The 72089-nt window shown below is 41.5% G+C and overlaps 2 protein-coding genes across 5 annotated transcripts; both read right to left on the reverse strand.

Moving 5' to 3' along the window:
- Nucleotides 1-8477: 8477 nt before the first annotated feature.
- On the reverse strand, nucleotides 8478-54925 carry LOC118314442 (GDNF family receptor alpha-2). Of its 2 annotated transcripts, none has more exons than XM_035640903.2 (9): nucleotides 54549-54925; nucleotides 54191-54332; nucleotides 52664-53008; nucleotides 41926-42012; nucleotides 31198-31576; nucleotides 20640-20752; nucleotides 19487-19627; nucleotides 15570-15712; nucleotides 8478-9710 (listed from the first exon to the last, which is right to left on the reverse strand). In XM_035640903.2, exons 2-9 carry the CDS (start codon nucleotides 54240-54242, stop codon nucleotides 9573-9575), a joined length of 1398 nt encoding a protein of 465 aa, XP_035496796.2. In that variant the 5' UTR covers nucleotides 54243-54332; nucleotides 54549-54925; the 3' UTR covers nucleotides 8478-9572. The 2 variants fall into 2 exon arrangements, with proteins under 2 accessions (XP_035496796.2, XP_035496794.2); XM_035640901.2 differs by having other exon boundaries at nucleotides 54479-54925.
- A 3379-nt stretch (nucleotides 54926-58304) lies between these two features.
- Nucleotides 58305-68838, reverse strand: bco2l (beta-carotene 15, 15-dioxygenase 2, like). 3 transcript variants are annotated; one of them, XM_035640644.2, is made up of 14 exons: nucleotides 68647-68838; nucleotides 65853-65996; nucleotides 65643-65687; nucleotides 63919-64096; nucleotides 63123-63334; nucleotides 62549-62664; nucleotides 62321-62423; nucleotides 62038-62178; nucleotides 60879-61039; nucleotides 60295-60465; nucleotides 59824-59961; nucleotides 59348-59530; nucleotides 59091-59201; nucleotides 58305-58820 (listed from the first exon to the last, which is right to left on the reverse strand). In XM_035640644.2, exons 1-14 carry the CDS (start codon nucleotides 68771-68773, stop codon nucleotides 58704-58706), a joined length of 1947 nt encoding a protein of 648 aa, XP_035496537.1. In that variant the 5' UTR covers nucleotides 68774-68838; the 3' UTR covers nucleotides 58305-58703. The 3 variants fall into 3 exon arrangements, with proteins under 3 accessions (XP_035496537.1, XP_035496538.1, XP_035496539.1); XM_035640645.2 differs by lacking the exon at nucleotides 65853-65996 and having other exon boundaries at nucleotides 68647-68835; XM_035640646.2 differs by lacking the exons at nucleotides 65643-65687; nucleotides 65853-65996 and having other exon boundaries at nucleotides 68647-68835.
- Nucleotides 68839-72089: the final 3251 nt, after the last annotated feature.

Consider the following 72089-nt stretch of genomic DNA (forward strand, 5'->3'; position numbering starts at 1 on the left):
GAGTAGAATTTCATTACAGATGTTCAGCCTGGATATGACGGCTCCATCAATAACCACCCCACATGTGAGAGGCAGAGGGGCGAGCATGACGCAGTCAAAGTCGTACAGCCATGGCAGAATCTATCGGATTGTTTCACAGTTCCACTAGCTTGAGTTCTCTTCTCCCTCCTTCCTGCGTTCCCTCAAACGCCTATTTTGTTCTTGCTGATGCCTCTCTTTTATTCTCTCTGTCCCCCTCTCTTTCTTTTCACCCTCACTTTTTTTTTGACAATAGAAATGTCCAGTCTATCTTCAATGGAGCAAGGAATTACATGTCAAGTGGTCTGGTTCGATACTGCTGTCCACTCTCCTCACAAGCCAACAGAGATGTTTGCTTAAAAAAAACAACTATATATATATATATATATATATGTATGGCTCTTTTTTTTGGTCTTCAATTACAGTTCCTCTATCTCTGTGCATTTCTCCTCTTCACTGAATCAATTTTCACTTTCCTATGTCATTCTTATGTAGAAATCACAGAGACAGTTAACAATTCAGCAGAAGAATAACACCATTTAATGGAAAAATTATCTTTTGTTCTTTGCGGGAAAAAAATCAATAGGCATGTGTCCATCTCATTTCTCGCGTGTCAACATAAAGGAGATACATTCCCTATACAAGCCGTATACCACAGTTATTTGATTCTAGGATTTGCTTGTTAACAATATACCGTGTTCACATGAAATCCACTGGAGATACTTGTGCTCTTGTGTTCAAAAGGTAAAACCAACTTCATTTAACAAAGAGGAGGACATCGAGGTGTCATCCCAATTGAACGTTTTTGTTTCAGATGAGGTCAGTATGAAGAAATTGTATACCTTTAAAACAATTTAAAAAGAAAAATATAACATCAGACATTTGCTTTGTCAGAGTGGAACATCTGAAGGATTGCAGCTTGTCTTTCTCTCTTGTCTTTCTGTTTTTAAAACATTCTGAATGTCTAACGTGGCTATTGACCTTCAAATCCAGACTGCACAAAGTAAAGAGGTACTTTTAAGGTGATTTTGAAAAATACATGTATCGAAATTACAAAGCGGATCATGAATGTTCTTATGACTGAGATTTTGTGGTTTAAAAAATACCTTTAGTCGCAGCTAGAATCACAAAGTGAATACAATAGCATCCTGATTAGGTGCCAGTGGATTCGCTCTTTTTCATTTTTAGTGTCAGGTATTATTATTCTTTTCCCCACAGTAAAGCAAAATAATATGCAACATTCAGGAAGAAAAGTAACTGGTGGCTTAACTACTTCCATTTTACTGTGATATGCTGGGTTTCAACTCAGCAGATCTGCTTTTACATCCATCGGATTTTTGTCATTTTCTCTGATTTATTCAAGAGAGGCAAAACAACAGGTGAGCGCTGCAGTCCATCCAAAGAGAGCTAGACTCACTGGCGTTGTATTTGTCTTTCTCTATAATCACTTTGACTCCCTTCAACTGCCATGAATATCGTATTGCAAAACGGACAATTTATCAATTATGGTAAAATATTAACACCCTTAGTGGAACACATGACAACACAGAGAAAATAATCTGTTTTACTGCTGGTGATAAAAACATGTGCTGGCATTTTTGGTGGCATTGTACAAATATTTAATATCAAAAAGGATTTGCTGCATACTACACAGAATGTGAACACTACATTACTCTGAATGTATTTCTCTGCTGCTCTTTCTTTTCTCCCCCCTGTGATTTATGTTATTACATTCATTGTGTATTACATTGCTGAGGATACACGCTGTGGCTGGGAATTTTCTGTCCAGGCTTCAAAAGAACTATCATTCGTAGCTCATATCGCAGTGTTTTTTGAGAAACATTAGTGCATGCCATACATATTTATCAGGAATGAACATGTCCAGGCTGTGTATCAAATTTGATAAACAGGAGTTTATATCAAACATCTAGGTCTGTCAAGCATGAAGAAGTTATATTTTCAAGCACATCTGTGTCTATTACCAAATCTTTTACTGTCAGATCTTCTTCAGCTGCCAGCGGGCCGTCGATACTATACTTTTTTCACTCCTGCGTGATGACATAAGCCACATTATAAAACTCATTACAAGCTTTTACATCAGTTTCTGTGGTAATCTTCAAACAAAGCCTGTGATGCACACTGTGAACTCCAAAGTAGAAGATGTATCATGTATTTTTCTCATACAAAAGTCATTGGCACCTTGCCGAACACAGGATGAAGGATCCAATTGCATCAGCTACAAACTGCTGCGGAGAAGAGAAGAAGAGATCCCCACCAAAACAGGTGGGTTAGCACAGAAAGGAACGATGGGACGGTAATGGGAGCCGTCTGTGATTGGAGCATTCCTAGCCCCGGTATGCCTTTCTTCTCTCTCTGCCATGTGCACAGTGTTGATAAGAGACATCATCCCACTGACTCATTAATCAACTGTGAAATGCACAGCTACCTGCCGCTTTCTTATTCCCGTGCCCCCCAAAAAACCCCACTGCTACCTTCCTCCTCCGCTTCTTCTACTTGTCTGTAAAGGGAAGAAACAAACTGGACTCCACAAAGACTCCTCCTGGAGAAAAAATTGCTTTCCAAGCAAATTTTCTGTTTCAAGATGTTATACCCCTTTTTCAAATCATATCCATATGCATATGACCTTGTGTAGACATTGCCAAACAAGGGTAAACACTCACTCCGTGTCTGAACACAAGGACGAAAGGACAGAAGGATCACCCACAACTCTGCAAATGGATCTGCGCTTTAAAGTTGTGCAGCTGAGCACTTTGTTCTAAAAACACATACACGTGTCCTAGACATTGCCGTCTCAGTAGCTTAAATTCTACTCATGCAGACAGATAACCATATCATTTTGGCTTAACATCTAACATCCTGCCACAGTTCACTTGTTCTTGACCCTCTAAAAGCACTTTATTCTGAATCCTTTCCAGCTGTCCCACATCGGTGCTCGTGCACTATATCTACCATAGAATTCACGATACATTTCTAAATTGTACTGTGTGTTGTGTAGGTCTCCTGCATTTACATTCCCTCAAGCTGTGTAAGAATGCTGATCTACTGTCTTATTTACCCCAAACTCAGACCGACTCCAGGGAGGTGGATGTGGAGGGAGGAGAGGGCCTGAAGTTTATTTGCATTTTATACATGTCAAAACCCTTAATTTATCTGCCAATTTTGATCGCCTTCATGGAATGCTGACTATATAATCACTCACTGTGCGTCATCATTTTTTTCTGAAAAGTAAGCGAAAAACTGACCAAATCACAGCTTGATTAATAGGCAGGGAGGTGTACACATTGTTCCGGTGACAGCTGCATCAACAGAAAGCTTTTTTTGCTGTACATTATCTGATTGAGCAAGTTGTAAAACATAAGCAGCAGGCCAGAAGTTCACTTTCATGTTTCATTTATGTGAGAAAATATACTGCAAACAGGTAAAGGCTGTGATTTATATTTATACACTGTGGGGGCATGAAGAACCGTATTTGGTTCCACACAGAATCAAAGCCAAATTTTTTTTGGTGTTGTCAAAAGAGTTGAACATGAACGTCAGTCTCATAGTACATAACCCAGAAACATCACCAGCTTCTTGTTATCTTCCAGGTACAAATGCAGGAGTCTGTTTGCATTTTATCCTCTGCCAGCAGTAATCCTGCTGTAGACTCTATTAGCACTAAATTATTCAGGCACAATGTAAAATACATTGAGGTATATGTGGCTGCAGGTAAAAGAGGTACAAAAACGGACAATCCCATCATGCCATGGTAAGATACACATACACATATACACAAACATACATACATACATACATACATAGTATACCTGTAGCAGGTATAGAGCATATAAAAATTAAAAGGATCCATCTCTGGGTTGCTGGGTTGTATCTGTGATTTGGTTCATCCTTTATTATGGCTGCATTACAGTACAGTTATTGCTGAATTGGCAGCTCTGCTTCATCTTTGATGAATTCTCCCCCTGAAATTGTTTAATATTGATGTTACAATTCAATTTCTGATAATTTTCTGAAATTTATTTAAAGGTGCTATGTAGCAGGTTTCTACTAGAGCCACACAGCCAATGCATTAACGTCTGTTTACTTGGCAGAGTAAAAGAAATGTTCAACATTGACTTTCCTCCAAGGAAGGAAAGTCAATGTTAGCATGCCAACAGCCAGGGTGCGATTTTCCGGAGGGGGGGATGCGTGGGGTCCCCCCCCCCCCCTTCTGGTCTACATAATTATTTTTAGCCCCGGGGCAGACAAAATTGAGCCCCCCCCACAAAATGATTAATGCTACTTCACCAATAGATCATATAAAATACCTAAAAGAGACATTTTAAAACTAAGTTAAACAGTCTATAGTGCGATTGGACGATAAATCCAAAATGGACCACCCGCTGTCAGCGCTCGTGTTCGTGAGATAATAGATGATTTACCTAACGATCTTTTCTGAATGCACGGATTTTCTGAATGTCACCAAGCACAAATATTTGGAAGTGACTTAATTTTATCAGGCAAACTCATTGAGATTAAAAAAATCGGGTTTTCAAGAGATGCCTGAAGACATTTTTACATTTACAGCAACAAAAGACAACACAAATCACAGACCGCACCAGAAGACAACAGACAAAAACGCAAGAATGGACAATAAAGGGAGTTGCAAAATTCAGTGAAGTTTTCCGATAATAACCGCTTGATTTCTCCAAGTGAAATGAAACTGTTCAGTTTGAAGTGGGTTTGTAATTCACTCCATTTAAAAGCAGCTGTATGATAATTAAAACCATTTTTTTTCCAAGATTAGTGTGACTGCGAGAAATGTCCAAAGTGAAATAGTTGGCGGATCTTGTTCTGTAGTTACTGGTTTTAACAGAAATGAGTGTTGTAAGATAATCTGGCAGTTGTAACAGTAAAGCTTTAAATATAAATAACATGATGTGAATATTTCTTCTTGATTCTAGTGACGTCCAACCAACGCTGTGATAGAGACGACAATGGTGGGTGCGGAATGTCATTAGTTGTAAACCTAAGGGCGCTGTGGTAAACGGGATTCAAGTGATTCAGAGTTATTTGTGAAGCGTGATAGTAAAGAATGATAGAGTCATCCACCCCCCCTCTCTGCTTTTTCCACAAATTGCACCCTGCTAACAGCCAACCTCAGACGGTCGCTTCTCGTTATACAACTTAACGGAATACGTCTAAATACGGAATACGAGCTAAAGCTCCTGATTAGTGACCATTATTACTACCAACACCACCCAGTCCCGGCAACAAACCACGCTTGGCACAGAAAATCCTAATGTTGGCTACAAAGCCATAGTAAAAAACTTATACCGTAGGTCAAATTTTTTTGCACACCACACCAATTTCTTTGTTTTCTTTACTCTGACAATCCCGTCTCTAAACCGTGTATTCCACGTGTTGAGAGTCATTTGCAACAGTTTGAACATTTTTCCAAGGGTACACTATAATTCAAAAGGAATGCAGCAGGAACAATACCTGATGAGAAGGAGAGATGCTTATGATATGTGGGTTGTTGACTTACTTCTGACAGCAGGCAGAAATTACCACTGTGTTCTGTAGAAATACTTTGTTATTTTTGAAATGTTGACTGATGTGACAACTGTGTGGTTATTTGTTATGAGACTGGTGGGGAAAAAAATACAACCCTTAAAATGAAAATGTCTGTAGTTTTGACCTCATATAGTAATCATCTTTTGACATCTAAAAGACAGAAAGGAGAAATAACAAAAGAGAGGACCCCACCCGAACACACACACACACACACACACACACACACACACACACACACACACACACACACACACACACACACACACACACACACACACACACACACACACACACACACACACACACACACACACACACACACACACACACACACACACACACACACACTAAGACAGTGCACTGTTTAAACATGCTGAATATAGAGCTGACAAAGAAAAATTATATTTACATACAAGTGTGTGAGCTTTTATGTTCTCAGAGGCCCAGAGCAGTAAACTCACTAGTTTAGGAAATCATTGTAATTTCTCCCTGACCTGAACACACTGTACACGCTTCAGCCACAGTTAGCAATAACACAGCGAGCAGAGTTTAATTTCACATCTCTCCCCGTTGACAGATTGTAAACCTTTTTCAAAATCAGCTGGTAACATAAAGCTTTTTGGTTCAGTAGCATGCATTTACGTGGCACTGAACACTTAACTTGATGTGCCGCCTGGAGACATAAACATTTCTGTGGAATTACTGATTGTGAGCAGTCAACAGTCAACATTCATCCGTTGCAAGGACAAAATGATTCATGCATAAGCACATAAAAATACATCTTTTATCCACAAACATGCCAATAAACATTTCAATGTTGCAGAACAGCTTTTGAGAGCTCTCAAAAGCCCTATGGTCCTGGGTGGATGTTGAATGTTTGGCTATTTTTTAGTTTTTTTGTTGTTGCACCACTCATCCAATACACTTATTTTTTGCGGTAAATGTCTGTTTCAGCAGCATTTTAGCAAGCAAGACTCCCCAACAGCACCAATTCATCATGGGACCCCATCTAATAAATACGTGCCGGTCGAGAGTTGACGCCATGTCTTGTGGTCAGGTTCTTTTTCGTGTACAAACACAGTGCAAAGTGAGCAGACTGCTTCCCCTACCAAAAACCTATCTTGGCAGCCGGTAGATGCTTTCACCTATCTTATAAGTAAAACCAAGAGATGGAAGATGAGCAATGAAAACTTTATTGTCATTCATAAAGTTTTGTTCTTCGGGCTTGAGGAGAGGGCCTGGGAATGGCAGAGGAACCCGGGCAGCTGAGCAGGGCTAAGGGGCTGAAACACAAACAGGCAGGGGACGGCAACAGGGGAGTGGTATGAGGGTGGCTGACGGCCAGTGGAACTGGCATGGTGGACCTGATGCACATGGGGAGCAAAATCAAGGAAAAGACAGGCGATAACAGGGAAAACAAATGAACAAAGGCAGAGCAGGTGACCTCAACATCTGTAGCCTACCGCATCGGTGACTCAACGACCTGGCGGAGTGGGAATGAATGAGCCAGGTATTTGTACTGCAGAGGCTTGGGGTGTCGATTAGCTGGTCGATTACATGCGAGCAGGTGAGGCAGCGGGAGAAGAGACCAGGACGCCTCGCCCTGTGGAGTTCACACATTAATACACAGAGAGACAGCCTGGGGGAAAACACATGAGACAGAGGAAGGGGAAAAACAACAGGGAAAACTTAAGGGCAGGGAAGGCCAAAACCAGGAGCCTGACAAGTTCATTCTGCTCATAAACCCGATGTATGCATGAAACTTACGATTAACCATGTAATTGTGCTCTGTGCATATTTAATAGGGTTCTTTGAAAACACCAGCGGTTAATGGACAGAGTCAGACCTCCTCGCTCCTCTCCAGGGTAAAATCAACCCACTACGTCCTGGGGACTCCGACCCGCGGTGAGTCTACCAGATACACAGATGAAGAAGAGGAAGAAGAGGGGACTTGCCTGGTCGGGTACATCTGGTAGTCTTCGGCCTCCTGGTTAAAAATGTTGAATTTGCAGCTCACCAAAAAAAAAAAAAAGGAACATGAATATGATATAGTCTCTGACTGTTGTTTGATATCAGGTGTTGGCAAAAAAGGGTTGTGCATTTCGTGCTGTCATTAGTGTAGTTAGCATGTTAGCTCGGAGACATTCTATATTACTTAAATGTTGCTGTCATGGACGTCCTACCAAACATATGATCATCTATTTTTGGTGGATTAATATTTGTATCTTATATTATTTTGTTGTGGCAAAACGGGTTTTCTTTTCCAGGGAGAAAATAGCTTTTATTCCCACAACAAAAACATTTTAGAAATTAGTTTTAGCTTTAAAAAAGGTGAACCGATGAAAAAGCCATTGCCAATTAGGTTCTTGTAATATGCTGGCAACAAAAGAATATGCATGTTGAAAGATTGGTGGGGTAATTATCAATTCTTATTGTGAAATATTTCAAAATTCGTTCTACAGCCCTTAAGTAGAATTTTTATAGCAACATCTTAATGTAAGAGTTTCTTTTGTGCAATTCCTGCAAAATGTCACTATAACTTTAAAGTGTCATGCAAACAAACCATGTAAAACTGAAGCTAACCTACATTTAGTGAGAGTCTACATTTATTTGACAGTTTATTAATGTATTTTAATAAAAAAAAATTGGGTTACACATTCAAGCACTCTCACAAACTGGTGGTTGTCTTGACCCTCAGAAACCTTGAAATTAAACAATGCATCACAACCCCTGCTCTCTGAGGGGGAATATGAACCCCCACACTGGCTATTTAAACTTCTCCTCATAAGCTCCTTTTCCTACCGCATGTAAACACAGACTCACACACACGGTGTAATAACTGTCCATACACACTAAGTGAACACAGTGTGATACTCAGACAAAGGTTATGGCTTTCCAAGCAGTTTGAGCTCGTTTAATCTCATCCCTGTATACATTCTTTGTGATCAAACCTTTACAGTATCGACAAATATTAACGCAGATAATGAAGATCGTCTTAATACCCATTACGGAGCCGTCTTAGCATACAGCAAGGTCCACTCAAGTTACTGTTGATATCATTAGGCTGAATGAAAGGAGATTGTTTATATACATAGACAGAAATATACACTTGTGCAGGTGTACGTGTGACGAACACCCAAGGTCATCAACAACAACATCTCAAATGACCAAAGAACCATAAACTGTGAACGTTGCCATCTTTAGTTCTTTTTCACCGCCGGCTGAAACAAAGTATACTGTATCACCCAAATGAAAGAGGTGTACGGTAGATTGATTATGGTCACAGATACTATACCAACACTTAGAACACTGAGTAGGCTTTACAATTTAGAGTTTACACTAGTGTTGAAGAGACAGAATGTAATCATCCCCCGTCCCCGCCCCTAAATTTCTGGTCTGTTCGTCCAAGAGAAGATTAAGTCAAGAACCAATTCAGGACAAACGAAAGTGTGACTGATGGAAGGAATGTGTCTCTCTTTCTCTTTCTGCTCGCACTCTACCCCATTTACTTCATGCCCATTCCTTTTCTCTCTGCAACAATTTATTTTCTGTCAGCCCAGTCTTCTTTTAATTATTTTGTTCATTCCCGCTGTCCCTCCTTTGGTGAGAAAAAGTTCAGAAGTCTTTGTTAGATCGGCTTCAGTCCTCCAGATTTTGGCGTCTTAGTCAGAGTGAGGGGTCGTTTTCCGGAGAATGGCCTTCGTGGCCTCACCTACCAAGGGTCCTTTTTTTAAAGTCATATACTCAATCACAGATGTGGCTCGCCCTGACAAAACACCGAATGAACAACAAATTCACAGTTGTAAAATTTTTCAACATTTACCGCTCTCCTCCTTTTGTTTTTCCTCTTTCATAAATGTCATTTATATCAACTGCCCAGATACTCAGCCTTTCCTAATATCAGTCTCAGAAATAACACCTTCTGCTTTTGGGATCAGCTTGTGGGTGGATGACCTCTTTTTTTTCTCCTCCTCGCACTTCTATAAGGCATGCTGGGCCAGCACCAGAGCCACAGCCAGGCCAAGAAGCAGAGCCCAGACGTCGGAATACAAGCAGGCAGAGTGATCCTCTGGCAGGCCCTGGGTCTTGCCCAGGCCACCGTCCCTTGGTTCAGGATACTGGGCAGAGAGAGGGACACACAGAGGGAGAGAGATGTGTAAAGGTTAGTCATGACTCAGATACCCATGCTGCTATGCAGTTCTGGCATGTGAAGCGGGAGAGGAGAAGGAGACGGCAGGGGGGTGAGACGGGACAGGGTCAGAGCTGAGGAGAGGGGAAAAAAAGGGAAACACGAGTCAGGAAGAGTAGGGAAATTACATGTCTCCATGGCAGGGCCACTTTGGCATGAACATTAAGTGTCTGATCCACCAAATGTTTTGATATGTGAAGTGTATTTCAAGGGCCCTGCTGCGCAGAATGCTCTCTGCCTCTTAAACAACTTGGCAACAAAGGGGAAGCTTCTTGGGAGGATTTTTTTTTTTCTTCTGTTTTCTTAAACTCTTTTAGGTTGCGCCAGCAAGTCTCTAAACAGTTTTTAAAGCATATATTACAGACTTTATTTACAGCAAAAAAAACATGCTATGAAGCCAGAAGACAGCAGCTGCTGTTGTTTGCCTTCAATATTCACACACTGACAGGGATATTTTGAACGGGCAAAAACATATTTACTAGTCCTACTAATAAAGTCAAATCAATCACTAATCCAAAAAACATTGCACTTCCCAGGGTCCTTGGCAACACTACTAATAATTGCAGAAATCTCTGTCCTGTCTCCCTGCCTGTCAGTGTTTCTGTCTGTCTGCCTGCCTGTCAGTGTTTCTGTCTGTCTGTCTCTCTATCCTTCGATTTTCTCAACAGCTGATGGATTTGGACTCTGTCGCTGCACATGGATTTGGATTTGGACTTGTTATATCATCAATGACATCACAGAAAATGCACTTGAATAAATAGGATTGTTAGCATTTAAGGTCGGGATCTTGGGAAGCTGTCATCAAAAATCCTTCCCATCCAAAAACACTGCACTTCCCTGGGCCCTCAGTCGACTGGATGAGCAGTTTTCATGAAAAGGAAAAGACGGATGAACCAACGGAAGGACAGAGATTTCTACATATATTAGTAGAATTCTGACAGCTACAACACTTATATGATAATATATCAACGCACAACAGTCCAGTACTCAGGTCACAGGTACATGGAAGTACATGTGAACAGAGTAGGAAGAAACAAAGATGATAAGGTAGAAAATGACAGAGAAAGTTGGAAAACATGGACTTCTACGTTAGTTACCAGGAAGAACAATCAGGTGTCCAGAGAGTCCAGATGGAAGTCTGAGAGTATTCGCTGACTTAGTCACAGCTCCAAGAACAGACAGAGGACATCAGTTGTAGCCATTAGAAAACCCCTGCTGTGTGAGGCTCAGGTGCAGCTCTCTGACAAAGACATTGCCGAGTTTGATGCTGCCTCACAGGCTGAAACAAACTAGAGAAATATCCTAAAAAAATCCCAGGCTTCCCATTATGCTCAGGTGGAGACTGAGCTCCTCCGCTTGCAGCAGGAGAAAATCTCCCTGTGGGATGGCATGGAGAAATCCACATCCTCCTGTCTGGCTCAACTGGACAATGAGAGAGTTGAGAAAAATAAGCTGATGGCTGATCTGAAGGAACATGAAAAAGAGAGGATCTAGGTTGCGGCTGCTCTAAGAAAGGCTATGGGGCTGCTAGTGAGCGTTTCCAATGAAAGCAGCTCAAAAAAAAAACCTCCCTACTGTAGGAAAATGAGAAATCCAGAGCCCACAATTTGTCTCAGAATGACAAGCTGAAACAAAAGAGCAACGACCTCAAAGCAGCACCAGGGAGAACTGAAGACAAGCCGGATAGTGACCATCTCCAATGGAAGGAGAAGAAAAACCCTGAGCGCCTCCCTTCTGGCTCAATGGGACAATAAGAGAGAGGTCCTCATGGGTGCACTCAAGAGAAGAGTCGCAGGAAATGAAGCAGGAGTGGGAGGCAACAGAGAGCTGCACTAGGGCCAAAGTGAGTTCGAGAGTGAGACTGCTAAAAAGAAAAATGAAAATGGTCCTCTCTCATACTACCCTCATAATCCCTATCAAACCCAGTCATCCTATGGAGTTAGAGATATGAGAGATAATATGAGGTGTGTCAGGGCCGGGTGTGGCTTTAATCTAAACGATAAAAAAAAATAGATAGATGCAATCTAAATCTGTGACACCAACTGAAAAACCTTTAGCTACACAAAGAATCTTTGTGAGACCGACAAACCAAAAACTAGAATGTTTATTCTTATACAGAGCGCAAAGAGAACCACACTGCTCATATTACGTCGGAGAGCAGTGGGCACACATCAGTCCATATATTAAACCCTATGGCCTCCAGATTTCCACCGTTGTCTCCGCAGTACAATGGACCTATTATGTAATATTCCATTCATTTGTTAGCATCTTGAGTACTTTTTCAATTCTCTCAGATTCTTGTAACACAAATCATAAACATTTGCCCACAGGTTTAAATAGTCTCGCTCAATTCGCAGGGGCATCGATTTCAGTGCAGCACAGCGACAGATACAGAGGCACATCATGAGGAACATGAAACATTTCTTCCTCCTCCTCCACTACCATCCCCTCACCTTATTTTCACCAATGCCACCTCTACAGAGATTGCACTCTAGTCAATTTCCCTGTGCATAGAAGAAAAGAAAAAAAAAAACATCTACTAAGATGTTATCTACCAGTACCTCATCTTCCAACAGAGCAGGGGAACACATAAGGAGAAAATAAATAATGAAACAAATTGTGTTGAACTACATTAACAAGCCAGACAATGTTTTACTATTTTACCTATAGGAGAGAAAGAAAGGGGGAGAGTGAGGGGGAAAATGAAGGGGTATCCAAAATAGCCACAGTTATCACCTGTGCCTGTGCAGTCACTCTACACTGCAAAGAAATGGTTAAGTGACAGTTGCCAGAATAGGGGAAAGAGCTATGGGTAGCTTGACAATGTACCAAACACATCCGCAACTAAAAGCCAATTAATTAGCAAGGGCAGTGATGTGTGGCAGCAGCCTGTTGACATGAGTCCAGATCTCCGGCTGCAGCCAATATCCACACATTCGCTCAGTCTTGTGAAGGAACACATGCACATAAAAAGGTGGCTGAAAGCACAAACGTGCCTCATAACTCAACATAGAAAATTTCAGAAAATAGGCAGTTGCTTATTCATGCTTTAATTTATATGCATATAAAGAGAGCGATGATGGAAAAGTATTTATTTGAACTGTTGATAAGCGTATGTCTACATGTGTATTTACATACATGTGTGGAGCATGTGTTTTCACTGTCGATCAGCAATGTCAAATTTACAGTGCAGTGCGGCTGCATTTCCCAAGGCTACTCATCGAATAGCCCCAGAGTTGCGTAGTTTCTGTCCGCAATCAATTCCATTAAATTGAGCTGAAAATCAACACATGACAGTGTTGCATGGGAACACGGACAACGCCAGGTTCCCATTGGTTAAGAGGTTGGAGGGGGATTTTCTCACACACACACACACACACACACACACACACACACACACACACACACACACACACACACACACACACACACACACACACACACACACACACACACACACACACACACACACACACACACACACACACACACACACACACACACACACACACACACACACACACACACACACACACACACACGTTGGTTTATATTACGTTTCATAAACGAAAACTGAAAAAAAATATTTCTTTTTTAAATGAACACCTCAATTTACCTCAATTTGAACAATTTCATGTCCAGGAGTCTTTTAAGTGAGAGCATTAAAATTCAAATCACAGTAACAATCATAAGACGCACAAAATCCATCTTATCCCTGAGACTGTGAGACACCGACCGTAAAACAGAAAATATGCAGTTTTCTTAACCAAACTCTGCAGAAATACATTAGTATATGGGGGGGGACTTACAATGCTCAAAGAGCCAAACTTGAGCTCATATACTTACTTACTGAGCACAGGATGAAGCCCATAACCACTGACGGCGACATTTTTAATAATTATGCATCTGAATTGGCGAGAACCTATTCTATAGCATGTAAGACAGCAGTATGACTAATATGTACAAGCTTAGTCACAGACTGGAGATTCCCCTGTACTCACTCTTCTCTAACTGTGCTCCGTATTAAAGGTTATCCTTTGTCGTCCTGGTTACTTGGCATCCATCACACACCTAATGTATTCTGTTACCCGGCTGTTTGTACACATGTGCCCACACGTGGATGTGAGTGTGTGTGTGTTTGTTGTGTTACCACGCTGACCGCTTTGAGATTCACAGCCCTGGACAGTCAGTCTTCTGCCAGGAGAACGCAAACCATAACACCACTCCCCCAATTTATCTGCCATGGAACTTTTGACAAGTTTTAATTGCCAGGCATAGTTGTCTGAGAATGCAGGGCCGCCCAAAATGTCCCTACCAGCTCCCTCTCTAATTATAAACTTCCTGCTTGAGTAATCACACGTCTTATTGTTTCCTAATTACCATTTTTACAATAAATTAAACACCACGCTGCATTGAGACAGGCACGGAGCGGTGCATCAATACTGACGTACACACACTCGGAGAAAGCAACTCCACCATCCATTTCCTCCCTGCGATCCTCTCCCTCTCTCCTGTACCTTTTTCCCGACATACACACTGTAATTGTTATCAGTGATGTTTGTTCATTAATTCCCCTCTTTGCAACATTTTGAAGGTTTTAATTTGCTGTCTTCACAACAATGAGGGTTTCTGCACAAAGGACAATACTGCACGACTCGGGTGCAGAGCGACCATTTAATGGCTGTGAAAGCAGGTGGAATTACTCAAAATAGATGTCTCAATGGTAGTCATTCATTCAGCATGCAAATGTGCGTTCATAAACATTTCACGCTGCATGGATTTTGTGTATATTGGTACAAGTCACTGAAAAATTACATTAACAGTTACATCAACAACAGCCGCGGTGGCAGCAGCAGCAGCTGGAGGTTTTCACAAAGTACAGTTTCATACTACAGTGTCTAATTCAGCCAAGCTTGCAAACTGGGTGTACTGCAAAGGTGAAAAACATCATTAGTCTTACAGCAGAAGGGAGCATGGCACATCTAAAATACATCTGTTAAACAGTACAATATTTCACTGTGGAAACTAATCGCACTCAACAGCTAGACAAAAATAGGAAAAGAAAAAAAGAAAGTGCAGTGGACCAAAGGGCAGTGTCAAATGTCCCTACCAGACAGCGACAGGTAGTTTTTGTTGGACTGTGCGGTCCTGTCATGTTCACATTTTATTTGAAGAGAAAATGAACATGCATTATTGCAGCACAGCAAAGAGTGATTCTTTCTCCAGACGGTGAACCCAGTTATAGAAGAGTTGACTGCAGTCTTCAGAGTAGACAGCATTCAGCAGAGAACAGGCCCTGGGCCAGTATTTTAGAACCTCTAATCCAGATTAAAACCCCCACCCCCCCTTTCCTTTCACTGTTTCATTGTGTGTGAGAGAAAAATACTATTTCTACCAAATGTCATCATCTTGGGTGTAGCATGAACTGTCTTATCATAAAGTGTATGTTGGGATGTGCCAATTGCTTTAACGAGCGTAGCGATTGAATGTGATGTGAATGTGAATGGTGTCGCAAGTTGAGCTTTATTATTTTTTTTCCCCCTGAAAAGGAGTATTTTGGGGATCCTATTGTAATAGGTACATTTTAACAAATTCATGCAAACAAGTTGGATGTATGTATTTGTGCGACAACAAATAAATTTTAAACAGTTGGTTGACCCATCATATGATATATATTTACACGCTTAATTCAAAAAGCCTGCCAGATTGTCAAACAGGCAAGAAATAATGAATCTGTGTTACATTTCACAAATAAATTGCAATGCAAAAATATGAGCAATGTTATTACCTTTGGGATGGCGACAAATGGAGGTTCCGAGGTTCCCGTTGACCAGTCCCACCCCGTCTTCGTCATTGCCGAGGGGCCTGGGACAGACATGCTTTTGTTCTGCATGTTGTCTATCCCATAACCGAAGGCCTGAATGGCGTTTCCTGCAGGGACAGAGATATAAAGTCATTTGTTCGCCACTGCCATCCCAGCGAGAAGCCAGCTAGCAGACAGACAGCTCTAAGTCAACTTCTTGGTCTCCTGCCCAATCTTTGGCAATGAGGGAACGAGCGAGGGCGGAGAGGGATGAGGAAGGAAGAAGGAAAAAAGAGTAAGAGCACTCTTTTTGCTTTGTCAGTAAGCTTGAGAGTTGTATGGCAAGCCAATCACATACAGCAATCAAATGTCTGTTTGTGAAATCTATCACTGCTGCTCCAGGTTTTACTGCCTCACAAAACCCCAATGCTGTCTTATATTTTATAATTTAAGCTGTGCCTTCTTTTTCAATGCCGAACATATTCGTGCTATCAATTTATCCACTAATTATCCTTCTACAAGAGAATCCGCCGGTGACACAGTGGACACATTTAGCATATACAAATAACTTTGGTCCTTGGCTCAGTACAAAACCCCTTTTATGTTGCAACAGCTGCTGTCAAATTGCAACAAGCTGACCAAACAGTGGCATAATTTATGCACTTGAGATGATGAACCCCAATTTGTTTGCCGGCAGTTGTACACTTAGGAGGGGAATCTTTTAAGAGTAGCGAATCAATCAGCTCAAACAGAGGATAGCAGCCTGTGCATGCATAAGAATGAGTGCTTGTGTATCTGCCTGCAGATGTAGTGTACGCATGTGTGTAATTTTGTGTCTAAAAGCATGTGCGAGTCTCTGCAAAAATGTGATAAATCCCTGTTCAGTCAGCTTTTCAGCTAGATATGGTAAAATAGGGGCTGAGCACCTTTTCACTGCTCATCCGTTTAAAACATGAGGCTTGTTTCTCTTTGTTCAGCCAGAGAGAAGGCAAGGCATGTAATTGCTTGGCAACCACCTCCATTATAAGGTCAGCATGCAGAGATTACTTTGAATAGATTTATGTCACTGATCAAATCCAAAACATTCCCAAACAAAGACAAAATGGCATTTCCCCACTACCAAACAAAGGAAAATTGTGGAACACATGCATAACCTGAAGGACACACACACACACAATCTTAAGTAATCCCAATGCATGACCACATAGATTTGTCTGTCACATCCTCTGTCCACCTACACAGTGTATACACACACACACACACACACACACACACACACACACACACACACACACACACACACACACACACACACACACACACACACACACACACACACACACACACACACACACACACACACACACACACACACACACACACACACACACACACACACACACACACACACACACACACACACACACACAAAAGAACCCCTTCACGTTTTTCGTTCTGTTCAACACTGGCGTTTCGGCTGCTGCTGGGAAATAAAAGCACAGAGAGTGGTGAAGAGCTGGTGAAGTACTGCTGAGACATGCGATGTTATGCAGCTGTTTGTCAGGGTCGACTATAGCTAGCTATCCCCCTACAGATGCAGTAAGATGGGGGAATAAATCCATAAATCAAACTAGTTGGCTGCAGGGTCTCCACAAAGAATGTTTTACTGTGCCCAAATGTTCCACTGAGTGATTAAGCTCATTGCCAATAGCAATTCATTTTTTTAATGACACTGGATAAGTTTTCCTTTAACCCGTGGGCATTGCCTGCATTGCTCTACCTGCAGGAACAGATGGAACAAGAGATAAGGGAGGAAAGAACAAGATGAGGAGGGGATAGAGAGAGGAAGGAATCAAGCAATCATGGTCCACACTATCATTATAATGTATTTTCAGAAGGAATGCCGGCTTCCCAAGATATTTTAGTCAAAGATGTTTTCTAAATGTGTTTTTCTATTCCACTTGAACTTGTAATGACAAGTGGGGGAGAGCACATGGTTCTCATTTGCAATGTGTTTTGGTTTGTTGATCAATGTAAAAAAAAAAGGATTTACTCTGAAAGGAGAAAGATGGAGGTCATGGGAGCAGAGAGATAAGATTACTTGTGTCACACACACACACACAATTTGTACAGAGTATATCTATATACACACAAACTGTATAAACAGAATATATATATATATATATATATATATATATATATATATATATATATATATGCATATTTACACTGTATATATACATTTACTGTATTCTCCTCCCTGGTGTGTCAAAGTTTATCGCTTGACTGCAGAGAGGAGATGCTGCATTTTGTGTTATTTTTCAAGACGCCTCCTCAGCTCCCGGCCTCATCCCTCATCCCGCACACTCAGCTAAAACGGTACCCCAGCAATCTATTGAAATGGTCTGAAAGCATTATCCACACAATGGAACATGTTAAAGGCAATGGTGTCTTGTAACGCTGATGACACCGCTTGATGCAGTGTCATCAGCGTCTGTATTTTACTTCCCAGTGAAAAAAAAAATCATAAGGATGTTTGAGGTAACCACTGTCATGTTGCACTCTGTGTGTTGTGCATTAGATATACAGATGTTATGTATTTTAGCTTACCCTTTTATTTCATTTGTGCAAGATTTGCTCCTTCTCATGAAATGTTTTCTCCTGAAAGGAATAAGCCCTTTTTACGCTCTCATATTGAACGGGAAAATGACATGCAAATGGTTTCTTTTGTATTAAAGTCTGGGCAGATCTTGCCTAAAGGAGGAATGGGAAGTGATAAGAAATTACTCCTGTCTGAGGAACAAAGAACATTTAATTTCAACTTAATCAGTGGGCAAAGGGTTGTCTGTGGATAAGCTCAAACTATGTGGCAGACAAATCCATCCATCCATCCATCAAGAAATATTTTTTTTGTCTTAATCCCTCCAGCTTCATTTCCTTATTTGAAATAACTAAAATAATTGTTACTAATTTATTATTATTGTTCTTTTTAATACTAGAGGCCAGTCTCACCCTAGTATAAGTATCTTTTTTTCCGTATATAAGCATCCTTATTTTCGTTGCAAATACAGTACACTTGTGCCCGTTGCTCTTAAAATGAGTTTTGGTCAAGCGCATTGTTGGCACGTTACCATATTGGAGTATGCAAAGAAAGATTGTGTGACTGACCAACAAAAGCCTGTCCTGAAGTCAGCAGTGCAGTAGTTTATCATGATGGTAATCTGCACCTTCATAGGTGGTTGCACAATGTGCTTACATCCTGTCGCCTCCCATGCCTGCTTCACCTCAGGGAGCTCTGGTGGCACCCTACAATTTCAGTAGATGCTTGGCTCTTTCAATTTGCAAAGGAGCAGAAACGTTTCCTGAAAAGTCCGCCATCACAATAGCAATCCGGCAAGGTGCAATGCACACTTGGCTTTTAAAGGGAATGGGAGATGCCACCTTGATTGGTTTACTATAATTGAGATACCAAGTTTTTGTCGTTAAATTAGGAAAAGTGGATTTGGACACGCCGGAAATAGACTTGCAACATATACTTTAGACCATGCACTTGGATACTTAAAGTAAAGCCTTTGAATGTCTAAAGTAGCTTGTAATGTTCACGTAATGCCCCATCACTCATTATTTCCACATTCAGTCTCCACCGTCCACCACTCAACAACATCACATCCAGAGGTATCTCATGGGACGGCTCAAAAACAATGGAAAACAGAATCTGACATGAAACTATTTAAAGTTGCATTAGATCGATGTTCATGGTTCACTCTACTCATACATGACAGCAAGAGTAACTACCACATCACACGCTTGTGCTTATCAATATTAAATGACTGGTGGACCTATATCAGTTACAAAAGACATTTCAAATGCATGCAGAGTATCCGTGTGTGGAGATGGCTCACTTAGGCATGTGTTTTCGGTGAAGTACCGCAGGAAGTTCATACATTCTTCTTCTTGGTTTCCACTGCCCTTACAGGTGCACCACGGGGATATGGTCCAGTTAGAGAAGCTGTTGTCGACATAGTTGGGAGTCATTTCGGTCCCTAGTTAAGGGCATACACACACACACACACACACGCACACACATTAGGAAAAAGAGTTATGGGTCACTAATGCATAATAATGGACTACATTTATTGCAAATAGTATATAAAATGGACAACAAGACGTTAGTCATAGGAATGAGCTGGTACTGTTTGAATTTATAGGAAGGTGAAGTATTCTGTTGTGCTTAATTTTAGATGTAAAGAGGCCATTATGTTATGAATATTTTTCAAAGTAGGTGCTTTAGGAAGTGTGTGTGCTGTTTGAATATGGCACTATTGTACTAAAACATTTTACTTTGCTGTGTTGATGCTTTCAGGTGGAGTCAGGGGTGTTGGATGCACTTTGTGTAGCATTTTCCCGAGAAATCCAGGAAGCACTATGGCATATTATCACTTTGCACTGCACAATTTATGACACATTATGGGGAATCACTGACTGTTACTGAAATATGGACACTTCAGCTGCCACTATGCAAAAAAAACCCAACAACGTTATTTCATCTACATTTGCATTTCGAACTCTGCAAGCTCTCTGTTGCTGCCGCAACCACGGGGCTGTTATCGAACATTGGCTGGGAATTAAAAAATATGCAAAAACTAGCCTGCGCACATTGTTTGAGCAACATTTACTGTGAGCAAACAGATGGTCATCAAGTGTTTTAATTAAGTAAACACGCTCTCTGTGCCTCTACTCCCTAATTACTTCTAGTAGTGAACCGATGTCCAGTGCACTGGGAGGAACTATCAGGCCAGGAGAGAAGAAAACCGAGGCTCCCTGCTCTGCCTGCACTTCATGATAAAAATGAATGTACAACAGGCTGCTGTCACACTGCCTCTCCTACAAGCTCCCTATAACCATCACTCCTTAGCTCAACATGTATCTGAAAATTTTGAAAATTACTGTGACGTGCGCGGTTAAACGTTTGTGTCTGTATATCTCCTGCCGCTTCAGTCTCCGACAAACTCTCACTCCATCCCAGTGTCACCCCACGGCCTTGGCTGCACTGACCGATGAGCCTTGCGTAGGAGGCCAAGCAGGCCTGGTGATTGTCTTGGTTGGGACAGGTGCTCACTGTGTGCGGCGTCATCCAGCAGTTTGCCAGGTAGTCAGCCAGCCGAGACCTGCACAACAAAACGCGAAGCAGAGCACAGACAGAGAGAAAGAGAGAGAGAGAGAGGCAGGGTCATAAACTCGAAGCACATGACGGATGAACACATACAGCACAAACACATTCGAAGCACGGGGCACCTTTTCTGGCACCACGTTTACTTGAGCGCAGCTGCCAATTGTGACTTGCATCAAACTGGGAAAGTATATGCAGAATCTGTTTCGGGGGTCACGACAACAGGTGTCCCAACCAGGTCTCTCTCACACCTCAGTACCAACAAGCTATTTACTCCGCAGCGTGTAACAGAAACCCAAAGCCTGGGCATTTGTGTAAGGATGAGCATTATATCTTATGCCTCTTCCATGCATATCCTGGACATCTTGACTCTCTCCCCAAACACTTTCCCCACAAAGCAAGGGAACTGATAAAGATAGTATGTTTTGTTTCGGTGTGTGTTTGTAATAAGAGCTTAAAGTCTGCGGAGGCCCCCAGGGCGGCATTGCTAATCCACTTAAGTAGGTTTATTGGGAGTAGCGTGTGCAAAGTTGGTCTGTCTGTACTGTTCACATCACAGCTGCCCACAATCCATTGCACACTTCTCCCTCGCTTTCATTCAGTGTCTCTCTTTCTCTCTCTCTCTCTCTGTCGTGACTCATTCACTCTGACCTGGTCTGACCACTTTTTTCAGCCTTAAGTTCAAAGGTACACGCACACGCACGCATGCACACACAAACAAACTGAGCGCAGTTGACTATTACTATGACTATTTTCTGGTTGGTGTATGGTTGGTTCCTAACTTTAGGGCAACTTATAAAAAGCAGTTGACTCATTTATGACAGCTCCTCGATGACCTGCTCCTCTTTTCTCAGTCTGTCATAGTCATTTGTTACAGTGTTTTTGTTTTTTTAAAGTGCTATGAGGTTGAATTTTAATAGCAATAAATCAGCCAGCCGGGATACGGGGCTTCATCTAAGACAGTCATGCTATGAGGCGACTGCTTGTTTCCAGGAATAGTCATCATTTAGGTAAAATGCCCTTGTGTCTGTGCAGAATATAGTTTTGCCAGCTTAGTTTAGCATTGTATAAAGACTGGAGAAAACTGGACAGGACCATGCCTGGTGGATTGTTTTTATTTTTGGATGGAGTAAGCGTAGCTGCTATTACGAGTCTTCGTTCTGAGGCAAGACATGTATATCTTGGCTGTAGCTTCACATGTAACAGACAATCTTCTCATGCCACCCTCAAAAGGTGAACAAACACAATGTCCAAAATGTCCCTTGAGACAGCATTTATGTCGGACACTTTTTTTTGTCTGTGTGCCAAAGCAAGAGGTTTTCAATTTCGCTTTTCTGAGGAGGGTGAAGATGTTTTTTAAAAGGAATATTTTTTTTGCTGATTTGTTTCATGAAGCAATATCACAAAATGAGATGAGATGAGAATCCTTCATCGGGAGATTTTCCGTATTACAACATCAAAGGATAAAGTAAAAATTAGAGCTCAACCGATTTATCGGTTGACCAATAAAAAATGGCTGATAAAAGCCTGTCAGACATATCTGCAGCGCCATTCATGTTTGCTGATATGACATTTTTTATTTTACAAGTATAAACAATGCAGAAATTTGAGTTTACATTTTTGTTATGAATGTGTTTGTTTTGACTCAAGTTTCATATAATTGGTTGTATTTGTTTTCTTTTTATTTATAGTTATTCATAATAAATTTTATGGTTAAACTGAAAAGCCTCAATAACATTTCATCAACATAAGGGTTAGATAATGACATCTTAGGAATCATTGCAATTATATATATATATATATATATATATGTATATACACATATATATATATATATACACATATATATCGGATGATATAACTGTTTTGTTTTTTTGAAATTCACAAAATAACAAATGTGTTGAAGGCCTCATTCTGATAAGTAATTATTCAAGTGTTTAAAAATGGATGTGAAAACCTGTGAAAATAACCACCTACCTACATAGCACCTCTAGAATATGCGATTTATGCGTTTGTACATATTTTCACACTCACATGCATGTGATTAAAGCTTGTGAGTGATTTATTATGAATTACTGCCGTTTATCTAGTCACTGAATTATAGTGAGATTGTATAGTCTTTCAGACGCATCTATAGTTTAAAAAGCTGGCAGCTATGTTAAAGACGCAATCTTATTGTCACAGAAAGACATGCCGCTTTTTCTCTAATGCCTTGTAGCTGTGTTGCTTATCATATGCTCTATTGAGGTGATGCTTGATCACTTGATCGACAGTTTTTTTATAAGGTTCTAATGATACTGATGTGCATGTTTATGTGCAAAAACAGGTGAGTCCAGTCATTCAGGAAACTCAGGGAGGAGGGCACATACTGTATATGCTATCAGTCTATCCAAGTCTATTGTTGTGGTGAGTTCAAGACCAAAGTGCTTACTGTTATGCTTCATTCAAACTCAGAAAAATCTAAGGTGATGAGATAACTCACTCTCCCTCTCTCTCTCTCCTTCACCGTAGTGGCCAGTGTAGTGTGATGAGCTTGGGCCTCCAGCAGCAAACCCCTCTCAGACCCACTTCATTACTCCAACTCCATCTCCATCCGCCCTCCAATCAAATCACCCGGAGAGCCTCCTGACGAGACATGCTGCTAACACATCACATGCCTCGCTTCAGAAAACGGGACATAAGCTTGCTCTAGCATGACTGGAACGACTGATAGAGAAGTACATATGTATACACACGCGAGCACACATGCGCGCACACACACTTCAATACACAGTGCCTGATGTTGACTCACAAAATATTTCTGACTTTAATTTGATGATATGGTCACAGGAGGCATGAATAACACTCTACCACACACACACACACACACACACACACACACACACACACACACACACACACACACACACACACACACACACACACACACACACACACACACACACACACACACACACACACACACACACACACACACACACACACACACACACACCACTCTCTCCATCCTCATTCTGTTCACAGTGAAAGGAGACACTTGTACTCACAATCATGCCATAGATGATAGAAAGGATACAACAGACGGGGGCGAGAGCGTAACTCTATTGCACCTATACAAAGCAACCTTTAGAACCGCATTTTCCATTTCTTTGCGGCAAAGTGTCTTTGACTTTCATGCTACCAAAAGAATCGGAGCGTCAGAGTTCTGTACGAAAGGCAAAGACCACCAAAAAATTAAAGAAACTGAACAAGAACTGTGTTTCTTTTTTAGAAGTGGAGCTTTTTCAGACAATGATGGCTTAAAAACAGTAATTTAAAGTTTAGAGAGGTGTCCTGAGTGTTCAGACAATGGTGTTCCAAAACCGGGATGCAGCACATTTCATGGCTTCCAAGGGCTTTCCATTATACCTCGGCGAAGCGCCACTCGCTGCTGAAATTACAGGCTGTCTAGCTCAACAGAGTTTTATGGTCATTTCAGCCACTCAGCCCCCAGGGAAGTGGCATGGGAGCCCCCACGGAGGTAGACTTCTTTCATCCAACCTGACACTTTAAACACAGTGATTTGGCTGAGCGCCGAGTGCCTGTCCGTCCAGCTTGGCAGTAATAGAAAACTAATGGCTTTTTATATAGATTCTTATTCCTATCACTTGATGCCCATGACAAACAATGTGACTCAAATCAGATGAGTGTCAGACTTGGAAACCATTTCCTGATGAAGGAGGAGAGGCAGGAGGAGAAATGGTTATCAGACTCCAAAGTCCTCCACGAAATTCCTTTCTACATTAAAACAGTCTATTGAAAGTCCTATCTGGGTGAGAGACTTCCCCTCTCTGCTCTGTCTACAATTATGAGTTCCACGGATGATAATTTCTGTCAAATTTTTATATTACGGCTCTCCACTCTTATCATTTGCTTCAGTCTAGAGAAGCCTTAGAACACATATCTCTCACTCATCTACAGAAGGCATAACAATAAGTATGACACAATAGCTGCCAACATAATAGAAGTCACATGGAGCAAATGAGAAGAATCAAAGATGTTTCCCTCTGCTCTGGGCTGCATCGCCCCCCGCCGCCTTTCTTTTTTGTGTCTGTTGTGTTTCTCTGACCTTATCTCTTCATTATCTTTTCTCTCCTCTCCTCTCCTATTAAAGTCCTCTTGTCACTGTCTTTCAAACCGCCTGTCGTTGCAGCCTCAAGTTCTCATGTGCAAACTCATGGTGAGGGAATTTGACCCTGGTTCAATCTATAGGACTCAGCAGCCTTGTGTCCTTTTGTCATCTGATGATGAATGCAAAAGCAAACACTGCAAAGCTGAAATTGTACTATTACTCTCCTTTGATGCCATATTCTGCATCGTGCAGTGTGGCTCATTACATCATGACAATTTTTTATGAAAAGTCAAATAACACAGGCCTGACCTTGTGAGTGCAGGGCAATGAATATATTTTTGATTAAAAGGGTATAACATCTGCCAGAGATGTTTTTTTTTTTCTCTTTCCACTAAAGACCATCTTCATTTTCTGCAGTGCTCTGAAACCTAAATTTCATCTGCTGATCTGCGGCAGTCTCTGTGTTGCCCTGGTCAGAGGTGACTGTCCATTTTACCCACAGAAATTTTCTCCTTTCTCTTTTCTTTCCCTTGTGCCTGGACAGAGGGTTGCCTTTTTGGCAGGACTGTATGGGATTCACAGTCAATACTCTAAAAGGGCAATGTCTCAGTCAAAACACAAGACAGTTTACCTTTGCTGTCACATGACACAACCTCTCACCCGCTTACTCATTGGGGGGAAAAAATTAAATTAAAGGAATAAATGTCTTATGACATTCCCTGCATTATTTAGTAGAGATTCAAACCTTACAAGACAAGGTCAAAACCTAGAATATGGCTTGACTATTTATGGTCAGTGTGCGAAATTGCAGGACGTATTTGAAAAATGATTTGGAACCGCAACATGCCAATTATAATATTTACGAAGTCATTGCATTCTGCCAATGTGTCAAGCTGTGTCATCCTTTTACCTGTTTGCACATTGGTTCAGTCAGACATTACATGTACTTTGTACAAGGGAGCTGTCAGGATAATGTCCCGTTCAACTGAGCAGGGCATTTGTGTTCACACAAACAGTACAGCTCCTCCTGGGTAATATCTAGAAAAGTTCATGGTTGCAGCACGTGTGTGAATGCATCATTTGTCTCTCATAGCTCTTTTCCACCAACAGGGAATCATTTTTTGAACGAATTCCATTCGGGGTTATCTGAACTTTGGTCCCGTCTAGCGAGGCAAGGCGCGGCACGTCGATTACCTCATCAAAGAAACGAGAAGATGTAGACTGTTACATGCAAGACAAACATATCCATCAATGCTGAATATTTTTGGCGCCATGCTCTGAACCAAGTTTTCAAGTTCAAATCCAGTTTTTATTTGGTCAAGATGCCCCAAAAGGTTTGGAGCTTGAACCACAACGGAGCCCCTGCTCACCTATGCCTCTCCGTTGCAGGGCAGTACTGGCGACTATCTTATACAGAAGTTTGCCATGGTTTTGTCCAGAAAGTTGCAATTGCACTAAGTTTGCAACACAGCCTTTTGCAATCCATTCTTTCTTTTACTTGCTCACTTTCTCTCGCGTTCTGTCTCTGCCTCCGTCTACATCACCCACTGCAGATGTCTTACAACACCCCTACTGAATGTTATGTCACTGGGATGAATGCTAAATCAAGTGTGTCGCACACATAGCCCAGTACTGTCTGTTTGGTAATGGCTGAGTAGATTATTCAAGGTTATCTGACTCCCTAAATACTCTCTGAACAAGGCAAACAGCCGCCCCCCAGACAAAGTGTGCACGTCAAACAAATGGATGAACTATCCCTGGATAAAAGACAAGAGCTAGCAGTAGCCTGCTAAACAGTTATTACCAGTAACTGTAAAGCTATTAGTCACATCTAAAACAATTCTGTGGGAAAGGTTGAAAGAGAGGTACATGCTACCGCTCCTTAAGTACAAAGAGAAGTTCAGAGTACGATTAATGACGAGGAAACGGGCCGGCCCTAACTGACACATTCAAAACCACACCGACCATTCTGTTGATAAGTCTGAAGCCCTATTGATAATGTCTGCATTAATAATAAATAGGGTACCATTGGAGGAAAGATGGGGGCATAGTCGGTAATGACTGCAGTTTTCCGCTATATTATGTTCCCTTAGAGATTACAGTTAGGAAAGTAAATGGGCATACACTAATCCATGTATGGGAATCAAACGCACTACTCTTTAGTTTCAGTTCCTGCCGCATCCCTCTCACAACTTCTCTTTCTCTTGCTCTCCTCTCACTGCATTTGCTGCTCTCACATGTGTAGCCAACAAGCTGAGCGTGTCTCCACCAAAGCTACGGCTTGATTAAAGTCGCGGGCTGCAGGAAACTTTTCTATGTTTGAGGAAAAGGTCACCAATTGACAAATGCTTCGCTTGCAAAACCAGAGCTGTACACTATCAGAAAAGACTGTAGTTCCATTGTATTATAACCAAGGAGACAGAAACACTCCAAGTCTTATATTAAGCACATCATTTAAAGGTAGGCAGTTGTATCTGTTATGTGACTTTGGGACCACGAGACGACATTTTTGGAAAGTGGGGACATTTTGATTAGTCTTTGCTTCATCAACAGGCTGTTTTAAGACTTCTTTTTTTTCATCTGGGGTGTTTCATCGGCATCGTCATACTTTTCACACGTGATACACGTCTACACTGCAGAGCGTTTTAGTTTTTCTCAGCTCAATTATTTTGGTCTTACAGCTGCAGCTTGACTGCAACTTGTTCATTTTCACTTCTCTCAACTGAGAGAAACTCAGATTCAAAAGAGCCGACTGTTGATTTAGGGCAGCGCCTGTGTGTGTGTGTGTGTGTGTGTGTGTGTGTGTGTGTGTGTGTGTGTGTGTGTGTGTGCGTGCAGTACAGTGTTCTGTAAGCAAAAGCGGACTGGTACAGTACAGCTCATAAACTGGGTCAGGTTACCTGTACAGTGATCGATCGTCTCTCAGCTTCCAACTTTGAAAACCATTGGCCAAAGAACTCAATCAAAGGAGCACCAAGTGAGTCTGGAGACCAGGGGATATAAATCAAAAATAGAATTTTTTTCATTGATCCTACAGACAATCAATAGCGTACAAGTATACAACTCAATGCCCTTTTGGATCGACTTCATTGGGCTTGTGCTGCGTCAACTGACATGGAAATGGATAGGGAGTTTCTTCTGCTTGCATCTGTGCATGGACACACGCACATGCCCAAAACAGCAGATCCAAATAAAGACTATTGTCACCGTGTGGACACAGCAGTCCCAAATGAATAGATGTTGGATCCATTAGAAGGATGGTGAGAACACAAGGTAGAGAGGAGAGGAGAAGAGAGGATGAAAATAGGAACACAGTAACACAGGAAAGTCTGTTTTTCTGTTTGTGCAGGATTATGGGAAGAAAAAAATATAATAACTGCAGCAGAAGTACAACCAGGTGTAAGGAATAAGAGGCGCTCCATTTAATGCTTGTTCTCTGTCCAACAACAATCCCTTGATCTCCAGAGTATGTCAGCAATTGCCTCCACGGAGAGTAAAAGGAGAATGAAATCTTCCAGTGCAGTATGCCACCTAAGCCCAAGCCAAAATTATATTTTTGAAATCCTTTGAAATATTTATTTTGTGTTTGATTGAACTCTGGACTCCACCTGGAACAATCTGAACAGTCTCCAAAAGGTGAAATCATTGCCAAACTGGCATCCGATGTGCTCAAGGTAGAACTCCAAAAGGTATTTTGAAGGCATTTTTACACTGCAAAGCAAGGAACTATTGGCCTTTTGAAGTCTAAAATAAATGATTAAATAGGGCAGTATACATTTTTCTAAATCCGTTTTGACTTGGGTGTGGAATGGCCCCGACCCTTCCTTCATCAGAATGTGTTGCAGGGAGCGAAGCTCGTGTTTGCGATGGCCAGCGGAGTCTGCTGATCCATAACTGTGCGACCAAACCACTGACCTCCAACCTGCTGCAGTAGCTTTACTGCCCACATCGATTCCGTGACCATCCCTCGCTCCCCTCCCTCTCGCTCACTCGTCTCATTATCTCTCGCTATTTCTCTTGCTCCTGTTCAGTCCTCCTCTCCCAAGTCATCCCTTGTGTTAAAATGAAATAGGCTTTAGCTGTGTATCCCCTGTTTGGAGTCACAGTCAGAAAGGCATGCCCAGGGGAGAAGGGCCTGTCGTTGAATGATCTCCTCCTGCTTTTATCTGCTAACACATCTCAGAGAGGGGAGAGCGGAGCCAAAGAAAGTTTCCTCAGGTGTTGTACTTGAGTGTGCTTTGACTTACGTGTTTAAAAAAGTTACAGGAGCCTTCTAGACTCATTCAATTGTGTTCATCACCAAGGTTGCACGAAGCAAACCCCCGCCCCATCTGTGGACTTTGTCTCCATTAGCATGACAAATTAGTTTCAAATTCAATTTGTCTTTATAACATACTGAAGCTGCAGAGGGAATGAAGACAACAATACGCTGGTTGCTGCAATATCTCATGAATTATCTGATCAAATAAATCAACTTATCAGTGTTTCCGCGGTCTTCCAAGACAGAAAAATGTCCTGTGATTGACACTGAGACAGACAGAGGACACAAAGACACTGGACTATCTCGAGTGGTCGTGGTGATGGTGGAGACTATAGACACCTCAAGGCAGGATAAAATCGTCTGTCAGAAGCCCCCTCAGCCCAGCACTGACCAGTGACATCTCACTTTAATTAACTTGTAGTGACATTCGCTTGCATGCCGGCAATTATTCACTGCGGGAGAATGCAGCACTCAAACAGTGGGTTATTAGAGTCACGTTGGAGTTCACAGTGGCTCTGTGTAATTGTGTGTTTGTGGGTGCATGTGTGGCTGCTTAATGGTTTTCGGTCTGTTGGTGCGCAGGCCAGCATGCGTCCATACTGTACGAGTGCATGCGCTCATCGAGCTGTTGACCTCACTGGGGCATTACAAAGCCACAGATAATAAGCTTTAATGTTCTATTTCATCAGGAGGAGCACAGCAGACACCTGAGGGCCCAAAGGTCAAAGAAAGAAACTCAGCCTGAAAACAGATTACACAGTGCAGGCAAGCAGGTAATTATCAAGACAACCATAAATCGGAGGAGAGGCAATAGTTTCCCTACTTTAGCAGCACAGTGGTTGGATTTAGTGTTGGTGGAGAGGAATTGGGATTTCACCATTACACTCGGCCTCAGAGGCTGCTTACTCCATGGAAACAGGACAAATGTGAAGCACCACAGAAATACTATAGTCACAAGGAGCTGTTGTGAATCGTTAGCTGGTCTCATTTTTTTTGCAAATTGTGCTAATACTTCAAACAGAAACAATTGATATTGGGTAGTTTCAGTGCTTTCAGTGACTATTATTCATACAGTGCAACACTTTATTAATTTCACAACGCAATATGGGCTGATCAATCGTCATTTGCTGTTGTGTCACAAGCCACAAAGTATTTCAAGACCCGTGACTGACTGTCACTGAATTGTATCGGCTGCCTAATCATCTGTTACACATGGCAAATGGAAAAATGGCCAAAAGTTTACCCTTCTGATGAGTCTCACATCATGAGTCTTATTTTTAGCAGAGAGCTTTCTGGGTCTAGCACTTGGTCGAACACCATTAGGCTCATAAATTAGCTTTTGAATGCTCAGAATTATTCAAATGTCTCACATTTGAACGCTATTAGACTAATGAACGCAGAGCATATCTCCTTCAACTGGTTGGATATGCACCCTATAGAGGGCCAGACACAGCACATGTAGTTCTCGGAGGTAAAAAAGACCTTGACAGTTGATGTGGCTGAGAGTGGAACCGCTGTGTTTCACCTGCTCTCAGCAGCACTAACACAAGGAAACATGTCACGGCTGGGTAGGTGTGAATTGAATCTGGCCGCTTGAATCCAATAGAGGCCCCATGCAGCCAAAGTGATCCACTAATGTTTTGTTCAGCTTAATTGAGCGTTGTCCCTTCAACTTAGCCTCACATCTTCATCCTGTGTCTAATAGCCGCGGCTTCCCTGAAACTCTAATTACTTTGTTGGCAAAGTTACAGCGGAGAAATAAAAACTTTAGGACGCTGTGGGAGCACGGAAATTGCCATCGAAAACGGGAAATCTTTGTAATGCACAGATTCAATTTTCTTTTCCTCATTTTCCATGAATATAAAAAGATGATAATGACTCTTCAGATGTGTTTGGCAGTCGCTAGAGACTCACACACCAAAATCTGCCGATCAAACCAACACAACTGACACGAATGCACATTAAATGAATGTCAGCTCTGTCACTCCTCACACACATACAGCAGAGGAGAGTCTCTCTCTGCCTTTTACATCCTAAAACACTCTCATCCCACACTTTCTCTTAACGTCACCTGCAGAGCGAGTCCTGGCGGCAGACCCTCCGTAGCTCCAGACAGTTGGGTTTCTCCTTTTCTTTGTAGGAGCAATCGGGCACGATGGTCTGCCTGCGTCGCTCGGCGCAGCCCTCAGTCTGGCAGGGGCAGAAGAGCAGACGGTGGCTGAACTCAGTGGGCACGCGGTCCAGGAACATTCTCAGGGCTTTGTGGCAGCGCTTCTTGCTGCACGTTTCCCCCTTGTTGGGGTCCTCCTTGCTGCAGGTAGCGATGTAGGTGGAGCGTTGCTTCTTGCAGCTGTTGTTGAGGTTGCAGGCTTTGGCCGCATCAAGACAGTGGTTGCAGTTTCTCTCGGCATCGGGACAGTGGAAACCTTTTGATGCTACTGTGAGCATCCCTGGCGTTGGACACAAAGAAGATAACTCAGTGACTTTAGTTGACTTATGATTAATATCATATAGGATTCCACTGTTAGTATTAAGCAAACACAACCTGGATCAAAAACAGTCACAACAGAGGGAGGAAAATCTTATAATTGATACTCTGACTCAACATCACCAGTCTTATACAGTTTAGAGTAGGCTCAGCTGCAGTATGCTCAACAAATAAAACAATAATCCCTGAATCCCCGCCTGTCAGAGGGTTCATTGTGAAAAGTAAGATTTGAACAATAAAGGTGTCTCTTCAATATCATCTGTGCTTCTCTGTTTCCCCAATCAACTGTAAGCCACTGTAGAGGTGCCTGCAGCTAGTTCAAATCCACTCTAACTGAATTATTGATTCAGCTCGTTTCAGAGCTTGAGTGAAATATGAATGAATTAAGCTATGATTCCAAATTGGATGTTAATAAAATATTCATTTTCAGGTAACATCATGATGTGATGTTCCATAATATTAGCACATTGTGAAGTTGTCCGGCTAATGTGTTAAATTTTTATGTTGATTTAATACCAATTACATTCATTCTGAGGTTTTTGTTATTTGACTTATAAAGAGGTAAACAAGCAATTGTATTGGTTTAAGAGAAATAATGAAAACAGGAGTCCTTGGAAAAGTAGTGATGAGAGAGCGTGTTGTTGTGACTACTGGTCTGTAGGAAACAACACTAAATATTGTATTCTCTGCCCAAAATATGTTAAGCTCAAGGATTTTGCAAAGTCTACACTGTATTTCAAGTACAACATTAAGTTCCTGCATTTTTCTCCTTTTTTCCATTGTAATCACAAACTGAAACATTGCAATTACCTTTTAAAGCTGCACATCACACAAAAACGGATGTGTTTTGGTACTCTGAGATACTGTATATAGTGGCAGGAAAAAAACAAACACACACCATGTCCTGAGATACATCAGTAATAAAGCAGGATCATGTTCACTTGTGGTACCTCTCTCTTATATTCGGGCTATATTAGCGAAGTTAACCTCCCTACCCTGTAGATAATGATATTTCAGAGGTTGTAGCGGCATGGTGACACGCAGAGAGATTCATCTCTTATTCAACAGAACCAATCTCACTCTGTGTCTATCAGACAGCCTGGGACAAGAAGAGGACCACGCATATATTTCAGGGGAGAGGGTCTGCAAGAGATGCTTTACTGTTTCCAAATGGTGCATTGCCCCTTATCAATCCTAGAAATGGGGATAGATAGAACACGTCACATTGCAGCAAGACAGAAAAAAAGCAAACTCCCAAAATTAATGATTTTGTGGCCTCAGATCACGTCAGATAAAGACAAAACTGCTGCTGCCACTGAACAATAGCAGAAGAAGAATATCAGGGGTTCATCACAGAGGGAAGAAAGCACACTTAATCTACAAGTCTTCCATTTAGATGTATCAAGGTTAAATGTTGTAGGCGCTCTGATAAACAAGCAGGGTGTAAAGAAACACGTCCCACAAATGCAGGCGCACAGGGAGAAACATTTCCCCCTTTTTATTCAAATGGTAAGAGCAATTTATGACTTTTATGACTCTAATCAAAACAAGACATAATTGCATTATCAATTGGAACTTGTCTATCCTTGCACTCTCTGAGGAAAAACACTCCATAACGGATGCCCGGGTGCATTGCCTACTCCGTCTTGTTAACTGAAAAGGCACAGCATTGGGCTCAGATCATTTCCTTCACCAAGTTTGTCTGTTTGTTGGTAAGCATGATTACATAAACTACTCACTACTAGTCTTTTTTCACGTTCTTTAACATACCGATATTGGGTATTAGCCTTGTCGGAGGTATGCACTCTCTGAGCTCCCTTCTAGTCATTTATGTGACAGTAACAAGCATCAGACCGTATAGGCAGGCTGCGAGACAATTAGCCAACCATGTCAATATAGGAGCAGCTTGGTTTATCTGTAATTAAAATGAGACTCGGGAAGAGAGCTCACTGTGGGCCTGGGCCTGAAGCTGAAGCAGGGCCAAAGTTTTACGTAAGTGGGCCAAGCTTGGCCGAAGCAGGCCTGAAGCGGGGCGGTACAGTCCAGCTGGAGGACAGGTTAGCAGGGCGGTTGTCCAGTAGTTCAGGCTACATTACATTGATGGATTGCAGTTCCTAAATCTCCCCTGGCCATCTGCAGGCTCTAATGTGGGCCACTGGGGGGTCCAGGATGAAAAGAAAATAGGAGAAGGATGAGCTACTAAGATTTATCCGACCAAGCGGGGCTGAAGCCGTTTTTTTTTCTTTCGTAGGATGCAGCAATGGATGGGTTTTTACTACATCTGATTGGGGAGCTGAGATTGAATTTGGTGCCCAACCCAAAAAGATGTCCTGGGGCGAGCATGAGACACAAAGCCCACTTGATGGCTCTGACGTGCTCACACACAAGCAGGATGATAAGAAGAGCAGGAGGAGAAGAGAGAGGAAGCACAGAGGTGGAGATGGGTGGAGAAATGTGCTGAATTATAATTGATTTTTCGAAGTGCATTACAATGGAGGTTTTCAGCAAACATATTAGGGTATGATGTGAGGGGAAAGAGGTTGATAAGCTAATGATGTAAGACGTATAAAATGGATAAAGCTTTAAGTGGGGCGAGGCGCGAGAGAGGACGCAGACTAAGAGACTGGACGGACACTTACAGAGACATGCCGGAGAGATTTCAATTATTCCAGACTAATTCAGGAGTAATGTGCGGCTGTTGCTCGGAATAATTAATCCAGCCCATCAGCAGCGCAATCAACAGCTCTCAGCATCACAATCGTCTACACATATCTATTAACTTACCTTGCTGGCTGTTGTATTCTACATTAAGGGGCGAGAGAGGTATTGACTGAACTGAATGAACAGAAAGATGGACGAGTGGGCGCATTGATTGATTAACGAATGCTATAAACACAGAATAATCAGTGTCATTAAGTGCAGGAAAAATCATGAACAATGTTGTTTTTTCTCTCTGGTACCTGTTGGCTGCAAAACGAATTAACACGGATGCGTGCAGACATGTATTAAATGTGCCTGTGGCACAATGTGACATTAAAGTAATTTGGGGTAACACAACAGATGAATTCACAAAAGAGTATGAAATTGTCTCATGCAGTTCACTCACAGCTGCCGCGCGTGTACAGAAAGAGTGGTCTCATAACATTAAGTTGATGTTCACAACAGTTGAAGCACTTCCGTTGCTTTTGGTGAGCCTGCCGTTTGACTGTAAATAGGCTTTTAATAGGGCTCTCTACTTTATGGGCGTCATAAATTAGAACCCACTGATAGCAATGTAGTGGAAATAACCATCTATTCCTTCCGCACCCATAGCACGCACAGGCAGAGACAGAAAGACGAAAGGAAATAAAGGGAGAGAAGTGAGAAGGGAGCAGAGGGGTGAAAAGTGAGATAGGAGACACCTAGAAGGAGGGAAACTGAGAGTTACCTATGACCCGTGTTCTTGGGAGACAAAACAGAGTAATATTAGAGAGGAATAGTAAAAAGAAGAGAAAAAGAGAGGTGGGGGATGTGGACAAAGCACCTTGAATGAGGGGAAGGGAACGTTCATACACTGTATGTGGATATTTATGCTTCTTTTTCCCAAAGAGTAAGGAATCCTACTTCCCCTGTAATTGCTCTCCGTCAGCCTTATTTGAATTCTGCATTTCATATATCATCCCGTACTCGAGGGACTCTGCACTGCAGAGGGGAGTTCAGGCCAGGTTACGAAGAGGTTCTTGGCTACGGGTATCTTCTCAGTAATTAGGAAAGGTGCCAAAGTTTGGAATTAATACGGCCCTGGGTGAGTGTGCGAGAGCTTGTTAGGGAAGTCTTTAGTCTTGACCCTGAGGAGCATGTCAAGCATTTCCGTGTCAAAGGGCTCATCAGTCATTAGCTTTGTACGCTGTGTCACAGCAAGGCTTCCAGAGGGGAAGAAGAGTGTGCACTGGATTTACAACATCATCTCGCTATAAGCCTTACGGCGCAAGATAGATGTGTGGACGTCAGAGGGGAGGAAGACCTGCAGAGTTCTTAGGGACCAACTGAATTATACCTCTGAGATTGGAATCGTCGCTGCAAAATGAACAAGCATATGGTACGGAAATGACGAGCGAAGACCAAATATTTTGTATGTGAGGTGGGAAAGCAGTGTGCAAAGGACTTTCAAAACGTTGTTAACACGCTTCTCAACACTCAAGCTGTTTGTGAGCATCTGCCTCCAAGTTGAGCTTCCTCTGGTAAAATTCAAAGCTTGAGCTTCTTCTTGCGTGCTGTTTAGCCCGTCAGCCATCGCAGGCAATAATGCTTGAGATATTGATGTAATCAAATTCGATTTGCTTGTCAGGTGAACCTACAAAATATTGAATCAAGAACCTGCATCCCTGTTCATAAGCAGCAAGCGAGTAGGGAATAGCTAAATGTGCTAATGAACTAAAAAATAAGAATGTATTGGTTTCAAACTTGTTGGAAAAATGCTGACTATAACTAAGGCTCTCATTACTGACCCACAGAAAGACAATCTATGACTGATGAAAATTCACACAGAATAATGAGGCATATAAACAAATACACAGGCACCATCACAGGCATACACAAAATGATTGTGCAGATACAGTCCAACTGTCCCTACTGTACACAAGGCATAAAAAAACACTATGGTGTTTTCCTAAGTAATAGTAATTATTATGGGGACCAGTTGAAAATGTCAGACATTTCAACAGCATGCTGAGCACGGCTGTTGCAGCGGTCCTTTTTCCCCAGCAGAGGAGAGAGCTTTCTAGATTTAATTGGATGGTGAGCACGATGAGCAGAGAGGTGAGAGGCTTAGTGCGGAGAGTTAGAAGGTCTAACTAAGGAATGTTAAACTGAATTCCTTGAGGGACCCCGTAAAGCAGGATTCTACGCTGCCCTCTGCACCTAATAAGTTAATTAGCTCAGCGCTGGGTCAGGAGAACAGAATACATTTCACAAGGAGCATATTAACAATTACAGTCAATGATAACTTTGCATAATACGTAATATGGCAGCCATCTGGGCTCTGATAAGAGCTCTGGTGCATTGTGGAGGAAGGTTTCTCTCCAAATGATGCCAAATCGATTTGAGAAAATAATGGCAATGCATTGCAACTGTGGTTCAACAAACACAACCAGAACCCTCTTCTTTGGTTCTGCATGCAAGCAAAATTGGCAAAATTTAGTTCAGAGCCTCTCAAATGTGAAGATTTGAATTCTAATTTTCTAGAGTAGTAAACTAAATATCTGTTAGTATTGGATTGTTGGCTTCGATGTCAACTCTTTAATACAAATAGTTACAACCACACTTTGCTGCGACCAAAGCTTTCTGCATGCATCAAACAAAGTTGTACCACATCGAGCACCAAAGGTGATTCGTTTTCTGAACTAACTAAACTTGGTGGAGCAAAGAGACGCCTGTCATGGGAAGGTGTGGGACTGTAAACAAGACAAATGTGCCTTCCTGTAGCACACCCAACCCCCCCATCCTCATCTTTTTGTTTGATTTTGTTAGATTCCCACTAGTGTTCAGTTCAAATTGATTACAACAGGAGAGCTATGCATTAATGTTGCCTATTGTGCTCCGGGTTTTTTTTTCAGCAACTAAAGGGGTTTTGGGTAGGGAACTGATTGTGAGCAGATTTCCTCTGGGAATGACTCACTCAGCACAATTTAAAATCATTTGGTGATTCAAATTCTTGCAGTGACGGATGTTACATCTTTTCACAAGCCTTAATGTACCTCTTGGCTTTAACAATATCAATGTACGTCTACCACAGTTACAAGTGAAGTGGTATTAGTTATCAGACAGTTATCTTACAGGAGTTCATCCTAAATATTTTTTAGAAACATGTCGGAGCAGGCTAAAATACATTATTGTATCTTATGACAAGATAACTGCTGTAAAACCCAGTAACATATGATTAGTTGATTCAGTGCACTGGACTGGACCTGTTAAAAATTGGGGGAAAAAACCCGGATAACTTAATAAATAGTGGTGCATAATAACTTAAGTAAGGTTAGAAAAAAACACATTGTGATGCTCATGTTAAAGACAATACTGTAATTGTGAGTTTTGTTTTGCTGATCAGACTTTTGAGGTGCACTTTACATTCATCTTTTAATTTGCTGCGGTATTTGTTGCTTCTGTCAATGAGGTGGTTTTAATTATGATAGTGCTACAGCTCAGGTGCTGATAAAAACTGCCAAAGATTTTGAACATATCTCTATCACATTGAGCCACTTCCTCGGTCACTACGCTGGTTGAAAGGCATATTTTCTGGAATTATTGAATCTTTTAATTTCAACTGTACTTGAGATTCCATGCAGTGCTGTTATTTTGGGCACAGGTGGGGGGGTTTCATGGTCATTGTAAAGATCATACGTATCTCTTTTTAAAATGTTGACAATTAAGTGACTTGATTTATAATTTTTCTTTCTCCTTTCAGACATGCACTGCATTTTCCACTGCATCCATCACATAACTGCACCCTCTGTCCTGACACTGACAGTGTGACATGGCGATAAAATGTCACAGGTTACCGGATAAACAACACCCAACAATAATCTGACTGCATATGTGCATGTGTAGACAAGATTTGTATTGTATGTACAGTATATATAAGAAAGGCTGTGAATTAAATCTGTAATCAGATCAGATCAATGGTCAAACAAAGACAAAGTAGTGCATTTGTGTGAATATCAGGTACAGGTACAAAGTAAAAAACTTAGCCTGGGTGTTCGACTGGGTGCTCCAAGTTCTCACACTGTATGACACTGAATTTTGACCTTGATTTTACACCTGTGTCTGATTTTCTGCGCCCCCCCCTCTTTAATGTGCAATTCTATCTAATTTATTAATTTAATTTCATGGCCTGAGTGTTAGTTGTCTTCTTTTTAAAAACAGTTTTGCACTTTTTACTGTCTTGCACTAAATAGAAGGGCTCTCCAAATGTTGTTGTATGTTTCTGTATACAATGACAATAAAGGCTTTCTATTTCTATTGGACAATGACAATCGCATCACCAAGCAGAGTCCAATCAGAGGCCAAGTGGTTGTGTTACCTTCATGCTGCAGATCCTGAAAGGTACAAAAGAATTTCAAAATGGACGAAGGCATGGGCTCTTCCGTGACCCATGTGGGTTTGCACAGGAAGCAAATTACGTGTTAACCACTATTTTCTAATCTAATTAAAGCCACCTTAGAGCCCAACCGATATGGATTTTGGGGGGCCGATGCCGATATCGATATTAGGGAGTACAAAATTTCCGGTACAGATACATCGACCGATAAATATATTTTAATCTGTCAATGATTCTAAGATGTCGTAATCAAAACTTCATGACAAAGAAATATAAATGAGGCTTGATATTTTAGTCTAACCATAAACTTGATCATTAATAACCATAAATAAAAAGAAAACACAAATACAAACAAATATATATAATAATAATAGAATATTGAATTAATCCATTTTTTTGTACATAAAATGTAAAGTTAAATGCAAATTTTTTCTGCATTGTTTATTTTGTACAGTAAAATATATCATATTGGTAAAACATAAACGCTGATACGGATCTGTCTGTAAAAGGCTCATTATCTGATATCTGACCAGGAGAGCCCAAGAGTTGATCCATCTCCAAATTCTGCAACCCCTTTTTTTTATCTTATACAACTGCTTCTCAAAGCAAAATAACAGTAAGAACATGCTGCTTTTTGTGACTGCAGGCAGTCCGCCCGGTCACAAAACACACTAACCCACTACCGCCCTCATTCTTCAGTGGTGAGAGGTGTGGCCAAGAGAAGAGGAGGAACGGGGCCCCAGAGTTGTGTGCCACCACACTGACATCACAGCAAAGAAACTGCTGGAAAAGGGCCCACTGCTGGGAAGACACTCCAGTCACTCCCCCTCGACGCAACTGTGCTGAGCACTGAGGTGATGAAACACTGCTGATGCAGGTGCACAGCGGCAGCCAAGCCGGGGCAAGAAGAGCAGAACTCATCCCAGCGTTTGTAACGAAGCTAACTTGGCTGTGTAGTCCAAGCGTTCCAGAAGAAAAAAACGAGGATTAAGAGAAGAAATGCCATTTCCCTTATTTAATGGACGGATCCCAGGGGGGGTTAAATGCGCTAGTTTTTTCTTTTGTCTGTGTGTATGTGTACAACACATTTCAATTTCCAGATTGAAGTGATGCCAACACCGACCGGCTAAAACTACCCATTAGAAGGAGAAGCCAGTTTGAAATAGTTTTGCAGGTATCACTTGGGACAATGCAGAAACAGAGACTCCATATGGTCTGTTTCATTCAGACTTCAGAGTGTGAGCGCATATAGAAGAATAGAATTCTTTTTTATTTCCATCTCAACTTCTGTCCCTTATCTTCCTCCCAGACAAAAACTTTTAAAATTGCAGAGATTATTTTTCAATTTCCTACCTTTGCTCCTGGAGAGTACATATTCCCCTGCGCTCATCAACCGACCAGATATCGTATATTCCCAGGGTTTCTATACAGTTTAACATTTATCAACGTAATTATGGTCAGTTTTATGTGGTTTAGTAAATGAAGTGAGAAGTATTTCCATAAAACAAGTGTGTAATTACTTATCTGTTTGCCCGCGGTTTCCTCTCAGCGCCACAATCAATTACTCTGTCCTCAGAAATGATAAATAATGAGGAAAGCTTGCGGCTAAACAGATTTCAGAGAGGGGATTCAATATTTCACCTCAGAGAATGGAGGAAACAGCTGAAGCAAAATGGATACAGTAATGACTCCCCTGTTATATCTTAATATGTGTAGGTAAACTGTGCTAAACTGCTTGTTTTACCAGTGCACTTGAACTCGTGCGCTGGTAGGCCAAACATGAGCCTTAGCATTTTGGATTGTCTTGTTCGATTGATTGCTGTTGCATCTCAAAACCACTAAACAGAGTTGGTTCTAGTGCAGGTAGTGCCAACATTCATAAAACATTCAACATTTTTTGCTCATAATTTCTGTAATGGATTCTATGGCAAACAGTTTTTTCCAGATATTTCAACATTTTAAAACCTTACATTTTTTAAAATCATTCCACCAGATATGTCTGTCAGCCTTTACCAGAATTTGTAAAGCTGTGTTTTTAATATTTTATACTTCTATCTTAACTTGTAACTAGTAATGTACCACCATAAGTGTTGAGCTAACTCTTTAATTGCTGCAATATTTACAAAACTGCACAAGCTAACAGTGATATTGCAAGTTTTGATGGCATTTTGCTTCTCGGCGGTGGTATGGCAACATGATAAATTGAAATGGCGAAAACTCAGTGATCATGCGCCCTTACTCACTTGAAAGTGTATCCCTGCACAAAGCCCTTATTAGAGCTAATCACAAATCAGCATGATCGTAGACTTCAAAGATGTTGGTGCAGATCTCAAATCCAGATGCAACTCCTAAACAATTCTTGACATCAAAACGAAACATTTTGAGGATTGTGCAGCCTTGGCAGAGGTATGCGCTTTCTGAATGCTTTCTAGATGAACATATACTTAAATCGGAAATGGCAGTTTGCCATCATCGCTCAAAATTTCAAAGTAATCAAAGCCTGCTCACTTTCATATTTATTCTGGTACTCTCTCCTTTCAATATATCAAACAAGCGCGTTTTCAAAAACAAGTGATGCACTGCTGATTTCAGGCCAAGGGGATTATGCAAAAAGCGTGTCTCTCTTGAACCTCCCAGTTGTAAAACAAAACAAGATACATCAGCCAAGAGAAAAGGAAAATGTGCTCTCTTCAGTGTTTGTGGGGGGGGGGGAGTGGAAGAGAACATCCGCCGGAAATTTCCGTTAGAAGAGGATGACAGAAAACTATTGAATCTTCAAGTGACTGTAGCTCGTAGCTGCGACAATGGACAAGCGTGATCCCTGTGTCCAATCACACCTTTTTTGTAAAACTTACTTAACCATTGGTGCTTTGAATAATAATAAAATCTACATTGATTAGTGATACTATGATGGTAATAAGTAGTAAATGAAATAGCTACCCTGATGAGTGCTAAGCTGTTTAATTAGTGAACCAAAGAGGAAATCAAACTAAAAACTAAATCAATAGCTGCATGGTTTACCTCACAAGCCCACATTAACCATTACATGTTGAAAGACGAGGGCAGTTGACCGGTGTATTTCCAGGGAGAAAAAAATCAACAACGGCTCTTTAGACCAGCGCATTGTTTTTCATCCCAAAGGAAGCTTCCGTTTCACCCGATCTATATAATTTACATCATATTTCCACTCGTGTGATAAACCCCCTCATATTCAGTTGAGATCAAACCTGCAATACCTGATGAGATGGAAGCCAAGCGGAATGCGTCAGGGTGTCGGTTTGGAGCTACAGGTTCATACGGAGATGAGTCGTCCATGTCGCCACCTGAAACAGTAAAAAAATAGGACAAAGATTCACCATCACTTAGTAAAATGATTCCTTTTCAAACCCCTAAAGGTTTAAAACACATGTAATGTAAAAACTGAAAAAAGGTAAGACTTTTGTGTTCCATTTGATTGATCGACTGAATGCATGCATGGGATTTAAATAACATTATGCTGTATTTAAATCATTTCACAGCTTACCAACAATCCCATCTTGCCTGTTTACTTTTAAAAAAAATTGAAAACAGGATGTTCATCACTGTCAAATCATTTACTTTTGAGAGCGAGTATTTGTTCTGGAACAAAAAATTTTTTTTGCGGGAACAGTTGAAGGACTAAAACATGTGCAATGCATCGTCCCTGCAACCAAAGTGTTGCCAGAGCTGTTTGTCAGAAATAAAAAAAAATAAAATTAGCACTCAACTGACTCAGTCCCTCCCATGTGCCTGCTACTCTGTAGGCCCTAATCCTGCATTTAAAATTCATAGCCATTCGGTGTGATTGAGACAAACCCTCCAGTGTGTAATAGCCCCGCATTTCGATCCCAACAGAAACACAGTGAGGGTGTTGTGAGGAAGGCTTGGAGGCCCGCTGCTGTAAATGAGAAAATCTGAAACCTGTTGGCACAAAACTGTGGTGCCTGGACAACCCAGCAGTAGATCCAATCAATAGTTGCACCACATTTCTATCAACATGCTCTTTGTGCAAAGATTATGCAAGATGATAAAATGGTGGGGGGGGGGGGGGGGGGGGGGGGGGGGGGGGTTGTGTGTGTGTGTGTGTGAGAGATTCATGCCACCTGTGACCATATTATCAAATTAGAGTCATGAATCAGAAATAAATAAAAGGCACAGTAACATCAGATATGTAAATATAATTAACTGGAATACAAGTTGACCGAATTGAATTTATCCATTAAAAAAGCTAATCAAAAAACAAGGGAATAGTTCACTGGTACAGTGAAAAGACATGGCATAAACTCAGACAGAATCACTGAAGGTATTTTTTTTTATCATAATTTGCCCACAGTAAAGAAAACAACCTCAGACTTGTGTACATGTGCAGAGTCAATACTTCATGTGGAGTCCCACATCTCCACTCCATCAATATTGACAACCATAACACGGTGGAGCAGCTCAGCTGGCCATTCTCTGAGCACATATAGCCATTGACATCTGACATAGTCGAGGATCAGTTGTGTGTTTGAGAGAAAAGGAGCATAGAGAGAAAGGAAAAACAGACAATGAAAACCCGAGAAGAGAGTAAATTACCTTCATCGTATGCACCTTCTATTGTTTGTCTTTTTTTTTGTATAGAAAGATATGCATGCACATGAGTGTGTTTTAAAGCGTATTTCCTTTGCATCTCCCAAATCTCTGTTCATGTTGGCCTTTAAATTTCTAACAGCAGAGAGACTGCAGGACTCGAGATCTCTCAGTACGTCTAATTACAACAATTACCTTCCAAGGGCTGCGGAAGAGAGTTCAAGACTACCACTCCCTCAGCAAATGATCACCTTAACCCTCTCCATTGAACAGCAACCACAGCTACGGTGCATTCAAAATAATATTCCACAGATTAGTGTAAGGCTTCTTCGGGTGCAGCAAAAAGATTTTGTACAAGAGAGGACAACATGGGACAAAGGATGCCAAAAGCAAAACATCTTGTTATAATGTTGCTTACTGTTATGGTCGGCGTAGGGAAGCGTTGCTGTAAAATCAGCCAGGAATCAAACAGTGTTAAGGCACATTGAATTTCAACTGTACATGGTGTACTGCCGTGAGCCCATAAAACAATAATATCAAGACCCCAGCAGAAGCTGTAATTGATAAATGTTTAAAGCTTTCTTACAAGAGTGTCACGCGCCGTGCTGAATCATAAAACTGCAAAACACCCAGTGCAATCACACCCACCTTTAGAAAAAAAAAAAAACACAGCATGAGCCCTTGTTGTACTTAAAAAAAAAAAAAAAAAAATACTGCTCTTTGACAGTCACCCTGGACCCAATTATGCATCCATCAAGTCATAGAAAATTCTTCCCAGCTGTTTAGTGATACGATGCTTTTGGCCGCAGGGCAACAACTTATCACTGTAATTAAGCCTTCGTTTGACTTCATTTGCTCCGACAGTATGGAGCATAACCGGCACAGCTCAGACAGACAATCAGGCCTTTTTCCTACTTAAAGCACGAGAGGAATATTGCTTTTAAGTGGATTCACAGTCCTCTCCTTCGCCACAAGGGGTTTTATGAAGTCGTTAGTCGCCATCACTCATCCTTTTCATATCCATTATTAACGAGCTAGACTCCTGAGGTGATGGAAACTGTCCTATGGATTTATTTAGGGACATTCTTGGCAAACCATTTACGGCTGGAAGCAATGTCAATTTTAATAACTGTCATTCACCTCGTGTTTTTTTGGTGCCCTGTACTGATTGTGTTCATGTCCAATATTGATTTGATATTGTTCCCTATTTTTTCTGCAGGCAATGTTGGAAGAAAACCAAATAATCCTGTTACACAATACTTCAAATAATACCAATATATTACAATACCAGTTCTGTTTTATACTAATTACAAACAAAGAGAGGTTCGCACAGCCTGAGCAGCCTGGAGCACAGCCGGAGGTCGCCTGCAGAGCGCCGCTGGTTGTTGCATGAACTTGGCTCATAACAAAAGGTGACCCGAGTCAGCGCTCCCAAAGTTTGCAAAATAGCTGTCAGTGCAGTTCATATGGGCAGAAAAATGTGTCCCTGGAAACTGAATTTTAATAATTTTAAAACTGAATCTGAAGAGGATATTTGTAAATTGAATTTATTACTTTGGAACTGAATTCCAATAGACTTGAAACTGAAAATTATGTTATATTATATAATTGAATTAATTATCTCTGGAACTGTATTGGATACTCAATCTATAAACTGCCACAATCCTTTCTCGATATTCAAATTCGGTCTACTGACACGTACTTCATCTGTGTCATTGAAGGGGAGCAATCGAGTGCTGAATCAGGTGAAGACCTCATCGTGCTCCGTCTCTGATTGGCTGATCCCTTCCAGGTGTCTGCTAGCCGCTAACATCAGCCTCTGAAGCTAACAAAGGGTGCGAATTTGACAGGATCAGGAAATGAGTGACCGCAGCTCCGCCATTCACATTATTAGCAGTTGTTGCAGCTACTGGGAGGTTGACGTGAAGTGCCAATGCAAAACTCCACTTTTGGTTAATCAGAATTATGTTTCATAAATTTTATGAATCTTAATTAGATTTTGTTCAATAGCATTATCAGTAACATGCCTTAGGGTGATGGCTGTATCCACAGCTAAAATCAACAATGGTAACATTCACTCAAGTCTCACCGCACAAAATTCTGACTCAAGACAAGTTCAAGGATTCACGCTCTCACATCATTATCATAGGTTTTGATAGTTTCTTTGCAGTCACATGAATTAACAAACACAAGTAGTCAATTTCCAATGAGTATCTTCTTTATTGTTTGACACTACACTGTATTCTAAATGAGGCTCGCACATTTGGTTTACACAGTTTTGTCTGTTGTAGTAATTCAGTTTTCTTTGTCTTTGAGTTACCGTGTCTGCTGCATCATCCTCCTTCCTGGTTTGGCCAAAAAATGTGACTGAGGGTGGAAGTCAACTTAAATGCACAGGCCCAGTAATTGGACCAGACCAAGAGCTGAATTAGCATGGGGGGGTATGGGGTTTCTTTGAGTAGGGTTAGGGTTGTTGTCTCTTATTTCCCCCTATTGCTTCAAATTGGCCTGATCAGCCAGTATATATGTCTCCCCCGACGGGGGTTTTTTTTTTTTTTTGTTGCAGTATTTAAGTTTTGTTCAGTTAAACTCTTTCAATGTGGCCCAATTTGTACTAAGCTTTGCATCTTTTTGATTCATTTGTAATTTTTGGAATGCTTTGGGTCCCTGACACCTTAATAAAGGCTATTACCACTTCTAAAGCCAACCACGCACCAAGAGATTACCATTATTTACAAATATATTAAGAATTCATGAAAGTATATTTCAGGATAATCCACTTAATACTAGGTGTCCCTTCCTCTCATTAACTTGTTTCATTATATCTGCAATGTAAGAAAATTGTAAACATAAAACAATGGACCACGCTTAATTGTTGATTTGACATTATCCATAATCTCTGTCACGTAACTTATAACGATACTACAGATGCATCGTTCTTTGAATTGTGCTTAACAGAACACAAGTTGAACCACAAATTCAGTTAGTGGTTCAGCTTTTGAAGTGATATTGACATTTAAACTCAATTTCAAACCATACAAATGGAATATTGGATTAGCTCAGAAAAATATTTGAACTCACAATTCCAATCCAGTGTGGCATGGTGGGCAAACACAGCTGAGGAAATGAGAGCTGAAGTGTTCAGCCTTCCCTTTGGCTGTGCGAACGTCATGTTAATATGAATAGTTACACACTCGCTCCCTTAAATCAGCATTTTAATACCTGGTGTCAGGTGCTAAATGTTGAATATGGTGTAAATCCTGAAAAACTTTCAGTAAAATCGGCGATCATCTTTATGGCGTAGCAGCATATTGGGGGGACATTAAAACAGGCAGCAGCAGAACAAACCAATATATGAGCCTCTCCTCACCATTTCCTGTTTTAGATCAGTATGAATGAACAGAAAAACCTCATAAAGTTTCAAGTTTACAACGGCTTAAATAGCCAACTTTAGTGTTTTCTGTAAACATGATTAGTGCTCCTGTATAAATAATCTAAACTGTGTTTGACTCTTAATTGTGCTGTGATTTCCTCCATATGGAGGAAAGAAAACTTCGCAATCTTATTTCAACAAGCAGCTATTTCAATTAATGATGCAGAGAGGAAAAAGAGCGGTAGCCACGCTGTGATGACAGCTGCCAGGGCTTGTAGTTGACTTCTGCGATGCGCATTCATTCAGCACCTCTGTGGACCTTTCTGCCACGAGTGAGTCTTAATGCCCACGTCGTGACAGTATTCACTGAGCAGAATGGCCCGTCACTCACTCAGCCTCCCCTCTGACGGAGAACCCGAGAACTCACTCTACTATAATAGGTCTATACCCCCGCTACCTGGCCACTCCATGCGAGCCTCGCCGTGAATGGGAGTCATCTCAGGCGGTTCACCTTACAGTATAGAAAATCATTAGACAGTTTTACGAGGACAAACAGCTCCCGTTATGTCGTCATTTTTCACTGATCCTTTTCACATTTCGGGATGAAAGATGCGAGGCGGGGAGGAGGGGATGAAGAGGACGAAAGAGGAGGAAAAGCTCTGAAAGACCTTATTGATCACATCCAGAAGCTATTGGCAGGTCCCTTCCTCTGATGATGAAGTAGCCACCGAGCGAGTGCCAGCTAGGTCTCCGGCGCGGGGAGGGGGAGAGCAGGGAGGACGTATTCAGCATGCAGGAGCCTGCCTCCCCTCTCCCCTGACATGCAGGGCAGGCTGGAAAAATGTTCTGCTTATGACAGTGGATGGCTAAGGTAATGACCAGTGACTGCTACTATTGCTCATAGTAATGATGGTTTCACCCAGGAATACTGTGTACCTTTGCACCCCACACACCCCCTTGTATTTTCTCCCCAGCACTTTCTCTTTCTTCCTCTCGCTCTTTCAATCTTTGGTTTTCTCCGTCTCTCTCATAACCCCCCCCCCCCCCCCCCAAATAATTTATATACTGCCCTGTCCCCACCTCGTCTTCTCTCTCCCTCTCTCCCTCTCTCCTCTTCCTCTTGCCCCAAGTCTATCACCATGTGCATAGCATTCTCACACTGTCTGATATATGCAACGTCCGACAGCGTTAAGGGCCAACTTGTGGTGTTAGCACGATGTAGTATTGAGAGGATGACCTTTGTTATGCTGACATTCATGAAAATTGAGAAAATAAATCACTCCACCAAACGGTCTGGTATTCCAATCGTTTTGCGTGATGATGCAGTCTCCTCTCTCACAACGAGCTGGAGCTGGTGAGGTCCACTAGTGGGGCTCGGCTTCTTTTTTCCTGCAGTCTCGGCTAATTAAACTGCTCCGAGAGGTTCCTCACAAAAAGATTTTTTCGATTCCTACTTTGAGGACCAGGCTGTGGTTTTCAAAGCTGAGGCCATGAAATGATACGTGTTGTACGAGCGGAACTTATCGTTTAAATTACCAATTCTCCTGCAAACCTGCAGGCAATATCCACGTGAAGCCATGGGCACTATTGTAAGAGAACGCAGCCGCCTATGCAATATCCCTGTGTGTAGATGCCAATGTTTCTTTCTTAGTAATTAGTTCTTTTAAAGATTCAAACAGCTCGACGTCATTGCCTCACACTAACATGGGCCCAGTCAGAGCAGAAACCACCCATTATCCATCAAGACCAGGCATTGACGCATTGAATTCAGCTGCCATTTTCCGCAAGAAAATATAATTAACAGGTCACCATTAGTACCATTACTGACGGCTGAGAGACTGGCATTATAACACCCTTTAACTGAGGTTCCTCTCAGTACAGTCGCCTCAAGGCAAGCGACAACAGTGTAACAATCAAGAAGGGAATCTGACCTCAAATAGTACCTGCAGGGCACTGTGACAGATTCACAGTTGCAAAAAAAAAGTGTTTTGAAATTTCCAATGCTTTAGAAACGAAGCTGCCACCGCCTGCTGAAATGTGAGAAAATGTTCCCTATGCAGGTACATCAAGAAGGCACATCAAGCAACACACGATGATGGTCACGTTGTTGTCAGATGCCCTGGTTCCACCAGGGCATTTTATAGTTTGACCTGACTAAAGGTTGAATGATGACCTTTTTGCTCTCAAAGTAGATGTTTGTTTTCAAATAACCAGGACATTTGCAGCTTGAAGGAGCAGTGAACTTCCACGAGAGAGAGTGGTAAGACAGTTGCATGTGGGACAGTTTAACACAGAGGTTTCAAACCTGTGCCAGTTCTAGAGACATCACAATACCTGGTTGTGCTCTGTCCTTAGAACAAGTAATGATGCCTGGTTATTGGTTTTGTGTTGTAGCAATGATTTTTAAAAAAAGGAAATCTGACGTTTATCATTCATAATTTTTGATCCGTGTGCGTCTTGTGGTCATCCTGCCTAAAGTACCACACATTGGTAGTGTTATTATATCACTTTCATTAGCAATTAATACTCAAAGTTAAAATCTTCACTTTTTAAATTTGTATTTGTAGCACTATTTTCTGTTTTCTATTTTCTATATTATAATGCCAATTTAACCTGACAAGTAAATTGTTGGGTGATGGTTTTATTTTGCCATTTTAATTTTATTTTTATTGGCAGCTGATTCAAATAAGGGACGAAGGTAATTTCAATAATCATTATCATTATGGTATATTATGATCCTTTCCCAAACAGAATCTCCACTATTTCAAATAAAAAATATAAAATAACTTAATGAATAAAAATATTTTATACTATGCATTACATTATTGTTATAATAAAGGAGCACCAAAGTATTGAATGTGAAGATGTCAAGGTCAATGTTTTAATACAGATTCATGGTGAAGTTGATAAAATTCTTTTGATCTGAAAAATAAAGACCTTAAAGTTTAAACATGCAACAATGGGCACATTTAAGATATAATCTTTTCTGATTAGAGAGCAAATGTCTCTGGCTTGTACTTTGCGTGATGTCCTGGAAGAAACCTTCCTTCACTGACTGAAGTAGAAGTTGAATTTTTTCTGTAAAAATGTACTCAGATAAGTACACATTTTGTCAATAAAAATATAAATGTTAGTGTAATATTTATTTAAAAGGAGGATGATGGGTAAAAAATGATATGGTGATGATAATAATAATATATATTAAACCTATTCCTCTAAATTCAAGAACGGCTGCCAGGCATATGCATTAGTATAGCTAAAGCTAACTATCATTCATTATCTTCTGTTATTCAGCCTACCTTTTTGATACAAAATAATAAAAACACCTAGACACTGCAGCAGTAGATTTGTGAAGAAGTTCAGGCAATTCTGATTTTGACACAAAATTTAATTTTGGGGGGGAAATGCTCCTATCGCTTCCAAATATCTGCCACAAAAAATCATATTAGCCAGTTATCTTTTGCTTTCCGTGTTTGTGAGGCACTTGTTTGATGATGTTTTATATTATAAGGGTTTTTTTTGCTTCAGTTATGAGAAACGAGTTTTCACTTCCACACTCTGGATTCCACCATTGTAAAATTGCCTCAGCAATGGGCGTCCACGAATTTGGTGTCGGTGTATGTGAGGGAGCACCGTAGGCAGGGGTGTATTTGTTTTCATATATTAACAATATGTTTTTTCCAGAATTTCTTAACCCATCTTTATAGATAAACTTATTTTGTAACAGTTCATCTTACCCCAACAGTAACATTAACCTGGTTCCGTATTAAAATGAAATTAAAAATATGAATATACATACTAACTAAGATATTGTGACGACCTTGCCCGAGGCAGTGGAGTATCAGTGTGCCGTTTGTGTAAGGGCTGGGCTGGCAGCAGGGTATTGTTTCAATCCCAGTTCATCTCTGATCGACATCAGCTTTCTCCTCACAGACACAATGGTTTAACCCTCAAGCTTGCAGGCCGACATCCTCCCACTGGTCAACATGAGTCACAAGAAACATACAGTACCAAGTTTTTACTAGGAGTGAGATTTCACTTGATACTTTATCCTTTCATACCTTTCGGCTGCAGAAGAGATAAAAAATTACACAGGCCTTTAACACTCTTATATTTCTTACAATTCACCCTCACATATGTCCTGTGCCCTTCATCTCACCTCATTAACATGAGTAGAATGAAACTCTCAAAGTTACATTATGCGTTGCCTAACCCAACAACTGCATTGAAACCTTCCTTTTTTTTCAAAAAATTATTTTTAAAGTGGTTCAGCACTGTTTCCAGAGGGTCTGCTGGGATTCAGCCTTATGTGTTTGTTTCCAGAGATGGATGTTGTACATAGATTGTTTCCAGTTAACAAAAGCCTGCTTGACTGCACAATGGATCGTGATTAGATTAAAGCTGCACTGTAAGAGCTTTTCGTTCGTGTTAAAGTAGGTTTTTATCTGTGAGGGTGACAGAGCCAAAATGGGACACTGCTGAGAAGCATTCTTTGCAAAGAAACACAAGCTCTGTGAAGGGCATACAGCAGGCGCAGGAGGTCTCTATCCTTAATAGCCGGACAAATTGCGTGATGCATTCAACAAAAACACTTTGACTGATGCAGCCATTTGTTAGGGAAAGGTGAAGGAGAGCGAGAAAGAAGCACAGAGGGAAAACAGACAGATCATCGCGAGGGAGAAAGTTAGTAAAGGAGAGAGAGATGGGAAGGGAGACGCAAGTGGAAGGGAGACGCAAGACCTGGGGAGCATCCATGTCATTACAGTTCCCTGGAACTCATGTCAGGGACCCTCTGCTGCCATCAGTCTGATGAAGCGTAGCTGGTGCTATGAGCATTCAGCCCGGCGAATCACTTCATGGATCACAACACAAAAGCCCAGAATGCTCAAAGCTCAGAGACTTCGCAACACTTCCACCATCGCCCCCACGTGTCAACCGCAGCTGAGTACATTATGTCCTCCATGTTTACACGGCGTGACACTGAAGTCGCAGAGAGTTTGGCCAGATAATGTCACTCTAAGGTTAAGGCCCCCTTCTTAACCTGATCCCAAGGGCGCAGCATCTCCAGCAGCTCTGATCCAGTCAGATTTGTCTTAACATGAATTTTTTTTACCCTTAAGGATGGACCAGAAATATAGTGTTAGACCAGCAGGCTGCTTTATGCTCTCTGAAGGTATTGCGGCGTAAAAAAAAAAAACAGAGGGTTTCAACGTTGCAACAAGAGTGCTATTTTATGTCCTGTGTAAGTGGACACATAAAGGGCACTGAGCTATACGATTATAACCTAATTACATGGTAATATGGAACACTTTAGGTGAAAACCAATAAGTCCAACATAACAGGTCTACCTAATGTAATCCCATTAAAGCTCCATTACCTTCAAGAGGCTGAGCAAAGTAGGAAAGCATATATTTTTCATCAGGGGCTTCTGGGTATCACTATAAGAAGGCATCGGGGAATAAGTGATCGCCAATGGGTGTTTTGTACATCTTTCTTGTCTTTGCTCCGTACGTACACTGCTACTTGAGTTCGGAGGAGTCATTTAAAATAGATGTTATAATTCTGAAGAATGAGCAAAGTCATCGTAGAATAATATCAAGGGATTTATGTTGCACTTCGACAACCGCAGAACATTTACTGCATCAATGAACACGCATCTTGTTGTACACGTCGTGTTGTACATGACCATGGGGCTCAGGTAAAGCTCCGCATTACATATTCGGTTATAACACAAATGACAATCCTGAGGTTGGCTGAATTCACAAGAAAGCAACGCACAAGGAAAGAAATTAGCCTGAAAACCTGGACCGTTCATAATAAACTGCCTGGTTGGAAAAATAAAAAAGTTGAAAAAAGCAACTGCAAATTTCAAATGAATACGTTTTCAGTTTTACCAAGAAATGGCATCACTTAAAAATGGTGTCATTATATTACAGGCTCTGAAAAGTTCACACAGTTCACCATCACGTGGAGCGAGGTTTTTTTGTGAGACACAGAAACAATCTGCCTCCTACCTTCAGTGAGTCCCATGTGGATGGTCCAGTAGTTCTGCAGACACTGCAGCTCCTTCTTCATGCCCCTTTTGCAGCGGCAGTCATACAGAGGACTAACAAGCAGCACTTCCAGGGCAGCCTGGCACTCCCTGTTGTTGTCCAGCATGGCCTCCTTCTCCTTGCCCACGAGGCACTGGCGCATCACCCGGTACCGGGAGCTGCAGTAAGGGTTCTGGTTGCACATGTCACTAGCCTGGATGCAATCCACCCATTCCGGCTGAGACCCCGTGCCTGGAGATGCTGGAGCACTTGTGCTCAGGGAGACGGACAAAGCCGAGGGGCCTTCCCACGAACTTGCCTCGTCATCTAGGTGGAGACAAGGAGACAAAAAACAGGGGTGGACATGAGAAAAGGGTGCTCTGATGAATGAATGTGTGTGTGTGTGCGTGTGTGTGTGTGTGTGTGTGTGTGTGTGTGTGTGTGTGTGTTTGTGTGTTTGTGTGTGTGTGTGTGTGTGTGTGCCCCTTAGTGCAATTATATCATAATAATTGGTATAATTTTTTTTAGTTCATGAAACAGGTTGGATGAGGGACTTTGATGGCCCATACATGCCGCAGCATCTCACTTACATTCTTCTTGGATCACATTACTCTTATACATGTGTGTTTGGGTCTTGTCATGTCTTGTCTACGTTACATCCAGTGACTGCCCTGTGATTACCTGTAGCCTACTCACTTCAGAGCCTCTACAACTGCACCTTTCAGATTCCCCTGAGATCCAATCAAAAGAAGGACTCGGTCGTCATCTCATATTCAAACGAGCACCGTGTCTTAATTGTTATCCCTCATTCACATTTGGGCGACCAGAAAATTAGATATATATACTGAGCAAACAGTGATCCACGGAGCACCGACACAGATGTTGCCGTATGACAGGAGTCAAGACTCACACGCACCTTCACGCAAGCCTGGAGCACAGGCGGTTCTGGTGAAATGACAAGAGAGACCCCTTGTGGTGATCTCGAGTACTGAGTTCGCAGGCGACGAGGCGATACTGCATCAGTATCTGACAGCAACAGTGACATGAAGTTGACTGTGGATTTATTTTCTATCATGCAGATGCTGACAAGGATAATCGAGCTGCTACTGCTGCTGCTGGTGATGATGATGATGATGATGATGAACGTGAAAAGGCAGGGAAAAGGCTGTATTGTACTGTTATAATAAGGAACACTTTGTTTCTGCTATGCAAACTGTGGTTGTTTAATAATGGATCCAGTATAAGTGACTGTTCCACGCAGACCAAGTTGTGTGCTGTAGGTGACAATTACTCATGATCCAATCAAACCATCTGACTATACATGAACGCCCATCATCATTTTGCCGCACACCAAGGGAATAACCTGCCCTCTGCTTCGAGAAGTGAAAACGTAACAGAAATTGCTCACTGGCAATAATAATAATCATAATAATTGCTCACTGACAATTCTTGACAAATTTGCACACGGTTGCAGAGGCTACACGTTATTTCCACATGTCCCTTTCTCACCTAAGAGCAGCAGGGAGACGTAGACGCACATCCACACAGTGACAGACTTCATGTTGGAACTCCGCGGCGACACAGACGAGTTGGGGGTCCCAAAGAGACGATGTATTTCCACCGCGCGAGGGGTTAATTCCACTCTTCAGTTCTGTAAAAAGTCAATATCCTCATTCAACTTCAAAGTAAGAAAGAGAAAGAAAAGAAAGAAAGGCGCACCTCCCCCCTCCAAAAAAAAAATGAAAATCCCAATAATAATCCTCAATTATTATTTTCTTTTGAATAAATGAGACTAACCGCGACACAAAACACAAATAAATCCTCTGATTTTGACCACCAGAAAAAGGAAAAAAAAAAAATCAAACACCATTCATTCAGTCAATCAATCCGCGACAGCGGCTTCTCGGGCTCCGTCCGCTCATAACGACAAACTACCGGGACTCGATCTCTCCGCATCGTCGGGGCTCGGACCGCCCCGCTCCAGTTGCCCTTTGGAGACACGCTGTGCCTAGAACATCCCCTGAACTGGCGTGGGGGGGGGGGGGGGGGGGGGGGTCTGTCAGTCTACGCAGGTATCTTCGAAGCAAGTGGACGAACTCATCGGGAAGTGCACCGAAAACGCTGAGTGGAATTTCTTTTCTTTTTGTTCTCTTCCCCCACGCACCCACTGGCTCGCCCTCAAAATGAAAAGGAAAGCTGTGCGCTCCCGTGGAGGGAGTGAACGCTCCTTTAGCGCCGACTGCGTGCGTGTCGAGGCACCGGAGCGCTTTATAGAGAGGAGTCCCTGGGAGCCGGCAGGGGGCGCTGCCGGGCGGCTGCTCTCATTGGGTCACAGCGAGGCCCGATAATGAATGTTCCTGTATGGAAACAAATTACCTCTATATTCATGTAATTTTCCTGCAGGGAGCTGCGGAGAGATGCACATATGGTCCACAGCAGCCAAATTGTACTGACCTCCCTTGGCCTGCATGGTATTTTCTTTGCTCTCCTGTAGAATTGCTATATAGTACTCCATGTGAAAGCCTATACTGCACCTTGTGAAACAATTTCAGTGATTCATGTCTAATATCCTCCACACGCGATTACTGCCTCTTTCGTGAGGAGGCCTTTCAGAATGCAGGTGTGGGAGCGAGGATGCCACAAAGGCAACACATCAAGAGAAGGAATAATACGTATTTCGGTCTACTTGCACTCACAACATGACCATGCAGTCAGCCAGCAAATAGTTGATCTTCTCTTCAAGTATTTAACCAGGGCCCTGGGCAAATCAATTTTTGGCTGACATCAGGGCGTCATTCCTACAAGCCATTGAAATGTGCAAATGGTTTTTTTGGGGCTAGGGTTCAAAGGTGGACTCGACAATGATGATGAAAATGTCATCTTTCATTTCAGCCATTTCGCAGCCCCTTCACATAACATCTGTTTTCTCTGATTGAGACAAAGATTAAAAAATGAAGACGAAAAAAACGAAAAGAACTGAGCACAATGTATGGCATTATATTTGTGTTCACAGGAAATAAGCCCACAACCCACAGAATCTTCCATTTGTCAAAGTGGCTTCACATTAGACAAGAATGACTTTGTCGTGCATCATTGCTTAAAAAGCGCCCGGAATGTCATAAATCTTAACAAATCTTGAAAACAAAGTCTCTATTTAGAGGCTGTGACAGTGACAAACTGCAAGGCCACTGGCTCATAATGATGTTTGACTGTCAGCCCAGGCTTCCATCCAACAGGGAAAAGTACGTGCTGTTATAAAGGCAAAATCAGCCTCATTCTGCCCATATTGGCCCGGGCAGCTTATTCTCATCTCCCCCCAGAGTTTGAAGACTGTGTCATTATTAGGACACTGTAAAGCCATCCGCCACCACCATGAATCTATTTGTCCTGCATTATTGCAGCAGTGACTGATCCTGACATCCAAGTCTTCATTTTTCAAACACAAGACGTGCATATTTTAAACAGAGGATTACAACCTTTTACCTTTCGAGCAATAATTTTTAGTACCAGGCCAATTTTCTCCTTTTATTTTAGGAGATAACAAAGAAGACATTAAGTGATTCGAGTAATCACTCGCTGAAGAGTAGTTGCCTAGATTTTATAAATTGTATAACTACCTGAGCGGCAGGCTCCGGGGGAAGAAGACATTTGTAATAACGCCAAAAGGAATTAAAGGAAGAGAGAAACAGCAGCTTCAAACAGAGTGAATAAAACAGCTAAATTTGCAACGTGAATTTTGTTTCTCTGGCATCACATTATTTCCACCCATTATAGTGCAATGTGGGTAAATCCTCTCCTCCCATTTTTTTCTTTCCTTAGCCAGGCTGTGAGGTCCGTGGTGGGAGTTTATTCTTGTTGACATTGCACGATTCACCCCCTCCAAGGGACTTTTAATTGCTCCATTCTGACTTCATAAAGTATTTGCCTTTTCTTTTCTTTTTTTGCATTTACAATTAGAGAGAGCCCACAGAGAAACAGACACACATGCGTGGCTCCACACTCACACACTCTTTCATAAATCAACATATAATCACAGTATGTGCACAGGGGAAGGATGGCGCTTGTGGGCATGCTCATGCAGATGCACATAATCTGTATGTCATGCTCCCACAAGATGGCTCGAGACCGTGAAGATAGGGAGCGACAAATCTGGATATGCAAGACATTGTTCTCACTATTGAGGGAAATCAGCCCGTGCCTCTGAGTAGTGTGTCTAATATGGTGAATATAGATGATATCATTATGAATTCATGGGATATGAAATGATGATACGACAGTCAAAGTTAAGACTCTGTACAATAACTTGTGCTTTGTGAGACAGCAGGGGGTTTTGAGAGGGAGCTCACGCTTACTCTCAGGTGTCAAATAAGAGTCTGCAACTGCCACCTTAAAAGCAGCACCGACAAACTTGCATACAAATGTTGTGTATGCAAGCTTATTGATGCCGGTAAAGGCAAATGTGTTGTCAGCAAGCCTGCAGCTGGGTGTTTGGCCATCATTCAAGCCCGACATTTAGCCATCAGTGTTAACTATCTAGGGTAACACCTTGATTCTCATGCTTAAGGGTCTCACACAATAATGAATTTAAAAGGGTGCGGGGGCAACACTGATAAGGGTTTGCTTCAGCTCACAGCTTTGCAGACATAAAAATTTATCTGGAGATTGACTTGAGGGCAAAGGTCGCTGTATCTTTCTCTGCTGGTCATGCCTGTTGGAGAAAGTACTAATGAACTTGAGCATACAGTATGTGCGCACACACACGCACGCACGCACGCACGCACGCACGCACACACACACACACACACACACAAACAAGCACGCACACGTTAAGTGTGACTGATTAGATTGGGAATTATGGGCTAATTAATGTGTATCTTGGGAGACCTGTGCAGCATGCTTATTAAGAGACTCAGCCTCAGTTGGGTAGACATCATGACAAAAACATAAGTGTTGTTAATTCCCAGTATTAAATGTATTTAAACTGTACACCAGGATAGCTTTATAGATTACTTCCTGCTGAATACACTCCCATGTAATAACGGAAGCTTTAGATAAATCCTCTGCCTGTGTGCACTAAGCAGACATAAATTATTGAAGGATGGGACTTGCTGTTGCAAAATATGTGGAAATAAACCTCAGTTAAGTCAATTGTGGAGACGGTGGAGTGACAGCGTACTGTAACCTATACACTGCGGCTGTATGGGTTACTTGTGGTGGTGATTCTGGTTGAGGCCTGTGTTTCATATCACTTTTCTGTTTAGCTCACAGTTTAATACAATACAACAACAAGTTGCTCTTGTTCACACTCAAACTCCAACGTGTCAGTACTTGTTGTGTCTGTCAACTTTGTTTTGGGTTGTTTTGAGCATATAAAAAGCCTGGCTTTTCTGATGTGACCTCTGCTAGACTTTCTGGTGGCTATCGACCAGTAGATCCATTTGTTTTTAGCCATTACAGACGTTGTCCATTTCTATCACATTACTTTGACAGAAATTGAATTTCCTCTGATGCATTCTTATGTATCCTAAGTGCTGTTCGGTCCTCACTGGGAGTATAGCGTTTCCAGTGGCGTGATGATGCAAACACTTTGGGTTTAAAAAGAAAAAAACAAAACAGAAATGGGTTTTATTTTAATGTGTGTATTGATTTTCAGGCATTTTTTGTTGGTCCTTCAAAGCACCATCTGGTTCTCTTCCACGTAAGAAGACATAGAGGACACACTTTATTGGTGTGCTGACACCATGCTGGGCTTTCTGGCTTGTTAGTCTGCAAAAGATTGACTCTGTCTTTCTGACTGTAATGGCAGCAGACAGTGAGGACATGCACTTATTTCTGTCAAGCAGGTACAAACAAATGGCATGAATCTGCAGGTGGGGTTTTTTTCCAAACCCTTTTCTTCTTTCCCAGTTCAGGGGGGTTTACAGGCACTGACATCAACAGAGATATTCTATATTGTGAAAAAAGTGGTTTCTTGCTGGTTCAGTTCCAGCAATTCGCCCCAGAGTTGCGAACAGTGTCACATCTAGCCCATCTCGTTAAACACACCATGTGTCCCGTAAGGGATATTGACAGGGACCTCAGCTCTACCCAGCTCAGTGAAGGTCTTGGCATCCAGAACGAGTAGGAAAGTACTTTTCTCCTGGAAACAGAAACAGATTAAACAGATTAAATATGTTATGTAAAGAAAAAAAGTCACAGAGCAGAGCACCCTTCTCACAATAATGAAAGTCAAAGCAATAAACCGTTTGTCTTCTACTTGCATAAAAAAAACATTGTCAGGTACAATATAATGGCAGCAGTATTAGTTATGCATGAGTAATGTTGACACAGTTGATGTTAATCCGGTCTTCTGCTTCTCTTGTGGATTGTTTTGGTGTTGTTGTTGTTGTTGTTGCTGTTTTTAACTCACTTCTCTGGGTGTGATGATGACTGACAAAACCACTCCATCGTCTTCCTCAGTCGCTTTGGGCGAAGCAACAAAGACAGGCTCAGACGGGAACAAGCCGGGATAACGCCACACCTAGACAGGGAAGATTACATAAACATCCCCCGTACTCCGAGCTGTTTCATGTTATAAAGTCAGCTCCCAACCGGAAACAACTTTGATCCGGTACCCTGACCAGATAACCATAGTGTCTCTCTAGTTTTCTTTGATTGACAGCGAACCTTAAGCTCCTTGGTGTGGACATCCATCTTGAGCAGAGAGTCGCTGAACACATGGCCAAAGCCACAGGAGTAGAAGTAGCGGTAAGGTCTGCCGTTGTAGCGTTCATAGTTGATCTGAGGAAACTCAAGGCCACCGTACTGCAGCAGCTCGTCATCATGAAGCTCCTCGTGGGTCATGTAAACCTGCAGGGCCACAGGTGAAAGTGAGGCTTTACTCAGATCTGTGCCACTTTTGCATTTTTGCCACATACTGTAAGATGTTAAGTGGCAGTCATTCTGACATTTTCGTCCGCTGTTAAGCCATTACATTACTATCTTGCAGAGAAAGTACTTTCAGTGTCTCATCGTGCTGGATAATTGCAGTGTGTGGAAGTGAATCTGTATTCATAATGGTGATAGGCCTCACTCTTTACTTGATTCCAGGAATACCAGATCTAGTGTCAAGATATAAACTCTATGCACATGTTCAATCCCACCTCTCCTGGCTTTGTCTTCTTCGCTGAGGCTTTATAGTTATGCAGGGTGACAAGGTTTTGGTCCAAAGGAGTTTTTTCATCCACGTTCAGGGGCAGGACGTATCTCCTTGGAAAGTTTCTACACAACGAGTTGTAAAACTGCCAAAAGAAATCAGAGGAATGCAAATTTGTGAGTGTAGCTCGTTCGCTGAAAGGTGCAATGTAACCACAGGATACAAAATACTGACACAAAATCATGTTTTAACATGCAGAAGCTCGTTGCTTAAGAAACGTAGCTAGAAGTAGTAGTAGTTAATTAGTTCAAATTCAAAAATAGGAGATAAATGGACTATCTCTGCTATTTTGTAAAAACCAGAACAACAATCTCAGCTGCTCTCTGATGACAAAATAATGAAACATCACATTATATTTGGAAAGTGTGTTTGTGTTATAATATGACAGTAATATAATTCAGAGGCAAACTGCATTTACCTTGTCCATATCCTCTCCCGGGCCTCTGCGGAGGTTCTCCAGTGTGAAGTCTCCAATGACCTCACCATCATCCCCACAGCACATGTCCATAACCAAGAACCCGTTGTCCTCAAAAGCATTGATCTGATGCAGTGTGAACATGGGTGCCGTAAAGTACCTGACCTCACTCTCCTGTGGGGCCAGACACATCAACCAGTCAGGACTCAGTCACATAACAGAAACCTTACATAAATAATAAGGGATACAAAGGCTTTTGGAAACACACAAAGGAACTGAACTGGTTGTTAACGTTTGAAGATAACCCCCCTTCTTGGCACAGCTGTTACTGTGTTGTACCTTCACATTTTGAACAGTTTGTTGTTCTTTGCTTAATGGGTGTTCTGTGTAATGAGATGAGAAAATGCACCAGAAAAATCTACACCAACGGAGTGGGACTTCATCAGAAACTCCATCAAGCATGAACCGATTAGCTTGCAGCTTTCCTTTTTTTGTTTTGTTCAGCAGCTGGATGTGCATGTTTCTTTCTTTACACTTCCTCGTATAAAGTAAGTGCATGGCTGTGTAATAAACACAGTTGAACCCACCTTGCCAGTGTGCCTGTCGACCAGATGGAAGATGGTGTTATACTGAGGCTCCCAGGTCATGACTTTATGGAAGCTCTTTCCCTGGATTCTGTACAACATGAACTTCAGCAGGTCCAGCTTGATCGGCTGCTCAATGAACACAATGTAGTTCTCCGACATGACTGCAGAGGGGGGTAAAACATGCACGCATTGAACATTACACAAAATTGACAACTCTTAAGCTCCTCGGCATGTTTTCACCATATTTCATCATACATGATCAATCACACTCTCAATCTTGTTATATCTTCTGCACCATGGTGGGTTACTAAATTTAAATTTGATGAGTGTAAAGTCATCAGTGCAACGTTGATCCCGTGGTGCCTTGTGTAACTGCACAACGTTGCATCATTTGTGAGATTTCTCGGTGCCGGACAGTCTGGCCGAGCGAGGGCGGTCTGCTGGAGATATAATCAGGGAACTGGCCCGATGGAAAAATAAAATAGTGCAACGGAGCATTAGATCAGGCGGCGTGATGAAGGCATGTTCACATGAGCAGATGTGCATCAGCCTGATGTTTCATTATCAAAAGTTTCTTCATCAACTGCTTGGCTATCAGCCGACTATTAACATCCAGTCATATTCACATCCAGTCATATTCACATGTCACTGTCGACTGTACTAAGACCTAATAATCCTGTATCAGTTTATCAGGAGGATCAGTTCTCCCAGCAGAATTTATGTTCTTAGAGCTCTCTCAAAGAGCCTTTTCCACCAAAATCCAACTGTATAACATGCTATATAGAAACAAACAACAAAACATTAAAACACTATGATACAAAGCATGTGTATATTGCTAACTGTACTCTTACATAGTACAAGTGTGTACTTCTGTGTGTGAGTCGGAGGCAGAGTTATTGACAGAGAAAGATAGTGAGAGCTGAACACAAAGACAAAGGAACTGTGACTGACAAAGAGAGGCAGAACAAGACTAGAATTCAAATTAGTCATTAATAAGCGCACGGGAAAAACTGAGGCTCTCTTTCAGTGAAGTAGACTTGTCCTGCCAGTGCAGGCAAATAAAAAAGAGAATTCATTAATTCCACTATAGCACACATCCAGCAGGCAGACTACGTAAAGAAGGTGTGGCCTGTTTGTTGTGCTGCAGAGTGCATCTCACCAAAGCTGTGATAATAGGACGGCTTCCTGGGTTCAGCTGCGCGGATGGAGCAGATCACTTTGGCTCCTGTCAGGTCTGCTGAGTCCTCCGATGCTACATTGTCCTCAGGTGGAGGCACACGGATGATGTTGTAGAAGAAACCTGAAGGAGGCCCAAAAATAAATATCGTACAGTATGTGTTAGTGTGGATAACATACGGACATCTAAATAAATATAGTTATGACATATAGTACTATGGTTTGGTATGTAGACAGCTGGGAAGCAAGGAGTGAAAGAAGGTTACCGCTTTTGCCATATGAGTTGCCCATGTTGTATGTGGCCCCCTCACGGTCGTAGTGTGGGTGAGCTGTAGCTGAGTTGACGGCGATATATTGACTCCAGTCCACCTTAAATGGACAGCATCATCAGTGTTTTTGTCCATCCACGGTCACCCATCCTCCTCATCTTTACTCTCTGACTCTTTATCAGCATGAGCATTTAACAGAGACTTTAATATTTGACACTCACTGACCTTCTCCTTTGTCTCCAGACTCTGTGGATCTACTCGTCGCATGTAGTTGGTTTCCGTGCTGACATAATAGTCTCCCTTGTACTTGACAAAGTGCACACTGGCGTTATCTGTGGCCTCTGCTCACACATGCACATGTCAGGAACATATGAAGTATATCAATTCAGCAAAACCCATTTTCACTGCTATCACTTAAAAAGAACTTTTAAATCCAGTTTCCCTCAGAGACAAGTGCACACGCACACACACACACACACGCACGCACACACACACACACACACACACACACACACACACAAACACACACACACACACACACACACACACACACACACACACACACACACACACACACACACACACACACACACACACACACACACACACACACACACACACACACACACACACACACACACACACACACACACACACACACAGGCACAAAAAAGGCAATATAAAGAAACATCAGCTTTCATTAGACTGCAGAAGCAGCACACAATACAGCACATATAGTCAAGGACAGTACTATAAAGTAAAAGAAAATGCAATTATGCAATGTGTAGAGAAGACCTACTAGGAATCTGAAAGCGTGAAAAGAAGCGAGCGAAGATGTTCTTGCAGGGATCAGGCATCGCCAGCGTCCCAAACTCTGACACCACAATACGGTTCTTCTCTGAGTTGCAGACATATGAGTCACTTTGCAGGAAGCGGCTGCTGTATGTGACATTGCCATCACAGATGTGGAAGCGGTGCATCATGGCCATGCCGTCAAACCAGTGGGTGTATCTAAGAGAAGAAGAAAATGACACGTGACTTCCCACCAGGGTACTTGTGTAAGCCAAAATTATAGAGCGTTGTGAGCAGCGTGACACACTGAACATACTGATAAACACAAATTGTTTGGGAATCAATCATTTGTCAATCACTTGTAGGGAAATAAAAATCTGGAAATTGATCCTCATCATTTTTTGAGGAGAAAAAAAATGAATTAGTCATGGGTGAAAGAACCTTTTGCGGCTCAATAAAGGACGGCATAAGTATGATAAACCAGATGGTTTGAACATGCATGTTGCCTCTCCAGATGATTCACTGAAGTCCAAACTGTATATCCTAAACAATCCTGTGACTTTAATATCGGATATCAATATCAATATCTGATATTCTACTGTTCCCTGTGGTGATAATGAAATATAAATGTTGACGTTGATACAATGGTGTTTAAAAGCATAATCAGCGCCACTTCTTAAGTTGTCTTGTTAATTATGTTTGGAAAAGGCAAGTTTGAGAGTTACATTACATCTCTGTTGATGTAATGTTGTTCTCCCTTTATTCAAAGCTTTTTGTAAAATGACATGCCAATAAAACTATACCTGTCTTTCCCAAATTCAAACTTCCCAGGACCATTTCTCAAGAAGCTCCCATTGATCCACGCTGGAACAGTTCCCTTGATGGTGGTGGGAATGGGATCAGGGGTTTCTTCCACAGAACGCACCAGAGGTGCCACGCTCTCCAGCCCATTGGCCTGCGGACATCGCTGCCTGCTGGATACTTAGAGAGAGGAAAGGACCGGAGAGAGGAGAGGAAAGGACAGGAGAGAGCAGAGGAGCGGAGGGGTATGGTGATGTGTATACAAAGGTCAACAGTGAAGAATTCATAGCTCTTGAACTTAAAACAAGTGCGAATGAGGAGGATATTTAGCTAAATCAGTTGAATACAGACTAATTATTAGATAATTATGTAAATATGTAAAAATCAGAATTGCACACCTTCTATGTATCCCTCACAACTCTGAATGTATCATAAGCTATTAACCGTAAAAGCAAAACAATCTAGCTCTACAAGTAAAAATGGTTTTGTGCAATAAACAGCATGTGCCCTGTTGTAGGAGACATTAAATACCGTAGTAGCTCTTGGTTGTGTGAACTCATGGATCTCTGGGGTCATGCACTATGAATGACACCCATACTGTCTGCTGTCTTATCTGTTATCCAATAACCAGTTCCCCTTCAGTACCCCATATCTCACAGTTAATGCAGGTTGTAAAATATATATGAGAGTTACGTGATTAGCGAAAGCAAATCAGTGTGGTTCAATACAGAGACTCATGCCGAGCCTAAGCTCCAATATCAGAGTTTTTCTGTCTATGTAAATTGTTATTGCAACCAATCAGCAGAGCCAGAATTCTGTTGGTCCCCGTGACTCGAGTACAACTGACAATAAAAACGAGAGTGTGCAATGGAGAGATAACCGCAATGGGCTTTAACAATATCTTACAATGTTGACTTTGTGAATTTTGATTGTGATTACTGCAGCATTACAAATGATGCCTGAATGTGTGCTGTCATTTATTTTTCAGGTGGGGAGTGTAGTTCCCTTCTACTGCATTAAAAATTGAGTCTCGTGAAAACAAAAGAGCAACACTCATGAGCCCACAACTGCTGTGGATAATAGCTTCAGGTATTGGGGGGGGGGGGGGGGGGGGGGGGGGTAATAACAATTGCAAAAGTAGTTTAATTTTAGCAGCTATTGCTTTAATGACTTGTTTTCTTCATGTCACCAACAGTATGTTAGTGTACAAGTAAATGACCTTGGTAGAATTAGCTGTTATTGTCCTGCACATCTTTTTTAATTTGCCGTCTTTTCATTTTTACTGTGCAGGGAAGTGTCAGCCAGTTTTCTTCTTTTACTTAACAACTGAGAATGACTAAAAGCTGTTAATGAGACATTGTGCATATTCTTTCACCAGCTCTGATTCAACAGGAGACCTTCAAGCAGGAACAATAGAAAATGTCAACATGTCTTATTGTAACTGCACCACTGACTTTGAAACGCAACAAATAGCATAATGATTAAAACAAAAGCCAAAGAAACCCAACTATCTAAATGCACGTCAGTGCATACACGTGTTTCTGTGTTGAACTCTTTTAGATGCTAATGAATAGTTTTTAAAAGTGGATACACTAAGATACAGCAATGCTCGACTAAATGTTGAGATTTTGAAATGGTGAAATGATTGATTCAAACAACAATGCCCTTTTACCAAAATCAATAATAATAATTGAAAAAAAAAATTCTGAAAGCAGTGTCTACTCACTGCTTTGTGTCTGGGGCTCTTTGGACTTGGACATGGCTGGTCGTTCTGCGGATTTGAACGGACAAATGCAGAGGATTTATACGAGCCCTGAGAAAAACCTTTGAACCCTTGGACCCTTGCCAAGTTGAGGTAGTTATATCAGGCACTGAAGACTACAGTTGTTGTGGACTATAACACTGTTTGACTATATGAAATAATCCCAAACCACACCCAAACCACTCCGACAGGGGCCATCCTCCTCTTGGCAACTGGTGGAGTCAGGTGAGGGGCTAGGTGTGAATGTTCCACTGGGGACTGGATGGAGGGGGATTCTGGGGGGGCTAGTGGAGCGTGATGGTGCCGAACTGTTGCCATCTGCAGTTGAGGGAGGGAGAATGGTCTGTCAAGCAAGAGGCAAACAGAACAGGGGGGGCATATTGCTGGCCTTGACCCAAGCACCTCATGCATGTCAGTGTAGTAGGGCGAGTTGCTTCGGGTCACTTCTCCCTGGTCTGTCCCCGACCCTGTAAGAGGCTTTCACAGTTCTGGTGGATCGTGATGTACATTAGCTCTCAGCACCAATAACACTAACCTTTAACCAGAGACAAAATAATTCACCTTATATTTCTCTTTTATTTTCTCACTTCCTGCTGTTTTTTGGGTTATGGCACTCTCTGCTTCCATATCCTGATCATGAACCCATGGCACAACACAACATAAGGAGTGGAAAATAATGTTTGTGTTGCAGTGCCTTGCCATTTTAAGTGTGCCTGGAGTACCATGATCCATGACTTCATATTTTTGGAAAACAGAGTTTACAAGTGAAAGATCATTAATTAATTGGCTCTGGTAACTACTTACTCCTTTACCCGTTTGGCAGCATCTCTCCTTTAAGTGGACATGCTTTCATTTTCCATTTGCAGCCTTATGTGCTGCTTTGTCTTTCCCAATGTCCCAGTGGACAAATAACTTAACGATGCTTGAACACAGGCATTTGTGGATTTGCTACAAGTCAAGCAACCGTTGGAACAAAGTGACAGATGACTCTGCGGTTGTGTTTCAGACTTTAGAGTAAGTGTAAGGAAAACAAAGGCGTGCATGCTTAATCTAAAAGACTTAGAAGGATTAGGATTTTACATTTTTAAATTGTTCCGGTCTCCTGTAACATGTGCACAACCTGCCAGGGCAACCATAAGCTTACACCAATGGTATTTAAGGGTTTCACAGTCATCTTTATGGTTTGCCCCTTAATATGGCAAAACTTCACATGAATGCAGAAATATAGTTCTGTCAGAACCACTGTTGTCAAAATTTATTCATTTCAAATAATCGCAATTATTCATATTTGGCGGTATGGCTCTGTTCTGGGACCTCCCTTATCTTCCACATTCATACGTGGAAAGCCTGAGATAGCGAGAACACATCTCTCTACCATTCCATGAGCCTTCGTGGAATGTGACGCAGGGAGAGCAGCAGCTAAAAAAACAAAACAGTGCAGAACTGACCAGGCAACAATGACAAAATATGACATTGATTAAGTCTGATACAGTATGAAAAGGAGGTGCTGGGTGGAGGGTGTGCAGCAGAGCAAGAAGAAGAGTAGGCAGGTGAAAGCAGCTTAAATAAAGCGCACAATATTCACCATTCTTGTTTATCATTCCACTCATGAAGTTTCAGGCAAAACAATTACCAAGCCCAAAGAAAACTCCTCAAGATTTCAAACCAACAAATGTGGTTAACATATACATCCACCCAGGCCCAAGGTTTGTATAATACATTTAAACAAAACGTCAAGTGAACCCAACAGTGATAACTGGGGGGGGGGGCTGCCCAACAATCGGTCGATGAGACAGCACAATGGTCAGTCAGTTGTGCACTGGCCCAAGCTTATCATGCTAATTTTTGTGTTTTACAGGAAAAAATATCCCTTTTATCCAGAACACTATAGTGATCCCAATGAAGGCCAATTTTTAACTCTCCTATTTGCTTTGAACGCAGAAATCTTCAATTCAATTCCAAATTTACTTCAACTACCGTCATAATTGCTGGAGACATGAACAACATCCCTTGACACTAACTTGGATAAGATCTTTTCAGCCATGTTGTGTCTCAATATGTGGACAGTTTTTAAACACTATATATTAATAAAAAATATAGAAATATATATATATAACTTATTTTTTTCCCAGTACATAAGTTCTACTTGATTCCATGTTTTGTTCCTTGATTCTAGACTCTTGTCTTACCCGTAATGGACACCACCTATCATTCTTTTCTAGTTTCAGATCATAGTCCAGACTCATTGGACTTGCAACTTACTAATTTAGATAACAGAGGATAAAACGATTGGTGTTTTGATGCAGCCTTACTGAAATTGTGTTTTATTATGCACATCACTAGCATTGATGTTACACAATACATGTCTAGTAAAAATGTTATCAAAAATCAAAGAACATTTTGTACTTTTCTTCCATATCTTCTCTGGAAGAAAAGTAATTCATTCAATCACCAAGCCAGTACACACACGTTATTATTTTTTTGTGTCTTTTTTGCTGTTGTTATATACATGTATAAAATGTTTCTGCAAATGACCTTTAGTTAAGTAACAGTCCACGCACTGTAACTGTGAGACTGTGCGTGTTTGCTTGTTGTATCTAATCTTACTAGTTATTGTCTGGCTTCTGCAGTTTGTGTCACACTGCAAATCACGGTTCCTACACGTTTGCTCTGGATCAAATGACATGAATTTTCCATGATATCTGTAAATTATTTCAACATTAAGCGGCAGAATCTCAGCCTGAATCTTCGTCATTTAGGATGAGTTTTCAAAAGTTACTTTTATGATCGTCAGCTGTTGTGAAACAGGTATGTTAATATTTAAAGCTACAGTGCGTAATATTTAGAAGAACGTATTCACATGAATGAATATATTATCCACAATATGTGTAGAATCACCTGCAAAAAGAACCAATGTTTTTTGTCAACTTTGAATGAGTTAAATATAGTTACATTAGGTTGACCTGACCTCCGAGTAAGTCTCCATGATTGCTACGTCGTGTGGTGCCGCGTCCCGGTTCCACTACGACTCTGAGGGTCGGAAAATGGCACCACCACCCCGACTTTCGGGGTCCGAATTGGATGGAACGCAGCATTAGGTTGCAGAGAAAACGGTCCAGAATGCGGTATTATTAGTAAATCTACGAGAATACCTCGCATTCGCGTTGCATTTCCAGCGCTTTGGGAAACCGGAAATGGAATTAGCGGTGCGCCACTTTAAAGTGTCCACCGGGTGCTCAGTTGGTTGCGGTTCGCAACTTTACTAGCAGATGCCGCCAGAAAAGTACAAAAAATACACACTGTAGCATTAAGAAAGGAAATTAAGATTTTGGTTTGGGTTGGGTTTATTTTTGTTTTGTTTTTTTCAAAGACCACCCAGTGTTAATTGGCTGTACAATACTAGGTCAATGTGTCAGGTACTGATAAGCATTGCTTTCGCGTTACATGACATCGTGTGCAACCCAAGTCCCCAAGTGTATAAAGGGAAAACCAGGTCCCATAAGTCTGAAAGAGATGTGGCAGATCCAAAACCAAAATTATTATGAAACGCTCTGCAGAGACTGTGTATAAATGTGAGACATGCATCACTGCAGAAGAACAATATTTAATGGGAGATGAGTCATATGTAAAAACAGACTAATATAACTAAAGAAACCACACTTTTTGTATAAATAAAAAAATAATTAAAATGGCAAATTTGGACAAGACAGTAGAAAGAGCAGGCCTAGAATAACATGTCTATCGAGTAAGTGTTTCATAAATTTTAAGTTTGGTTGTGGTTGTTAACATTTAACAAATTTCAGAAATGAGGACTTTGTTATTTCCAAGGTGATTTAATTTATTATTAATTTATTTGTTACAGACATACAGAGTCTGTATGAATTATTGGCACATGCACATACCTGGCACAAACACCCAGTCAGATAACATGTTCAAGCGGTAAGCAGTTTTTATCACACCATAGAACTGCATGTGGTGAGAGAGGCTGCACCTATAGTCCCACTGCTCGTGCTACTGTCTCTCCCACTCAACGTGAAAAAAATTGAAACCTGACAAGTACATACAAGAGCTGTAGGACGACCAGTCGGGTCATGATCATACTAATTAGATTAAATCAGAAGTTCCCAGCCTGGGATGACAAACCAAAAAATGTTGAGGAACAGCGAATTAAAGCCGCAGTAAACAAAGACATCAAAATGAAATAAACATAATTGAAAAGCGAAGGCGGGGAAATGCCTTCTGTTAACATCAGTAGCAAGGAGGATGATAAAAGCAAATCAGCAGCAGACAGACGATGTTTGGATTTACTTCAGCCCTGCGGCTCAAAACACACTGCCTGTGGCAAATCAGGCAGCCACTGGAAAATACAGTTGTGTATTTTTTTATATTAAGTGATGACGATGTCAGTGGGCTCAGAATGGGTTGAACGTTAGACTGTCACTACAAACCTAAAGATCCCAACCACTGTGCTTACCACATACCAGTGGAGGTAATATTGGACATGAGGTATGCGAGTTGAAAACCACAGCTGACTGCAGCCAACAGCACTAACCTGCCACAATAATATTTACACTGTATTGCAAAATCTTTCTCCTTTGCTCCACATGGCGAATGGCGACGGCCAGTACAGTGTTTACAGCCTCAAAGTGATATAAACCAACCATAAACCCCACACACCGTGTCATTCAGAGTTCAGCAGCTGAACACATGCAGGCTGAAGTGTATCCATTACAAAACCCTGAGGGGGGTTCAGTCATTGCTCAGCCATGAAACTAGTAAGCCTCATTTCAGAATATAACAGACTGCATCCTGGATGCATATAAACATATTTCTGTGGTAGGCGGCAGATTTTGGAGATCAGAGGTTTTGATCTCAATATCGGGTCATGCATTAATTGAGATCATTTGCGTCACCTAGTCTGGTCTTTGGTTTCTGTTTGAAGTACTTATATCATTTCAGTGTGCACCTCAGTTCATTATATTGCATCATCTGCCCACTATGAAGTTAATGAATACAAGAGTTTTAATCAGAACATGGGAAAGGGAAGCATCTATTCTGGACACTGCCCTGTAATGAGCCCAAGAGTGTTTTACAGATTTGAAGAGTAATTTTAATTAGCTCACGATTAATTGAATATCACAGCTTTAGAGAAGCTTAGACATGCAAATCAAGGACACATACACACACACTGGCCGGGTATGTCTTGCTTGTTTTGTTGCCGGAGGTGCCGTTCAAGTGTTTTTCATCCTCTTAGTATTTTCTCCAGTCTGTAACTATAGACGTGTTGCTCCAACTTTGGAACACAACTTTAAAAACAGCATTGTTGTAAAGTAACGTAAGTTTAGTTGTTGAGTATCCTATGAGGTGTATGATCAGGGCTCTTACTGCTGTTGTCAATGTTTTGTGTCTTTTCACATGCTGCAACTCGGTTAGATGGAGGATTGATTTACATAATAGCTCAATTTACAAAGTTCAGATGTAGTTTCTAGCAACAAGTACAGACAAAATAAAGCTGCAAATGTATCCAAACAGATCAATTGTCCCATCTAGTGGTGAACAGGGAAGTTCAATGATCTGTGAGCATAAAGAAAGCCCAGTCTGTCACCTGAAGGGATCGTTGGGGGGCATTCTGGTTTAAATGACCTGATTTTGTTTAAACTGATATCAGGTTCTCTATCAGAAACATCTTGAAGAACACTATTTACAAGATTTGTTGTTCACATACTGATTATTCCTCAGCATGATTTCCACTGACTCCACATGGTTAACGCATGTTTACCGCGCCTTTATTTCACCTTTGAATATTACCCAAGCAGCCTTTGACAGATTTACAACGTCTGCATGCTGAGTCTCCTCAGGCCTACACACTCTGACATTTTCATACCTCAGGAGTTGTGTCTGTGCCCTCCAAGTCTCATAACTTATTAAACTTCTGTGCATTCAGATTGTTATTATCAGCCTCACGATACATCGCTCAGTGTTTCGAGCGGTGCATTTGTCTATATGTCGTCAAATACACTGTGCAGAAAAATACCCAAAAAATGAAGCATGTTGAGTGACATGTTTGATCTTAGATATGGTCACACAAAATGTCTCACAGTCCTGGGCACTGCAGAGTGTGAGACCAGTCCAGATTTCACAGCAGAACTGCGGGGATAAAAACAGGCTGGTGTTGCTGTCAATATTTTCTGCATCAATGTTGCCATCTGTTTCTCATTGTACTGGTTATTTATCATAGTAATGCCTCTTAGTCAGATTTTTGTTTTATATTAAGGAGAAAACAGGTCAGTGCCAGTAATCCAGATGTTGACTTCCCACGCTGTTATGCAAGCATTTCATTCCAAGTTTCAGGCAAGAGACTTTATCACGAAAAGGCGGTAAAGGTAAGGTAAAATGCAGAATTTTGTATGA

The sequence above is a fragment of the Scophthalmus maximus genome, chromosome 19, assembly GCF_022379125.1.
Source record: "Scophthalmus maximus strain ysfricsl-2021 chromosome 19, ASM2237912v1, whole genome shotgun sequence".
Lineage (NCBI taxonomy): Eukaryota > Metazoa > Chordata > Actinopteri > Pleuronectiformes > Scophthalmidae > Scophthalmus > Scophthalmus maximus.

Excerpts from the sequence above, each read along its gene's own strand:
- LOC118314442 (XM_035640903.2), bottom strand. The coding sequence starts at position 54,242 with ATGAAGTCTGTCACTGTGTGGATGTGCGTCTACGTCTCCCTGCTGCTC. Across the intron at positions 42,013-52,663 it reads CCACATGGGACTCACTGAAG|GTGGCGACATGGACGACTCA; the intron begins GTAGGAGGCAGA and ends TTACTGTTTCAG. Across the intron at positions 19,628-20,639 it reads CTCCTACGCAAGGCTCATCG|GGACCGAAATGACTCCCAAC; the intron begins GTCAGTGCAGCC and ends GCCCTTAACTAG.
- bco2l (XM_035640644.2), bottom strand. The coding sequence starts at position 68,773 with ATGCTGCGTTCCATCCAATTCGGACCCCGAAAGTCGGGGTGGTGGTGC. Across the intron at positions 64,097-65,642 it reads AGAGCCCCAGACACAAAGCA|TATCCAGCAGGCAGCGATGT; the intron begins GTGAGTAGACAC and ends CCTCTCTCTAAG. Across the intron at positions 62,424-62,548 it reads GTCTGGAGACAAAGGAGAAG|GTGGACTGGAGTCAATATAT; the intron begins GTCAGTGAGTGT and ends TGTCCATTTAAG.